This window comes from Mytilus trossulus, chromosome 4, assembly GCF_036588685.1.
Source record: "Mytilus trossulus isolate FHL-02 chromosome 4, PNRI_Mtr1.1.1.hap1, whole genome shotgun sequence".
Classification (NCBI taxonomy): Eukaryota; Metazoa; Mollusca; class Bivalvia; order Mytilida; family Mytilidae; genus Mytilus; species Mytilus trossulus.
In genome coordinates, this window is record NC_086376.1 from 71,629,584 (window position 1) to 71,701,672 (window position 72,089).

Consider the following 72,089-nt stretch of genomic DNA (forward strand, 5'->3'; position numbering starts at 1 on the left):
ATATTTTAAAATTATATCAATGTTCAATTATAATTCCTAATTAAAAAGAAAAGAAAAACATCGGATATATCCTCCCATTACAATTTAGTTAACATTAACGGCTGGCGCCATTTAGCTACAAATTTGTGAAGGAAAAACAAAATCATTGGCTTTAAAAGAAAAAAAAACAGACAGAGAACTATAATCTACTCAATACAATTGTTCACAGAAATCTATAGGAACCGAAATAATTACTAAGTTTGAATTCAGTTACTAACAAATGATCAGCAGTTCCAGATTTACTGAAGAAACATACGACTTGATGCCCATGACATATGTAAACGATAAGTCATGACAAAGAAAACAAAATCAAGTGCGAAAACTACGACAAATGAAGCATATCCGTGTTAATCGAAAGAATGATATACCATTAGTTTAACAAGCTTGCGTTACCTTTCAGAATTGCCTTGATATAAGGTTGATGTTAACAAGGAAGCCATTGGAACAAGGGTTTAAAGTGGTAACGTTGAAGTCGCACCTTTGAATGTTCAATGAATTCATTCATGAGCCTTATGGAGTATCTGTGAGACAGATGACCACCTATATGCTCAAATTGCCATAGCCAAACTCCCGTCCTTTTTTTCTCAGATTATAATTAAATCGAGTGAGTCTTAATTCATAATTTGAACTCACCATTGGTTACAAGACGGGTGTCATATGTTGGATTGGATCTGCTTACCATTCTTCAAAATTTTACACCTAGATTTTGATTGAAATGGATTTTGTTGCTTCTTGTCTAAGGTTTAATGTTGTATTTTGTACTTTTTAAGTTTTAATGTTTTGTAGTTTTTACCGATTAAATTCTCGTTAATGATGTCTTAGATTAAGTTTCCAACCTGCTTTTGTGTGATAAACACTTTATTTGACTTAAATAATATGTTGAATAACTCGAAACACAAATGATTGTTCTATCAATATCAACAAATTGCCTTTAAATTTCGGATTTTAATGCTCTTGAACCTCTGAATTATGCAATTCCTGAAAAGTGAAACTCATTTTTGTATGTTTTTCATTTTGTGAATATACTGAAGCAGACTACTATATCAAAAATTTCTGTTGCATCTTTTGATTCTTAAGTTTTGTCATCCGACGTTGAAACCAAGCAAGTTATATTTTTGATGAGTTTATTTACAAAAGTCATAGCTTAAATTGCAATTTGATTACTTTTATACAAAACTTGAATTATCTCATAAGTTATAATATTTGTTTCAATTTATAGATTGGCTTGCACTTTACAAGTGTGCACTTGCAACAATTTAAGCATTATCGTATGAAATCTAAATGGAGGTGATTTGTTTTTTTCTAATTTCCTTTTATTGTAAAAAGTTTTTCCGAGAAAGATTACACGATTTGTTTTTGAAATAATTCAACTGAAATGTGCAATGAGTCAGAATGTAGATTGCAACACACTGCACTGACTTTTAATTTGGTGCTATTCTCATTGTCATTAGATATATGTAGAATTTATTAGAAATAAGTTCAATCTAATTAAAATTTGCATACATAACAAATTTCCATACAAAAAAGATTATTTTTAAACAAAAGACAGCAATCAATGACTTCAGTACATTGACTTGATATAGGGAATTCACAGTTTATCATAAAGTTCGTTTGACTTTCTGTGTGTGTTGCAATGATGTTTGTTTTTTGTTGCACTTCAGTGTTTTTGTTGTTTGGTTGTTTTCCTCTTACAGTTGATGTGTTTCCCTGTGTTTTAGTTCTTTACCCGAATTTGTTTCCTCTCAATCGGTTTTTGACTTTTGTATAGCGGTATACTATTGTTGCCTTTATTTACACAAATCTTGACTTGTGAATCTGTTTGTCTTTCCGTCGTCTATGGTATGTATCAATGCCATGTCCGTTTCTCTTATGTATGAGTTAACCATGTCCACTTGCAATATTCCGCCTCTTTTCTCCTCAGTAAGTGTCTTTTTAAAAAAAATCGCTACGGAATAATGGACCTTTAATGTTTTGCTGTTCATAAATGTATCACACATTGTTAAAGTCATTCAAAATAGCTTCATTTATAAGCACTAAATAGATACAATATTTAGTTGTCTATTAGTCCCTTGAAGTATCATGAGTTCAGTGTTAGTCAGTATTTCAATACTGATCGATTCTTTTTTTAATTGGAGAAAAATTCCCCGTTCATATTCTGATAACATTTTTTTAAAGAAACTCCGGCATAGTTGACTACGGCTATGTTTCCATCCCTGGCTAGAAAATGATCAGGTTTATGTGTTCTTGAAGAAGATTAATTAAAAAATCCATTCAGACGCACGAAATTGATTTTTTAGGTTTCTATGTTGTGTCATGTGTTCTATTATTTGTCTGTTTGTCTTCTCTCATTTTTAGTCAGACGTTTTCAGTTTATTTTCGATTTATGAGTCGGAATGTCCTTCAGGTATCTTTCGTCCCTCTTTTATAAGGTATTTATTCATTAATTTGCACTTCTTGACTTAAAATTCAACGACATTTAACAATTTCAGAAATGTATGACAAACAAAGTTGTAATTAATCAATATGCCATATATCACTTAAATATTACATCTGTTTTTTAGTCAAAACCATATCTAACATCAATTAGCAATTGGATTTCTCAAAAGTACCATCTTTAATACATCTGCATATTCCTTTTATTTATGAAACAATTAAAACAAGTTTCAAAAAATGAATGATCTACGGTTATCTCATTCGAGTTGTATTCGTTATTTGTTAATGTTGTCTGGTTCCTATGTCATGATCTATAATTAACAGGATCCGGATTATTCTGTAAACACATTGTCTTCAGTATTCAATTAAGACTATTCTTCTGGAGTTTGAAAAAATTATAGGTCTGTATCCTTGATGATTTTGTTTTTATAACCACTAGGTGAAAGTTTGTTTAGCCCAGTATAGTCATGCAGCATTTCTGTGTTGACACGAATTATTATTAAAATTCGCATAATTATAAATTTAATTTCAACTTTGAAAATTGTTCGAACATTCAGGATTGTTATTCAATTTACTTGCATTATTTTGAAAACCCTATCATATCTATTTTGGCCCTAAAAGCTTTACAACTTACTCTGTCAACTGTTTACGTCCTGTCAACTGTTTATGTCCTGTCATCTTTTCGAACGTCTCTGAAGAGTCTGTTGTAGACAAAATGGTCATCAGGCGTTAACAATATAAAGCCTGATCGATACCTTTGCTGATTTTTTAAAACTGTAAAAGAACGTATCAAGCCTTGGAAAGATTATATAAAATCATACAATGTATAATACGAATCCGGTTTTATAATCCAATGTTTCCCTACCTTGTTGTTCTTTTTGATAATGTTATGCATCACGTGACATCTAAGGGTATAAAATATACCGAAAAAAGTATCAGCGACACAGTAAGTATTAGGTATTGCATATTTACTAGTTATAATCTAATCATTTATTAGAAGTTACGCACTATTTATAATCCGCTATATTAACCTTGTTTAGGTAATATACTTATCTGTTATTTAGGTCATTTATATTCGTACATCGATAACCACCTAATTCAGTATATGTATATCAATGACCATATACAGAAATATCTACTTAAAATGCTATCCTATTTGAAATGTTCAGTGCCTTCCGGCTTGCAAAGGTATACACAGATTTTAAGTGTATGATCACCATACTCAGGATATTATACATGATACCAATAATTCATAATCATAAAACTGATGTTATCTAACAAATACCTAAAATTTCTTTGCATAAAAAATACGAGTCTAATCAGCTAAAATTCTCAAGACCGAATTAAATTTTTACGAAAGAAAATCTAATTTCTAGTAATTAATATTATACAAATTCATTTAGCAAGTACACAAAGTACTGATCCGATAACAGATTCATACAAGTTCATGTACCATGATTTTAACCAATTAACAATTAATTCATTCAATTTATTATGGTACTCACATTTTAAATACTTCTTACTACAGAGTTGTCTTTCTTAGATATCATCATGAACACCGACCAAATCTATGATGTAGTAATAATAGGAGGTGGAGTGGTCGGATGTGCCACACTTTTTCATTTAACAAACAATGGATACAACTGTCTTATGTTAGAGAAGAACAAACATCTTGTAGCAGAAGCAAGTGCTGGAAACAGGTAGAAGTGTTGCTTGTATTGCATTGTTTTTCTTTTTACAATATCGTATCGTCCCTCGCAATTTTATATCCTAAAATCCTCGACATTTGAATGAACTTTCAAAACAATTGCACCCTATGACAGTGTATGTTGCAATCATGTTTTTTCTCAGGGAAGCTCAAATATAAACATTTGAAACCAGTATGTACAAAAATACGTAAAAAAATCAGGATCCAGATCATAGAAAAAGCTACACCAAATGGTCGATTTTGACTGAATGACTGAGGTACTTCGAAACTGAAATAATATTTAATTTGTAACCGGGAAATTTAAACACATAAAGCTCTACATCATGTGAGTACATTATCACTGACAACTCAGCTTATAATATATATTCAAAGGTGGGCGTCGAGAGGATGAATATAAAGTTGATCAAACATTACTAGGCTTATAACTAAGTGCGTCTGACACGAATTTCATCTACACAAGTTCATAAGTGAAGCTCTGATCAAAACAATTTGAAAGCCAAATCAATAATGAAAATGATCAACATATAAGAAATTCCTAAAAGTTGTACAAACTCCGGGTAACGCAAATAGTTATCAATAGTACCAGGCTTATAATTTGTGACGCCAGATACGCGTTTCGTCTACATAAGACTCACGAGTGAGTTAGAAACCCAAACAAGTGTAAAGTTGAAGAGCATTAAGGACCGAAATTCCAAAAAGTTGTGCCAAATACGACTAAGATAATCTATTCCTGGGAATAGGAAAATCCGAAGTATTTCGAATAATTGATACAAACAAACAGTAAATTAATAAAAAAAAAAAAAGGAACCTATAATTGATCTTCTTGTCAACACCGAAGTGCTGACTACTGGACTGGTAATACCCTCGAGGACTAAACGTCCACAATCATTGGAATTGACCAAGTTTCGTTAATAGTTATAAAGGAACCAGGCTTATAAAATGTTACGCCAGACGCGCGTATCGTCTACATAAGACCCATCAGTGACGCTCAGATCAAAGTTGGAAAACCAAACCAGTATAAAGTTGAAGAGCATTGATGCCAAAATTTCAAAAGGTTGTGCCAACTACGACTAAGGTAAACTATGTCGTGAGAGAAAAGTAATTCTGACGTTTTATCCTCCATAGAATAAACCGTATAGTTTAAACTTATCTTTCTACACTCGAAACCAGAACAAAGAAACTTTTTAAATCTTATTTAAAATTAAGTTGGAGGTATTTAAAATTATTGAAGTTTTTAACAGATTTTATTACGTAACTACACATTGAAAAAATTGATTTTCAATTGTTTTGTTTATAATATACTGGTCTGGTATCAGTTACCATCAATTGCCGTATACCATCACCAAACATTTAAAGCAATAATGGAACGTTGCCATAAAATCACTTTGTATTGTTTTGTCGATGCATATCATTATTTTAATTGCACTTGAAAAACCATAATGTTGTGTTAATTGTCCGATTGAAAATGAATAATACCATTTTTTTTTATTGAGAAAATGCTTAATGGAAATTACACGTGCAGCTATATGCCAGCATATTCTTAAAGACGTCGCCAGTATTAAAAAACGTACTTTTCCAAACACTGTTATATGTATATCTAATATTGTCTGTACAAAGCTAGCCATATGTCAGTAGTTTTTCAATCGTTAGATGTGTTTGAGCTTTTGATTTTGCCATTTGGTAAGGGACGTTTGAATTTTCCTTAAAGTGCCTTAAAGTATTTTTTCGAAACGTTTTAATAAGATTTTCAAATCGGCTTTTTAAACTAGATTTGTTTAAATCATGATTAGGAAAGCATAGACTTCCAAGCTATATTTAATGGAATTACATGGATAAAATCACAGGATTACGAAAAAATGACATAACGTCAACAACATGGTCAGCAAACATCCTCAATGGCAACGTGAAAAAATCTGATTATGAAATCAGCTTGTTTACAAGTTCCCCCTTGATGAATTAAGAATTAACTAGAAACTAAGGTACCAACTTCATCAGTCAAAGTTGACTTTAACTGAATGTGGTTTTTTCTTTGAATCCCCCCTTTTTTTATATACCTGATAATATTTCTACGTAATAAACATTCCCTGGATTTGAAATGTTTGGATTTGAGTGATCCTGATTGAAATTTGATGTATCTCATACTACGCTTCGGAAGAAATAATGAATTCTAAATTATTTTAACTAGCACAAGGACATAAAAGCAAAACCAAATGCATGCATGATTAATTTTTGTTCTGATACTTGGAACCTTAGATAATAATTAATTTCTTATTTGTCAACGGGAAATCGTAAGATATAATGCTATATTTCATACCAGTCCTAGAGCTATGACCACTGAGTTTTGAAACCAGAGGTGGGCTCGGGGTTAAAAATAAAACTCATTATAAAAAATACTTTGCTTATAATTAAGTACGTCTGACACGCATTTCATCAACATAATACTTATGAATGGAGATCGGATCAAAACAGTTAAAAGGCAAAATCAAAGATGAAGTTGGTAACATTCATATCCAAAATTCATCAAATTTGTGCAGAACCTGGCAACTGGGAACACAGTTTGTGAAAAAAGCAGGGTGAAGTTTTATCAACAATGTATTTACAGAAAATGACTGTATAAAATGTTGACACTACTATGATTTTTCCATAGTTTTAATAGTGGGTGTTAAGGTAGTGACAAGGTTCCTGTAAAATTACATCTTATTCGAATAGAAAATTCATCCTAATGTTAAATCTGTATTTTTTCCCCTTTTTATTTTTATACTCAGAACCAGATGAAAGAAACAAATTATATTTATTTGAGCCCTCCTGATAAATTTATCCCAGGAAACGGTTCAGACAAGTGTTTTGTTACTGATATGTATATAATATATTTTCGAAAATTCCCGTTGTTATATTGTTCAACTGCTATATACTATGATTCCAGCTCCCTCAGGTAGATTGACAGGCCTATGCTGAGTGAAGATTTTCATTTTTAGTTTTCGTTTGGTCATTAAGTCATATATGTTTCTGCTTACAAATATTTATGTATAAATGACTTTAAAATGTTTGGTTTGAGTGTTTCTGATGACGGTTGATACATAAAATCTGACGAACGGAACTAAAAGTGTTATTTCAATTTAATGTTGTTGAAATTGGGGTTCCCATAATAAGTTTAAATGTACCAAGCAAGTGTTAGAATCTAGACACTAATTTATGAAGCTGACTAAAGAACTTTTTAAGTATTAGTGTTAGTAACCTTATCTGATAACCTTTTCTGACAATCCTCATCAAAACATTTTGTTTATAAGAAAAATATACTGATATGAATCAGATCTTCTTGTCTCTGCAATATCCTTAAGTTGTTGTTAAATGATGTAAATGCTTACAAAACGGATACCTAAATGACAGGGTATCATGAATCATCCAGGAAATAGCATTAACAGATTTGCCTTACTGATTTTTTTTTAGTTTTAAGAAGGTTTTTGTATAAGTTTTGTTACAAACAAGTCAAATAATAAGTCAATCAGCTAGAGCGACCATCTAGTACTCATTGAAATATTTATATTGTTGGTTGCCAATTGACTTGTGGCAAGTTCATATCTAACATTAACTTAATATAAATAAATCAGGAATTAGAAATATAAAACCATTATAAATTTTAAATACATCAAAGAGTATATGAGTTTTATAGATTGTGTATAAGGACTGTTACGAATCAGAACAAATTAAATTTCCCTACCATGAACGAACAATAAGTACCCACTGGAATAAAAAGCATATTTAGTATTAACATGGTTAGATAAAATCAAAAATAAGAAACTGAAAAATCACAATGTTTTTTACCTGATGGAAACGTTGTTGGTTGGAATTTGACATTGTTGATAAACATCGATATAAATTCAAATTTTATAAATATATAAAAAAAAAATCCAATTCAGTAGTAAGAAAAATTTAATTATGCTTTGAAAAATAGGAAATGGGAAAATAACATACAACGTCGTTTCGAATATTACAAAATACGAGGAAAGTATATTTAAGTGAGAAGGTAAATTAAATTAAAGTAGTTTGCCGAACGAATGATCAAATCTAGTAAATATATCGATATGTTTCAGATCAAGATTAAACTTGATGCGGCCCAAGACTGAGTGCCACGAAATGCATGCATCATACGTAGTCAAATTGTCGCTATCGGTAGTGGGAAATAATCGGCAGATCAGACGACTAAACTGGTATCTTAAGATTTAAGACTACGAAAACATGTCAATAGTGAGCAGAGACAGTGATACATCGTATGGATCCAACAATTCATTAAGGCGACTCGAAAATTAATATAATCTCGATTTAAGTCTTTCTTCCTCATCATTTGTTGGAACAATTTTAATGTTAGAGCCACACCTCTGTTAATGTATTTCATTTACTAGTAGTGTTAGCATGTATGATCGTAACGTCTTGAGTGAAAAACGAAAGTACCATGCGATGTAGCAGAGGGTATGCTACTGCTGAGAAATGGAAAGTTGACTTTTTAAAAGTTTATTATCATTCCTTTTGTCCTACATTGTAGTTTATCATCTTCCATCTATGACAAAGATCACCTGGCTACATGAGATGTGAGATGTAAGCACTCATTAAAATGCTGCTTATGGTGTGAAATAACATCAGCAAAAGATCTAAGAATATAACAAAAGAACTCATTTAGATGCGTTTACCTTTTGTCTTTGAAAAGGTTATGTATATAATCTTCTCCATACGTTTGCAAATTACAAGTCTGTTTATAGTGATGAACAATTTATGCCATTGGAATATGTACGGTCTGCTGTCAATCCACTTCTAAACAAGTATGCTGCTCAGTGTTTTAATGATACACCTTCAGGGTGTTGTTGGAGTTTGTATGGTTCTCCATAAAGTAAGATATATTTCTGACCTGAAACAAGGAATTGTATCGATGTTTTCCTTTGTTTTTCTAGAAAAAAACTCTGTTAAGTCAACATAGTCAATTTTTCAATTAAGCATGAGGAACAGTAGGGTATCACCAGCCCAGTATTCAGGACTTCTGTGTTGACTTGATTTATCAGTGATATGTTCATAATAATAGATTAACTGTTAACAAAACTTTGAATTTATGAATTACTTAGGCTTTTCTACCTCAGGAATAGATTGCCTTAGCTGTATTTGGCAAATCTTTTAGGAAAGTTTATTCCTCAATGCTCTTCAAATTCGTACTTTATTTGGCATTTAAAACATTGTTTGATTCGAGCGTCACCGAGGAGTCTTTTGTAGATGAAACGCGCGTCTGGCGGTAGTGTAAAATTGTAGTCCTGGTATCTTTGATGAGTTTATTTGACGATTTCTCAAACCCTTGGTGGTGGAATCTACTGGTGAACGTTGCATCTTAGAGTGGTAACATTCAAGAATTCCAAACTGCTATGTTAACATAAAGATTTCATTTATTGTGTCATCTTTCTTAAAATTCACAGTTTAAAACTGATACGGTAATTAATAGTACTACAGTTTTGTTTCTAATAAAGTCATTTACTAGTGTAGCCTTAACAAGAGTTACCACACCTTTTGCAGTATATAGTTTCCGTTGTTGTATCAAATACTAGTAGCTTAGTTTAAGTTGACAAATTATTTTAGATACCAAAGGGAAATATAAAGTTAGCAGTCGAAAATAATTTGACAACTAAAACTAAGCTACTAGTATTTGATAGAAATTATATAATATCATTTGATGTTGAAAGCTCTCATTTGATACAATTTTGGAAAGTTTCTTTTTTTACTGTGGTTTAACAACAATAGGAAAACTATTCGTGAGCAAAGTGACAGGCCTGGGTATTATTCGCGAGAAAAACTGTTAACTAGAATAACAAGTGATACATTTTGTACTTTTGTTGGTCGAATTTTAGATTTTCTGTAAATACACTTCCTGGAGAGGAGTTAATTGATGATTATTAAATCTATAGATTGATGTATTGTATGTTTTCTTTAAACTGTTAGTTTACATGATATTTCATACTGACAGATTGATGTATCAAGTATGTCAATTCTATAAATCGACTTCTTTATTAAGTAATAAAAGACTGTCTCTATCTTTAATGAATAATTTCCATTATTCATATGACATAGATAAAACCATTACCAGTACTTTACGTGACTGGTGTTTTTTTTTAATGTAGCTCATCACACAGAAGTTTTATAAATACAATACTTACTATAAAACTCATCCTAAAATTAACTAAATGGTAACTTTATTGTTTAATTGTAGTGTTGTCTTCGAAATAAGAGACGAAAGATAATCTAAAATTCGGCCAACAAAAGTACAAAATGTATCACTTGTTACTCTAATTACCAGTTTTTGCTCGAGAATTTCGGGCTTTTGATGGTTTAGCAGATTAATAGTCATTCGTCTGTATAGTTCAATATTATTTTGTTTTGTCAAGTTCGTCTTTTGTTAATGTCTGAATGAGTTCAATTTAATTTGGGTTTAAATGAGATTTTAAAAAGTTCAACCATAACCTGCCTTTATGCTTAAATTATATCAAACTTCGTACTTCTTTCGGCCTTTTGATGTTGTGAGTCTTTTATAGATAAAATGTCTGTCTTTTGTATTAATTCATTAGAACGATATCTTTTATGAGTTTATTTTTACACATGTTGTTTTGAGTTGCCTTTTTATTCGATTGTCACGCCGATTATCTATAACATTGCATTGCTTACTGTCTTTGGTTATCTTTGATATTTCAAGGATATAAATCGTTACCGTCACCAAGAACAATCACAACTGAATATTGGGAAAGTTGAAGTGGTGTAACAAATAAATAACTAAATTATGCTAGATTACTTTGTGTAAGAAAATTGAACTTCTGATGAAATTTAACAAATAAAAAAACCCAATAAAACATAGGTACACCATCAGGATTAATTCCCGATCATCGACTTCTGCACTTTCTATAAGAAATTTGCACCGTATATTTTAATATGAAAACTTATCAATTACTAATATCCAGATTTCTGATATATAATTCTACTTTATGATAATTATATGACATAGATGTTTCATCAGGTTCCGTCAATTAGATTGACAGACATCAATAACACAAGGCGTTCCAAAATTACGTTTCACATATTACTTCTATGACTCTGACGTTCTCTGCATGACGGTGTTACAGGGCCAACAAACAAAAAAGAGGATTTAAATGATTTATAATAAGTTTTAAAAACCCGATTATTTATAGTACATACCATTTAACTAGGGAAGATCTATTGTGTTCTTTGTAGTATTTTCTACGAAATATATATATATATTAAATCTTTCGATATCGTTCTGTTAAGGGATTAGGTAGAGGTCTTATGCAATCAAACATTGATAGTTAACACAAATAATCGGTCTGGATGATTATTGAGTAAATATAACTGTATTCACTACTTTGAACAATTCATCAAAATGACTAAATCCGATAAAATTTTCTCTATGAATTTTTCCAAATAATTTGATTATCTTTTAGGATATATAATTGCTTTGTAGGGTGACATAAATCACAGAGTTTCGCTTTTTAAAAGGATTTAATAAACAACAGTACTATTGTCCTGAAAAATTCTTACATTAATTTGAACTGCATTTAGATCGCAATCAATCACGATGTCCTATAATGTTATTACATTGGTGTTTTTTTTTAGGTATGTTAAAAAAAAAATATATCACCTGTCGACTTCGAATTGATGTACTAAGTTCTTTAGATGAATATATATATACAGTTATTGTAAAATTTAGTATAAAAACATAATTTCTATGATGACATCATATGCCATGAAACCCACTTAAAACTTTAACTAATATATATCCAAGTTTGAGGGCCATTAAATCAAATGACTAGTTATGATTTACAGTTTGATAACGTAAGCAGCATTCATAAAACTCAAATTGCGCTGTCAAAAAGGTAAACAAAGCGTCAAAGTATAGTATACGACTCTTCAAGATACATTGTCTACTTTCAAAGATATTCATTCATCGATGTAACTATGCAATCATCGAAATGCTAGTTTTAATATTCTTGTGTTATAATACGCATTTCTTTTATTTTTAAACAATGCTTTCATATATAAAATGGCGGACATATCTTTGAAAGGTTGTATGGCTTTATGTATACAGGAACAAATACTTGTAAAATACAATTGGCACCATATTTTATTTTATTGTTGTAATCTATTCGTTCGGAGTGTTTGAGCTTTTGATTTTGCCATTTGATAAGAGACTGTCATTTTTGAATGAGCTCGCTTTTTCTGTGATTATACATTTGCTGAACAAAATATCTCAAGACACAGTTACCTTGACTAGACATGTATTATATAAATATTCAGTTGATCCATACTCTAGATGTGATGAAAGTTAATTTTAGCAAATAATGGATTGATACTTGCAATATTCAAAGGACTGCATAACTCGATCTTTTTGTAGACATTTGGCAATGATATCCTGATTTCAATAAAAACCTAATAACTGAAAATAAGAAATATAAAACCCACGTCTCAAGATGAATTTGTACGATAAATGATTTTTCCTGGCTCATATAAATAAATGACTTATGAATGGAAGAATAATATAAAAGTCCTGGGCTGTAGACAAAAGATAGATGACTTATTTAGTTCACTTGATATTTGACCATCAACAAAACAATTCTTATAGCTTTGTACTAGAAATATTTCTATTGAAAATTAACATTTATATATACTACAAAAATGGCGTTGCAAATCATGTTTTATGGACATTATAATTCAATATAACGTAATCACCTTTATTACTATGTAAAAGGTCGATCAAAATCTGTAACTATTCTTATTTCAGCTCAAATTCTTCCGTTCATAGTAGAAAAAAACCACAACAACTACAAATTGACTAGTTTCTCATGGCCATAATTTGGTTAATAGCAACAAACAGAAAGCTAGATACGTAATTTGCTATTTTACAACTATATATTTAAAACGAAATTTTTTTCTAAAAACTCATCTAGCTGAAATGGCTCATAGTCTTACATAAGATTTACATCATATTGAAATCTGTGCAAAAGTTTATGGAATATGACATAGACATATTAACGGATTTCAATTTACACAAGCAAAATGACGAGTGCAAGATGTTGAGCAGGATCTGCTAACTCATCCGGCGCAATTATTAATACACCGTTTTTTTTTATTGGGGTACGTGTTGCTCAGTCTATGTTGTGTTTTGTATATTGTTGTTTGTCTTTTATTTTATTTCTGTTTTTGCAATGGCGCTGACAGTTTATATTTGTCTAATGAGTTTGAATATGCCTTTGGTATCTCTCTTGTTACCTATCATTTTTTGCTTAGTAGGGTCTGGTTTTCATCTAATTTAAATATCTGCTGTATTTGTATGGGGTTAAGAAACAGGTGTAATGCGAGCTTCAGCTTTGTTTAATAAATGAAAACAATGTGAACATGCGCAATAAATTATAATGAATAAAAAATTGTTTTTATAACAAGCAAAATAATTGTAATGTGGTCGAATTAAAAAAAAAAGGATTGAATTGGTACATATATAACAAGAAAATTACGATCTTGATAACTATTTACTGTCTGCTTACAGTAATCTGACTGTATATATCCATTTGTTGGTATGTTTTGAGCTCTTGATTTTGCCATTTGATTAGAGACTTTCCGTTTTGAATTTTCCGCGGAGTTAAGTTTTCTTGTGATTTTACTTTCTAGTAACATTGGAAACAATTAGGATTCACTATCTATTGATAAGATAAGTGCTTTTATCTCAAGAGATCATAATGACTTTTTATTTACATACTCTATGACCAATAATAAGTTTGTGGAAAATACCAACAAAGAAACAATAAAAAAGCAACAAGTGTTGGAAATTTGATACCAAAAACACCAATGTAATGTACTTTTGATTTCCGATAGAATAATTTGTTAACAATATTACAATACTCTGTTAGCAAATTTCCTTAACAAAGATCAGTTAACTTAATCAAGGAAGTTTGAAAGTTCATGTTAAAGTATTCCGATTTAGGATATTCTCAGGACAATAGATTAACACATTACATAAGCTCCTGACATAATAATCACACAGACGAACAAAACAACAAACGAAAGGATGAATACAGGATATTAACTTTGTACTTCTTGTGTAATAGATTCCATTGTCTTATTAGTTTTAGCGAAATAAAGCAAGTAAAAGTCTGCTTTGATTAGGTTTTAACAATAAAAACCTGAATATTGACAAAAGATATAAATATTCACAGAACGCAGATGTAAGTGAACAGAAACGATTGCATTGCACTGATACTTGATTCTAAAAATGTTTTGAAATTTATTTACGTAAATAAAAATCACATGAAAAGATATAATACGTGAAATATAGAAGATCATAGTTCCAGGGAACTACTTTGCAATACTGTGTTTTGAACATTAAATAAATCTTTAATTAAGTTATATATGTTAGATATCATGAAACAAGATATAACTTGTTCTGTAAAGTACAACAGAATAAAAACGCTATTAAAGGTAACATTATATGTCATTATATCATTCCCTATCACATATCAGTGAAATTAAAAGGTTTATATAATTTAAAAATGCATACTTTTACATCAGGCAAAACATATTACAATGGTAACACAGGGACTATTGAAGGTTTTAAAAAATACTGCATAGATTTTAAAGAAACTTTATTAACAGTAGTAAACCGATGTTCAATACTTACAAAACGATTTAGCAACACAGACTCCACAACAACAAAAAAACAAATCCGGGAATGATCCAGCACCCGTCGTGTTGCTCATGTTTGTACACTTACGGTAAAAAGTTTAATTAGGTAGGTTAGATTCGAGGAAAAGATGAAAAGGCTTTTCCAATTTTATGAAAACTAATATTATCCTACCTTATTTTTATGTTATGATTTCATTTGATTGGTTCTTTTTGGAAATATTTTTCTATTATATTTCAGTGGAATGCTTCATACAGGTTTCGACGCACCTCTTGGAAGTTTAGAACTGCATTGCATTCAACAATGTCAAGTCCATATCTTTGATATACTCAACAAGCTAGATCTACCATACAATCGCATTGGGGCTACAATGGTAGCGTGGGATTCAGCTCAGGTATAACAATACTTTCATTATTTCCAGTTTATTTATGGAAATCAGAATATGTGATTTATGATACACAGAACCAACAAAAACAACTTAACGAACTAATTGCAATTTAGAAAATGATTTTGTCAATATTTTTCAATAACAAATGTGTTTTTACTTGATTTTTACTTGACATTTCAACTTTTAATTTAAGGATTACATTTGCATGTATATTAAAGCAATAATAAAAGAAAAAGGTTTCGGGTCATCACAATAAATGCAGTAACGACGTCATAATAGCCTCGTGTACACTTTTTTTTTTTTTTTTTTTTTTTTACAGATTTTGATAATTATTTAAGGTTTTTGCAAGGATTTTGTAATTCCAACTCAGAGATATTTTAGATGGATTGGATTAATTGCGTGTGCTCGAATGACAGGGAAATATAGCTAAAATATGGATAACTTCTCTGGTCTGATTCTTTCACGTCCGCGTTACTCTTTGTTACTTGCATAAAGATTGAACAAAATTCTACCAAATTTCATACAGAATATGAAATTATGCACCTGTTATTTTAATGTGAAATGCAGGATCTTAACAGTTTTTCATATAAAAATAAATATTTTGTTATTTTTAATGAGTTCTCAACTAAAATTTGTAATTCTCATATGCTAAAAGAGAATTTTTTGACAATTTTTGAACTTTTAAGGTAAAATTATGTTGTATTCTACTAAATATTTCAATGTCCAGAGAAAATGTTAGGGCCATGTTCCATATTTGGAATATTTCTACTATATTGCATTTGTTTTAGTATCAACATATGCTAATGTTACAAGAAATCATACTGATTCATTTATTTCTATGAATAGTAGATGCTGCATAAAAGATTTTATTGGTTCTCAAAGATTATGGATGCTCTCTCGATTATATTAATAACTTTTGCAGTTGTGAAATTGTTTTGTATAAAAAGCACTTCTTATTTCTGTATATGGCATATTTAAGAAAAGTGTCTGCGGATAATGAAGAACAAAACTAAAATTGCATCTCCACCTTTGATAGATGCTGATGTAATTCTTTTAATTTCATATTGAAGTCCATTGAAAACCTCAACGTTTGGATGCTCGCTTCCAATTATTTATAGATTCTGGCATCCCAACATATACGGAAACTGACATCCCAACATATCTGGATGCTGGCATCCCAAAATATTCGGATGCTGGCATCCCAAAATATCCGGATGCTGGCATCCCAAAATATCCGGATGCTGGCATCCCAATTTATCTGGATGCTGGCATCTCAAAATATCCGGATGCTGGCATCCCAATATATATGGATGCTGGCATCCCAATATATCCGGATGCTGGCATCCCAAATTATCCTGATGCTGGCATCCCAAATTATCCGGATGCTGGCATCCCAAATTATCCGGATGCTGGCATCCCAAATTATCCGGATGCTGGCATCCCAATATATCTGGATGCTGGCATCCCAAAATATCCGGATGCTGGCATCCCAATATATCTGGATGCTGGCATCCCAAAATCTCTGGATGCTGGCATCCCAAAATATACGAATGCTTGCATCCCAATATATCTGCATGCTGGCATTCCAAAATAACGGGATGCTGGCATCCCTATATATTTGGATGCTGGCATTCCAGAATATAGGGATTCTGGCATCACAACCATGCAGACATGTACCATTTTTCATTATGAAATACGAATTTACATGCTGCTTCTCATCAATTGATTTTAGTATTAAGCCACCAGTATAACACCCAGAACATTTCCTAAGGTTTTGATGTGTGTTGAATGTATATTAAAACAATCAAGTAAACATAAAAAAAAAGCTACTGATGAATGCCGGGAAGATTATATGTTTTGTCTTTGTTCATGTCCAGTGGCCAGTTTAATGCATATTGAGAATGTGACATCATAGGTCAGAGTGTGAAATGTATACTTGACCAACAAACTGAGTCTGAATTGTAAAGTGCTAGTTTACCATGTGAATGCTGATGTTAACAATTTGATATTTATAAGACTATGTCAATGTACTACCGGTAAGTTTCCAATAATAAGCCAATTTTAATGTTATTTTTCTGACTTTGATTACCATTATGAAAGACATGATGTATACATGTTATTGACTACATGTATAATGTTCTCGAGACAATACATTTATATATGACATCAGGACTACAATTTTCAAATCTGCTCATGTTTCGAATGTTCATAGAATTATTTTTTTTTGAATAAGCTTAATGCAATTGCCCAATGACCATCAACCTTTGGAATGTCTGATTAACTAAGTCATCCAGGACATACTCTACAAAACAGATTGGAGACTGTACCTTTATGAAGATGCTAAATATGAGTTGCATTTGATGTATGAAGTAAGGAGATTTGTTTTCCGCACTATTGTCTGTATACCATAAAGCATGTACCACAATGCAATATTTAAAAAAAAATCTATTATCGATACTGGTGCAGTGTCTTTGATCTGTACGTACTGGATATTGTCAGTAAATCTCATGTATCTGGACTTGCTGTATTCATTTTCCAATGTGTCAGTACATTATGTCAGCATCTTTTAGTACTGGAGTCTTTCATTTCATTAACACAACTATTTTTTTTATTACAATCATTATTAAACTTGTATCTTTTTTTCTGTATTTTGATATTTCAATATTTGTTAATCATTTAATCAAATCAGTTACACGAACTGGAACTTTCAAACTTTATATTATCATGTATTGCTAGTAATCTGAAATCAGCTGGAATCACAAATGATCTGGTGCTGTTTGGATGATTCGTCGTCTGAGTTTTACCTGTCCAATAACTATAAAGTGTTGCGATACATTAATACACAACACATGAATAGTAACCAGAAAGGTGAAGCCACTTCTTTACTCTTTACAAATGCTGAAAAGAGAAATAATAATTATATGAAAGATTATCAAAAATAATTTTTCGTTGTAACATCACAACACTAGGGAACAGAAAGTAAATATTCATGTATGATGTCATAATGATGTAGAATTAAATTTAAAGATTGCTTTCTCACTCGTGGTTGATATTAAAAATAAAATACTTGCACACCCCCTTCCCTACGAGAAAATGCATTATTATTCGAAGAAAATCTTCATTTTGAGGTGGTAGACCTAGGTAAAGGGAAATAACTCTTAAAATCATCCGTACGTTTGTGTCAGCCATTGTCATAAATACGTTCTAAGCTTCTATGATACATAGATTATTTCCAATCTGTTTCAGGTAAATGCTTAAAATACATTTATAAATCTTGACTATTACAAACGCATCACTGAATTAAAGAGTTATCTCCCTGGACCAAGGTCTACCCCCTTAAACTTCTTTTAAATTAAGTTTTCCACACCAATATATGCCTGTTGTTTCTGCGTAGTCGTTAAAACACATATGAGTTCAATTGAAATTACTATACTGTACATTATGAAAAGGAGAAAAGTGTTTAATTTCATCGAAGTTTTTATTTAGAAATACATCCTACATGTATTTAGTGACTTTCGTGAAATTTAATTCCCATCTAGAGTGGGGGCCCATATTCCCCGGGGACACAATTTCGCCGTTTTGTGATTTTAATGTGTAAACACTTCAAAGGATGGCCAAAATGGAAGAAATATGACGATAAATTATAATTTTATAACAAGTATGATTGTCTTTTAAACTTAAACAAAATTACGGCACTTACTGCAAAAGATAAAAAACGGACCACGATTTTTTCAGTCAATTCCTGAATGAAAAACAGGATTTTCAAAGATTTTTTCTTAATATATTTTGGACTGATTGGCCTAAATTTCTGTTTTTTTTTACACATTTGAAATGTCTGCTGTTTATCTATAGTGAAATTTATTTGATAAATATTATATAAAGCTGCAGTTATTTGGTTTTAAATAGATGTGTAAAAACGGCGAATATGTGTCCCCCATTGACGAAACTTCGGGAAATTTCAAACACCCTTTAATGTAACCTTACATATGATTATTTTCAAACAAACATGTTTTCAAGCATATGAATGTTTAGCATTTGAAGTTATTTTCATGTTGAAATATCAGTACACTAACTTCAAAAACATAGACCTGAACATAAACTGTAGAAAACATGGAAAGATATGTTTAAAATGAGCACCCCACTCTAAGATTGTATTCGGTTAACACATTAATTTGTGTGTTTTTTTTAAATTTTAGCCTAGTCTTGGAAACACAAAACTCTTGTAGCGATATTTACATTTTGTTCATTGTTGGAGGCCATAAATCAAATCAAAAATCAAATCAAATATGTTTATTTCCTAATCAAAGGGCCCTTATAGGCATATGAATTACAAACAAAATGGATAATAGACAAAACATAAATTAAAATACATATTTAGAAACAATATGAAATTTAAACATTATAATATGATTTATATAAAAACAAAACAATAGTACATATATATACGACATTGTCAGTTCAGCAAAAGAAAGATAACTCTTCCCCAAATATTATCATTAAAACCTGTATTAATTCACTTGACAGTATTATTTCTCACTTCTAAGTTTGAAGTTAAAAATTTGCATAATTTTTTAATAAAATTATCATTATCATTTGTCATAATCCATATAAATAGGTTTTGCGAATTAAGTATTCTTAGTTTTTGATATTCCATAAATAAATCATCAAGTAAAATGGTTCTTGAAGTTACATATAGAGGACATTGCAATAAAAAATGGTGTTCATCCTCAGTCACATTCAAATTACAATATTGACAAAGTCTTTCACATCGTGGAATACTCTCTAATTTACCTGACATATTTACCCTGCGTTCATGACGACCAGTTTCAACTCTTAATTTGTGATTACTTAACCTAAATTTAGTAAGAATTCGACAATTGCCATTATTTATAGAGGATAGATAGGTTTCTTTACCAAATGAAAATTTAAATTTGAAATAAGTACTCAATTTACCTTTATCCTGTAAATAAGAATCTCATATGCTGACATTTAATTGTAAACTGCTTAGTCATGTTAGTGCTATATTATTTGGTCTCAGTCCGGTGGAGAGTTGTCTCATTAGCAATCATACCATTACTCAGATATTGCTCACACTTCAAACGGCTGTTTTGCAAAACAAGCTAGGCCCATGAGCGTAGGAAGTCAAGACTCAAAGTAATCTCGGACGGGCACAAGTTAACTAGTTTTAGACCCTTGCAAAAAAGAGGCAAACAACACATTCAATTTTCTAGACCGAAAATCAATCTTAAATTAAGTTTTTCATACTTTATTTTTCTTGAACTCAGACTCTTACCAGTGATGCATTTTAATGGTTTTCCTATAGGTTGTCTAGGAGTAAACAAAATCAATTATGCAGACCCAATATTTTTACTGGCCATGGTAATATTGATGGTGGTTAATCGTCTCAGTGGGGTTTATGTCGATCATATTTGTCAAAACTATTCATAACTTCATGCATGAAAAAGGACATACTTCAATAATGCAAAATAAAAAGAATATATGTGTATTCCCTATGTCTGTCTTGGAGGCTCATCTCTACCATAGACATAGGCGGATCCAGCCCTCCTCTTTTTTCGTGTGAAAAAAATGGTTTATTATACAGGTAAACATTAAAAGAAGACTTTAGCGGGGCCCTCTGTTATGGCAGTCTGAGACCCCCCAAATCCCATTTATTGAAAGTTGTGGAATCACCATTTGCTCCCACAAACGGATCAAAGTGCATCCCTCCCCGACGACATGGGAGAATCTGGCGACTGACATTAATCATTGTTGCTTAACCATTTGTGCCTGTAATTTTCCCTCTGGAAGTAATCAGAAATATATTATCCGGCTGGCGTATCAAGTCACTGAAATGCGTCCGAGATTACTCCAACTTCAAACAGCTGTTTAGCAAGACAAGCTAGGCCCATGAGCGTAGAACATTCCTTATGTCATGAATGAGGGGGGGGGGGGTCTTGAATGGCTTAATCTGAGAAATCTCGAACTACGAAGTGCATGTAAAATATAAGCAAATCTACTTACCCGTATGAATAGCGTTCTATTGCGAATATGTTATATTGTTATATCAAAATGATGATAAATTGCGGCATACTGCAGGGCCAAAGAAGTGTTTTTCGTCCTTCCCCTTGCAACCATGTCCACTTCGCCGATTTTAAACATTCTTTTTACATGACGTCATGCGGGTGAGATTTACCGCAATTAGCGTAAAAAAAAAGTGCAAGCGCTTTCAGTATTAAACATAAGAAAATCTAATATATAAGAGAATATTAAAAGGGTTATCTGTTTTAATTACTTTTCAAAAAATATTTATATCGGTATTAGTGATTCTTGAGAATTGATTTCTTTTCATGTTTACTGTGTCTGCACGAATCTCTACGCATGATGGTAAACCACCTCTTACGTCATAATATCCCTGACGTCATTAGATAAAGTGTTGGGAAGAAACAACAAACGGATTTTTGTTGTTGTTTTATTTTTTTGCATTACACAAAATTATGCATTGGAGTACATCTATAGAAATTCGGCCAACGGTATATCAAACAGAACTTGAAGGACTTTACTGCATTTGGATATCTTGCGATGTCTGCACTCCTATAGTTTTGGATGCCAGCATCCAGCTTTTTTGGGATGCCAGCATCCCAATATAACGGGATGCCAGCATCCCAATCAAAACGGGATGCCAGCATCCCAAAATAACGGGATGCCAGCATCTCAATAAAACGGGATGCCAGCATCTCAATATGACGGGATGACAGCATCCCAATAAAACGGGATGCCAGCATCCCAAAATAACGGGATGCCAGCATCTCAATAAAACAGGATGCCAGCATCTCAATAAAACGGGATGCCAGCATCCCAATAAAACGGGATGCCAGCATCCCAATAAAACGGGATGCCAGCATCCCAATATAGCGGGATGCCAGCATCCCAATATAACGGGATGCCAGCATCCCAATACAACGGGATGCCAGCATCCCAATACAACGGGATGCCAGCATCCCCAAAAAATAAAAAAATAGTTTTACAAAATATATGCAAAACTAGCATCCCAGTAATAGTAAGATGCGCCAATACCTTATTATTTTCACAACAGCATCTACATCAAATTTTAATGCCAGAAGCATATAAAATAAAACACACAGCATACGTACTATAAAAAGATGCTACCTTATGCAAAATATGAAAGCAATTAAAAAATTGAGAAATACTTTGAAAAATAGTTCTAAATTAGCATCTTTTCATTGAAATATGCTATTTCCTAGTTATTTCACGGAATGTATGAAAAAAACTGTACATGAGAATTTGAAATTTTAGTTGAGAACTCATTTTTTGCACATATTAATATAAAAGATGCAAAAGTTGAACATGAGACATGTACGCTAGACCACATGAAGATTATGTTCACAACAAAAGTCACTGAACAACCGAATAACCAAAGTTCATCAGTTGGGTAACTGCAAATTCTTAAAGCAGCTTGACGGATTGAAACAAAAACTGCAGTTATTTTTGGTAAAGTTTTGTAGCTGCTTATTTTGTTTTTAATCTTAGTGATTTTTAGTAATTTCCACATCAAAAACAAGGTCTTTAACTTTTCTGATTATAATTGGGGACAGCAGGCGATATACACCTTTCTTGGAAGACTGGCATATTTCCATTTAAATCTGCCTATGCATTCCTCTTCATTAAGAGTATATCATAAAGCTGCCTATTCAGTCTTTAGCATATTTTTATTGAAAAAAAAATCCAAAAGGAAAAGCGAAATATGACTTGATTGCAAGAATTTATTTTTGTTTGTAGATGTCGAAACTACCAATTATTACACAACATTCAAACATAGCTAACGTTTCCGAAATTAATCAACTCAGTTTATCGCAACTTTACCAGAGAGAACCAAATTTGTCGCGAAATGCTACTGGTGCAATACATATTCCGGGAGAAACTATAGTGGACCCTTGGTTAACTCCTATTGTAATGGCTGAGCATGCGCGTATACGAGGTGCACAGGTTTGTTGATTGTAATATAAAATCTTTCTAGGTCACAGATAAAACGGTGTTGTCAGCGAATCACATTAAGTTTTATTCATCTAAGTATTTCAAATGCAAATGCAATATTTGTGAAATATTTGAAAATTTTCACACATTACACATTGAAATCCCTTTTCTTTCAAAAACTCTTAAAAATAACTCAGATTTAAAAGCATTTTCAAAAAGGGCTTTAGAAAATCGTCTTGGATTAATAATAAAAGAAAACATATCAAATGGAGCAAAATTTTAAAGGCACTACATAGATAAAACAACAGAATTTCAAATATTTGAAAAGGATTTCAAAACAAGATCATCAATCATCCTTTAAGACAACTGATTTAGATATATATCGTCTTTCATCAGTCTTTAAAGAATATTTTGTCTAAAGACAACATTGTAAAAACATTCTAAAGTTTAAATTGCATACACTGCAATCGAACGCAAGATATTTGTTTCTGATTTTTTAAACCCTGATTCTAGAATTATAAAATAAAAATATATAATCGATTACACAAATATGTGATGTGGTTATAACATTTTCAACAGGTTTTATTCATTGGTTATTTTTTTAGTCCAGTAACGATTGTATGATTGCAGACGTGTTTTTTTTTTATAATGACGGAACCTGTCGTTAGAAAGGAAATAAATATGTCTTATGGTAATTTTCCGATCAAGGATTTAATGATTTCGCACTTTGATTCATGCGTTGCCTTGTAGCTCTGAAATCTTGAATTAATCAAAAAGAACAGTCTTCGACTCTTTAAGGTTTACAGCTGGTTGCACACTGATAAATTAACTATTAAATAATAAATCACTGTGAAGTGTTTTGTAACAATTCCAGTTAATCAATTGTCACCTCATGGTGACAACGATTTTCAAGACAGATACATAAAATATATTGACGAAAGAAATTGATGAAAACTTATTATATGAATGCAGGATTTACTAAAATACAAAAATGAGCTAGGCCAGAAATCTTTTCTGTAAACCGAACAATTTTGCGATTAATAAATAAGATAACACAATATTTAATAATTTAATTTTGGATGTAACACGTCCCTAAATTGGCTGACGTTATTTTGTTATCAGCTCAGATACATAATTTGGTCATGTGACCGTGACGTTATCAACGTTTTTCCATGGTTTTCCAAGGTTGAAAATGGAATTTAGAATTAAATTATAAGAAATGACCGTATTTTTTTTTCTGTCTATTCGGAATAACTTTAAAAATGTGGTGCACACCATAAAAATAACCCACTACGCGCGTTATTCAGTGTGCACCATTTTTTTTTATGTTATTCCTTTATAGACAGAAAAAATATTACAGTCATTCCTTAAATAATTTACAGTCCTTCGGTCTCTATGTGATGATTGCCTTGTAATCGTAATCAATTTGTCTTCAACTGACAAGTTTGAATATCTTTTTGATATCTTTTACCTTTCTCTTACCGATATTCAAAACACGTAAACCATTCTAAAATATTTGAAATAGCGATTTTCAAACCATTCCAATTGATATTTTATTATATGTATTTTTATGTTGTAATGTCATACTTCTGTTACATTAGAGTGAAGGTTGGCGACTGATTAAATGTTTGAACCCGCTAAATTTGTATGCACCTGTTCTTAGTCCGGAGCCAGTTGTTCAGAGATTGTCAATTGCTGTTGTTTTCTCTTTTTGTGTTTTTTTTAGACCGTTGATTTTTCTGTTTGAATCGTTTAACACTAGTCTTTTAGGGGCCTTTATAGCTTGTTGTATGGTGTGAGCAAAGACTTCGTGTAGAAGGCTGTTCTTCTTGCTCTCCAGTAGTATATTGTCATATTGTTTTACACCTTGTCTGTTGGTCTTGTTGATAATTATCCAATTGGTACTTTCATTCTTATCAATAATTCAGCAATCTAACCCACTTGGCATACTCTCATATACATCATTTGAAGGCAATTAGTAAGCCCTCGATAGTGTCATCAACAAAGTAACCTGTACTTTTAAATTGTCAGATTTAAATGTTTTAAATTCAAATTACATAAAATTCGAAGAAATGTTTTTCCACAATTAAGTAGGTTTTAATATAACTACCTTTCTTATATACTTATTATCATATACCGACATACACATGTCCGTAGTACGAAAGCCGGTTAGTGTCAGGGTAGAGTTTTGTTTTTAAGTCGCTTAACGACTTAGCTAACTTGTTTAAACGACTTAGCTAAGTTGTTATAACGACTTAGCATATTGATCTTGTTATAACAACTTAGCTAACGTGTTTAAACGACTTAGCTAAGTTGTTATAATGACTTAGCATATTTATCTTGTTATAACAACTTAACTAACTTGTTTAAACGACTTAGCTAAGTTGTTATAATGACTTAGCATATTTATCTTGTTATAACAACTTAACTAACTTGTTTAAACGACTTAGTTTACTTGTTTAAATAACTTACCTGACTTGTTATAACGACTAAGCTAATTTAACTCGTTATAACAACTTAGCTTACTCGTTATAACGACTTAGCTTAGTTAGTTGTTGAAACGATATAGGTAAGTTGTTTAAACGACTTAGCCAAGTCGTTATAACGAGTTAGCTAAGTTGTTATAACGAGTTCAATTAGCTAAGTCGTTATAACAAGTTAGCTAAGTGGTTAAAACGAGTTAGCTAAGTTGTCATAACAAGATAAATATGCTAAGTCGTTATAACAACTTAGCTTAGTCGTTATAACGACTTAAAATAAAACTCTACCCTGACACTAACCGGCTTCCGTACACATGTACACGCTATCGATACATACATATATATTCAAAAATATAAATCAAAAATATAATATATATCTGTGAAAACAAAAACTAACGTCTAAGTGTTATAGCAAAATAGCCAATACAGATATTTCCTTTTTTGACTTTTTTTGTTTGTTTTAGATATGTATAAATACAATGGTCAACAATGTTGAATTTAATGATAGTAATAGGACATGGAATGTTTTTACGAACAAAGGAAACGTAGGAAGCAAATTAGTTATAAATTGTTCCGGTCTGTATGGCGATATTATTGAAAAGATTGCCGGATATTCATCTTTCAAGTAAGTGACATATTATTTAAATAACAACTTTGACATATGGTGTCCTAAGGAGATTTTTTTCGAATAATGTTCGGAACTTTCCATTGAATCTACTTTTCCAAAGCAAACATGATAAATGCAACGAATAATGCGTATTTCTTCTTCCTTTTTACCTTAAAAAAAAGGAATTTGATGCGACTGTCATACAAGTGAGAGGTTAAGCTCGATTCCAAATTTAATCCAACATTTTCTACATATAAAATGTCTGTACCAAGACAGGGATATCACAGTTATTATCCATTCTTTTGATGTGTTTGAGCTTTTGATTTTTCCATTTGAATAGGCACTTTCCTATCTGAGTTTTCCTCGGAGTTCAGTATTTTTGTGATTTTCCGTTTTGGTATACATAGTCAACATCCCTTAATCATCAACTTATACAGGAATATCAAATTGCTACAGTATCACATTAAATAATTAAATAGACACAAAAAAAACAAGACTGAAAAGAGCAACAAAACAATTTTGTATTTATTACGTTTTAAACTCAAAAATATTATTGATAGTAATGTACAAAACTGTATTTTTAAGTAGAATGTCGAACTATACATTTGTATTTATTGTTTATTTAAAACTTTGTTTAATTTTCTATGTTCTCTGTGATATACGAGAAGTCATAGATTTGTACAAGGAATATTGTAAATATTGCATTTTTATGTCACTAGGATGTCATTAACATCTTAAAATTGACCTATTATTCTTAAATGGCTTTTTATACATTGTTTAGGGCCAATTTAAATGGAAGCACAGCTTTTATAATTTTTGTATATGATATCTTGTAGCAAACATATTTATGGAAGAATAATTTGGACGTTTTTATATTTTGACCTAATGATATAACTTAAAAGCAAAAGAACAAATATGCAAGACTTAATTAAAAAAGGCCAATATCCCGCAGACTAAAGTTTTGAGAACATTCGAAGCACGTCAGTTGATAGATAAAGTATTCCACTTACTCACAACTAGCTAGTGTTTGCCAGAGTTAGATGATACATTTGGAAGTGAAAAGTCGTTTCGTGATAAAAACAAAATGCGATTTCTGTCTTTCTTTTATAAACAAAATGTACTCATTTATGTACAAAAGAGGTCTTATAGAATATCTCGTATACTTATATAATTATTTACCTGTTTTTGAAAAGGACTTGAAAAATAATAATTAATAATATCCTGCATTTCTTAAAAAAATGTTTTAATATGAACAGCAAATTATGTGTCAGTTTGTACTTTTCCCGAAAATTTAAGTAATACAAAGCAGACATATGTTTAAAAATAAGGGTCCTTGAGAAACTTGAAACAACCCATAACAGCTCATAAAGTGTCATCAGTTAAATCAATGCAACAGATGATCAAGTGTTGTTAATTATAAAGAGAAAAATCAAGATAACAAATACAAACGGAGAGAATTATACGAGACCATGGACCTCGACAGGGAAAGCGGCTCCTCATATTCATGACTCACTCGCCATTCTAATTGACACACGAAACGTCAAATTTCGAAACTGAACCCCCTTAGTATACTACCGATCTGGATCAGACGCTTATAACGGTATCTTCAATATGTGTGCATTTCCAACCTCTCTTCTTAATGTTGATGTTAACTATCTAAGTTGTTGATTGTTTGGCAAGGTCACCATTTTTACATGGCACGTACGACTAAGTGTAAATGTGTTTGATGACGATGAACAATAGCATAATTGAGATGTTTAATGTTTTTTTGTTCTACAGGTCTCTTATAACCTCTTGTGTTTTTAAATCTTAGTTGCAATAGGCTTCATGTAGCAACATATCTTTATTTTTGAAATATTTGGGCATACTAATTATTCCATCCAATATGTATTGTGTTCCAATAACGGAAGTGCGTTGGCCTCTTAAAATAGACAATGGAGTTAAAATACGTTTTTCTATCAAGAAAACACACATGTGTGACTTCACTCATCAGAAAGCAGCATTTTCTGTCTAGTTATGCTGTTTTTTTTATTAATTCAAACGAAAGCATGATCTAATTTTTATACATGTGTGTATTAAATTATGTATCTTACTAACACGTCTCTTCACAACGTACTGTATATAAAATTATTACAATTTATCGGAGTATCTTATTCAAGATAAGTGTATCAATAACCCTATATAACATATTTAGACTAATGAATTAAGTATTATGTAAAAATAAATCATTGTAAAAATAATATAAACGAAAGCATTGTGTAAATCAAGGCAGCAGTAGTATACCAGGTTTTCAAAAGTCATCAATCGATTGAGAGTAAACAATTCCGGGTTACAAACTTGACCCGAGGAAACCAAAGAAACATCATTTACGGCAACACTGAAGTGCAACAAAAACAAATGCTAACAACGATGAAACGAACTATTTGATAACAACTGCCATATATCTGACTTGGTGAAGGACATTTCAAGAAAAATTGTTGGTTGAACCTGGTTTTATGTTAACAAATTCAATTTATCGCCGATCAGCCTAATTGTGAATAGTCAATTAGAACGTTCTACAAATGCCAAAAAACCTGATCAAGCACGATTATGATAAGAATGTAAATCCAGATGCACTTATCTTCTGAACACAGATACCAAAGAAAACAAACCGTTTATTACTTAGCACAATCAATTCAAAATATATTTAAGCCTTTTTATAAAAAAAAAGAAGATTCAAACAAATTTATTTTAGAGTCTTCGATATTACAAGGTATATTTTGTCCTAGGATAATATATTGTAAAAAAATTCAATAAAAACAGAAATGAATTAGATTCTCGAAGCTTAATACTAAAAATCCTTAACATATAAACATTAAGTATTTAAATTACCAACGATAGAGTACACTCAAAAACTGAAGACTTGCTGAGAAAGACTAATTTTATTTTTGTAAATGTCATCTTTCAAAATCAAGCCAATTTTTAGTCGTTAGAAGCGATTATACATTACCCTAGTAATAAAAGTGCATACACATGTTCTGTGTTATTTACAAATGGAACATTTCCATAGCAAAATGTGATTTGACATTACATTTAAATCAATAAAAAGTAAGAAGAAGTTAAAATGACGTAAAATTGCGAATGGGACAGCTTGTCGCCAGACATTAAATGACAGTCGGTTACAACTAAATGTCACCGTTCGGCCTTCAACAATGAGCAAAACCCATAACGCATACCAAAAAAGAACATTTGAAACAATTCAAATTATTTTTAAACTAGTCTTCAGGATATCACTGAGATCTTAAAGCACATATATACTGTAGGGTAGCATGTTTATATACTGACATTTGAATTGCACTAGCAAATATCTCTGAAAGCAATTTATTACAGTAATAAAATAATTTTATGTGTTTAATTAGCTGATCTGTGCAGCTGGTATTTTGGCGCCTGTAGTTATAATACTTTAGTGGCTTATAAACAGGATATTTATATCAGACAGAATTAAGCTTACACTTACTTAAGAATCCTTCTAACTTTTATGTAAATGCAAAGAAACATGTTAAATTAATTATAAACAAAAAAGTTACCCCACTTATTTCCCTTCAAACACAAGTAATCAATATATTGAATTTTGAATGACTTTTTAGAAATAGAATGCTATATAAAGAAACAAACCATTAATAGAAGAAAAACTTACAATTCTTTGGTCAAACAGAAAAACTTTTCAAAGATAAAAACATACCTATAAAACAATCAAATGAAAAGCACAAACTCAAAAATCTAAAATAGATTGAGCAACTCGAACACCGTCAAAAGCTAGGAACGAACGCAGATACCTCGAAGTGGATAGCAGATCTGCTCCACATTAATATCCCTTGTTTTCCTAATAACAAGTTATTTTGTGTTGATCGGTTCCAAATCTGGATTTTAGAATATGATCATTCAGTGTAAAATTCTAATCTACGGATGACATGTCTTTTTATCCCATATCCGTTTGTATTAGAATGTCCGTTCACCCAAATTTTCTTATATATTTTTCGTTGTCTAGTCTTAATTGTAAAATTTAACAATTTTGAATATTGAAGTTATTGATTATCACAATTTTTTCGAATTAATAAACATCTATTTAATATACATTTTTTAGAATCAAACCACGAAAAGGACAATATTTGATATTTAACAAAACTGCTAAAGATGTCATATCTTCAAGCATACTTCCTGTTCCCACAGAAATAACCAAAGGAGTAATAGTATTTAAATCTGGTAAGGTAATGTATTGCATTATATGTAAGTAGATAAAAAATACAGTCGAGTACTTGAACGAAAATGCGCAAGTCAGCAGTCTATTTCAGATCTTGTCTATACTTCATTGTCAATGAAAAAAACCTTGTTGACTAACTATATTACATAATATGAACTGCTTCAAACATAATTACAGACATTGCAAGGATTCCTGTACGCTTAAAAGTGGCATAAAATGATATATAGAAAAGATAGTGTATTTAACTGAAAAGTAAAATCACACAAAAACACTAACTCCAACTCAAACACATCAAACGAAATTATAACAACTTTCACAATCCTGACCTGGCGCAGACATTTTCCTATTTAGAAAATGGTGGATTAAACCTAGTTAAACCCAAGTTTAACCTCTTATCTACATGACAGCCTCAGTATATTTCTTTACATAGACAACGATTGGTGAACAAAACAAACAGACACAATAGGAAAACAAGTCAAAAATAGGGCACAACAGTCAACACTGTGTTACAATCTTTAAAGTCCTTTAACTCTACTTTCCGCTATATAGTTGACGTTCTTTCACTAAACAATTCAAAATTTGGTGACTATGTGGATCGCATCTATCCCATCGAATTGGAGATAAAGGATACTACAGATACAGTTAAGTCGGCTTCATATCTTTACTTACATCTAGAAATTGACAATGAGGGTCGGTTGAAGACAAAACTTTACGACCAAAGAGATGATTTCAGCTTTCCAATTGTGAACTTTCCATTTCTAAGTAGCAACATTTCAGCAGCACCTGCATACGGGGTATATATCTGCCAATTGATACGATATTCCCGTGCTTGCATTTCCTATCATGATTTTCTTGATAGAGGGTTACTGCTCACAAGGAAGCTATTAAACCAAGAGTTCCAAATGGTGAAGTTGAAATCATCCCTTCGTAAATTTTACGGACGCCATCACGAGTTGGTTGACCGTTATGGAATAACCGTTTCACAAATGATATCGGATATGTTCCTTACGTCGTAACTACAATCCCCTTCCCTTTCATGAATTTGACCTACCGAATTAGACTATTTACCGGATTTGTAATCCCATAAGCAACACGACGGGTGCCGCATGTGGAGCAGGACCTGCTTACCCTTCCGGAGCACCTGAGATCACCCCTAGTTTTTAGTGGGGTTCGTGTTGCTTATTCTTTAGTTTTCTATGTTGTGTCATGTGTACTATTGTTTTTCTTTTTGTCTTTTTTCATTTTTAGCCATGGCATTGTCAGTTTGTATTAGATTTACGAGTTTGACTGTCCCTTTGGTATCTTTCGTCCCTCTTTTAAAACAAACAAACATGTAAAAATAAACCCAAAATGGCACGTAGACCAGGCAGAAATCAAAGACAAGAATACACAAATTTACCATAGTACAATAATACAACAACGGGATGTATTAGTTCAGAGCCACGTCATATAAGTATCAAAGAAACACAAAAAGGCGATGTTCAGTACAGCAGAAGTAGGGCGAGAATTCCAACCAGAGTGACAGTCAAAGTCATAGATCGAAAATAAACGCCATGGGCCCCAAAAAAAAGACACAGACAAATAATAATACACAAGACACAACATAGTTGTCGTTTGTTGATTTGGTTCAAAAGTATGTTTTGTTTCTTGTTTTTATATATAGATTAGACCGTTGTTTTCCCTTTTTGAATGGTTTCACCCTTTTTTGGGCATACTATAGCTTACTGTAAGGTGTGCACCAAGGCTCCGTGTTGCCTTACAGATGATTTTCTTTTACAAAGTTTGGCTTGGATGGAGAGTTGTCTCAATGGTAGTCATATCACATCTATTATCTATTATAAAAATACACAGAACAGTAGCAAAAATGAAAGACAACAATACTAGATTTATCATAGAACGACAAGATATACAGTACGGAGCCACGTTTAAAAGATATCAATGAAAACACACTAAACAGTAAAAGTGATATTAATAAGGACAAATAAAACAATAGTATAACACCATTACTGCTACATGTAGTTTTATAAAACGAAATATCATCATCAAATCTGAACATAACATGCAGCTTCCCTCTGTTACTGACATGTTATTTGTGAGTTTTATGCTGGTCATCCTATCAGATCCATCGATATAATTTAGCTGCATTTTAGATTAGGAAACCCGTTTAGAGAACAGGGTTTGGTGAGAAAATCTGTTCAATGAGGACAGAAATAATTTGTCTTTTCGTGCTATCTACTTGACAAATTATCTTACTCATATAATTTTTTTACGGAGAATGCATACACATATTCTCCTCCTAAACTTTAGAAAAACCTGAAGCAAAAGCAACTTATAAACAAAAAAAGTCATGAAAAATACACTTCCTTCACAGCGATAGATGGATTAAATATTTTAAGTTTGAAAAAAGTCAGTTTAAATAAAATGTGATTTTACTACTTTGATTTGAATCGTCTTAATGGGTTTATTGCCTTTGATTTAAACAAAAGGCGTAGAACAATTACGCTTGTTTTTACATTTGATAAAACACATTGCCATATTCTAAATATTGGTAAGAATTGATGAGTTCTGTTTATTATGTTAGTGTTTTATAGTACTGCATATTTCAAATGGAAAGGCATAATACTTGAGGTAAAATAGGTGAGTGACGTTTGCAGACAAAACGGAATGTTAAGAATTGGCGTATGCACTTTTATCTTACAGGCAACTGGCTTCGGTAATTTTTTATTTCTGAAAATTTGAATTAATCTTTTTTAATCAATACGTATCGTTGTATGACATGGTTGCACACCAGTCAATTACAGTTCAACTACGTTTTAATTTAAATGTTAACTAGTACAGTATTTAATTATGTACAGATTCAAAAGATTTAATTGATAATTAGATTTAAATGCCGTTGAACTACAGTTGACTTTTGTGCAATTCCCATTCCTGGTTTCTAAGATACCATGTTTTGTTTGTTTTTATTACCTTTGATGAGTTATTGACCATGAAATCTTTGCCTGTGTGCTAGCTATCTTATTGTTTATATTTATGAGTATATATATTATGATGTATTATCAACGAGCACTAAACGTATATCTATAGTCTTCGAATGATTGTTATCCCTGTTAAATATTATTTTATAGTATATGACAATGTAATTATTGGACCAACTGCCGAGGAAACTGAAGATCGCCATGCTTCCCCTACGATTAATTCGGGCATAACCACAAGACTATGGAATCATGGGAAGAAAACCGTGCCCTCGTTGTCGAAGCATGATATTGTTCATATGTACACGGGAGTACGACCAGCCACTGAAAACAAAGACTACCAAATTATTGCAAGACCGGATAGGTGAAATTTAAAAAATCTAAACTTTTTAATGATCGACTGAAAAATAAATGTAAGAAGATATGGAATTAAAGCCATGCGACAACTCTCCGTCAATGGCAAAAGTTAACCATTATAGTACGTTTTTCAACACAGAGCCTTGGATCATACCGAACAGCAATCTATAGATGGCCTAACAAACGAGTAGTTAAATACCTTTCAAACATAAAAAATCAACGTTCCATTTTTTTTTTTATCAAAAAACCCCGAGAAACACTTATAAACCGCATCAACAAACGACAACCACTGTGCCGTCAGGTTCCTGACTACCTACATGTGCAAAGAAATACAGCGGATTCTGATATCTAAATAGGCATCAAAATTCACACTTACCCGAAACAATAGTGTAACATCATACAGAGAAAGACAGACTATAAAATATCAATTGAAAAGAATGCTTTTTACACAATTTAAGTAATTCTGAATATTTTCTAATCTTTAAGTAATCTTTGTTTTATCTAGGTAAAACTGACATTCCTTGGCATTCACTTGGCCATGTTAAGATGTTGAATTAATTTGAAATTGTTATCCGCTAACAAGCATTTCAAAACCCGTTTGCAAACATCAAACAATTAAAAAGGGTAAGACGGAATAAAGCTTCCACACTCACAACCGTTTTGAAAAAAATAACTAAAGTAAATACATTTTTGTTTTAAAGTTTAACGGTAGGAAATTACGTACAACTTATCAAGCTGACTGTTACTCCTTCAAATGCAAACCATTCAAATATTTCAAAACTTTTATTACGAAGCAAAACTCAATTTTGAAATAAAAACAATGTCACCTTTTTGTCTTTAATACTGGTCTTAAAGTATGAAATATTTGATAAAGAATTCCCCAAAAAGTTTCTATGAGTTAGTAGTTATAAGCATGTATCGAAATTTAAAAACATAATGCAGTCTCCACTAATGAATAACGGACAAGTATGCTTAATTTTTAACTTTTTTTTTAGAATGGTGAATGCTTTAGCTTTTAGTTTTAGACATTCAGGCAATTATAAAAATAATGAACATCAATCAACCGTACTTTTGACACAAATGCATTATTTATTAGATTAAGAATGATAATAAAAGTTTTAGTATTTTCAGATTTATAATTTTGTTATAGAACACGCAATTGTGTAGTTTAAATCTCAAATTACTTGAAATGAAATGACAAACTTTATTTGTTAACATTTTTAAGAATTTAATCGTTCATTGATTGATATATAACCTTAAAATTATACGTAATGGCTATAAAACAAACCTTTTATTTGGTAAAAAAAAAACGTTTTAAAGAGACTGTTTTACGAATATTGTTTTTTTTTTGTTTTTGTTTTTTTATTTTAAAGCTGCTTTTATCGTAAATCGTTTGATAGTTTTAGATATTGCCATGGAAATGTAAAACTTTAAGCATAAACTAATTATGTACATACTTACATTTTGTTTTGCCTTTTCAGATATCGACAAGTTCATAAACAATTTAAATTGTATATAAAAAAGTTCTGATTCATTGTTTGGTAATTTTGGTAACTAGATACATATCGTTTTTGACAATTAAAATCTTCATCGGTAATAATTATTGTCATTCTTAGTAGTAATTAGCCTGTACAGATGTACCAACTCTAATTATCACTTTCAGAAACTGGTTGACAGTTGGTGGTATCCGATCAACAGGATTAAGTGGATGTATTGGTATCGCAGATCATGTTTTAGCTCAGGTCAAATATAAATTTGGAATTGAGCCATCAAAATCCAGTTGGGAAACTATTAAGAAAGTTAACTTTAATTTTACCAAAAATGGAACAGTAATGTTTCCACATGGAATTGAACATTTAATAACACATCCGCTTACGTTTACTGGAGTAACCAGAAAGACGATTTCACAATCAAACTTATAGATTGTTCTTGTCCTATTTAGCTGGTAAAGTGTATGACGTCAACTCCATGTTTGCTACATAATTTTGTATAATAAAAATATTCTATTTAAATATGATGGTTGGAATGTGATACCCCGCAATCGTCACATGCCAATTTACGTAAAATTTTCTTTAAAATAACGATGAGTACAATCAACCCTGTTCATCCTGACCCTGACAACAACATCAACTAAAACCAATTCGCTATGACGAAATGTGATAAAATGACTTATTCTTTAATGGATAAAGGTACCAAAAAGAGTAAGTTTGACATTTAATAAAAAGAGGTCGAACTTATCATTATCAACTCATACGTCGGTACTGACATTCATTATAAATATCTCAAATAGAATTTTCTTATTATTCATAGTCCTTGTTTGTCATAAAGCACATATCAATTTAAAATACCTCCCTGGCTTCCAAACAGTACAGTCGGAGTGGTCCATATGATGGGTAATACAGAAAAGCGTTCATGCCACACGACATTTGTACAGTTTTATTGAACAGTAGTATATTTCTTTTGCCTTAAATTACTTTCAACATTCATTTATTTACATGTAAATTTTAATTTTCAAAGTGAACTGTTTGACTAATTTTCAGTTGATTTTTGGCATGCTTATTTTTTTGGAGTTCTTTGTGCATATATTCAGAATAATATAAGTTTTGATTACCTTTTCACTAATTTTTTAACTCGAAGTAGTATTTTATTGTCTTTTTATTTCTAGCCATGGCGTAGGTAGTTTATTTTCTATCTATGAGTTTGACTCTCCCTCTGGTATCTTTCGTTTTATTGGAAATTAGAAAAAAACGAAATTTTCATTATTTTGTTATAATGATGTGAAATATTTTAGTTCTGTGCATGTTTTCATGGCTATTTGCATCTATGTTCTATTTTTTTTTAATTAGACTACAATGTGGTGAATGAGGCAAAACAAATAATTACATATCATATATTATGTTGCCACATAATGGCAGATAAGCAAAAATTTTGTACTTAGGAAAAAATATTGAGTAAAATCAGTTTGCCACCCAACATGGCTCAAAACTATAGTGAAAGGTTATTCATCTAACCTTAATTCATCTAAAAAAGGAATGTTTGAAAATCCCTAGATGATGTTGTAATGTGTAGGGATGTGTCGCTAGTTGAACATAATAAACATTCTACGCATATTGCGAATCACTAGTTTTACACACGCCTTTGAGCTAAAGAATAGGTTCTGTCTTAGTATTCTGGATGAAGGTAATAAGGATCTGATTTGATGTGGTACTTTGTGTTTCTATCTTTTAAATTAATCGGATGAATGAATTACATCTGTTTGTAGAAAAACCCGCCTTCCGCAGATTAAATCGGATTCTGTATAACAAATATACTGCTGAATAAAGAAAAGACCATAGCATGTTTTGGAGAAGGGGTGGAGGCAAACAAATATTCAAATAGATGCATATAGCATTTTTTTCAACAGAAGACAACATTTGGCAACATATAAATCAAATCAAGTTTAATTCTTTTTTATCAAGTTTCATAAATGTGTGGCCCAATATTGATAAAGATATGTTGCTGTTGTTAAGCTAATAAATGCACGAATAGCTGTTTGTTAATTCTTTGATATGTCATGGGTACACTAACCAAATACTGATAATTACGTTATAGCAACCTTAGATTGAGTATTCTAAATTTTCTTTATCTTTAAGGATGTACACCTCCGAGGAGCCAAAAATTTCTAGAATTAAACTTTTTTTCTAAACCTGTTTTTTGTGTTCATATGACTGTAAAAAAATAATTGGTGAAGAAAAAATCATACGGTGGTGCACTTCTTTTTTTGCTACGGCCCTTTGAAAGTACCCAATTTTCGTGATTTTCCCATTTTTCATCAGTTTTTACCCATTTTTGGGCTCTAATCATGACAAAAATCACATTTCCACAATTAAACTTTTTGTCATACTTTCAATAAAGATGAAGGGGACCAATCTGAATAAATTTTAATTTCAAAAACTATAGGTAGGTGTTAATATAAGAAAGTTTTATCATATTTTGATGCTTTTTTGTGTCAAATTTACCATGTTGTCAATTTTGTAAATTTGTGATTTTTCTCCGTTTTAAGTACAAATTGCATGTTTTTTCAACTTCTTTGTTATAAATGATTGAAAACATACATATCTAAGAAATTTGAAAAGAAAAAAGGGATGTGGGGTGTACATGTTTCTGGAAAAATCATTTTTTGTATCCCTCACCTATTTTCTCGATATTTTGGCTAAAAAGACTGACTCGATTGGTAATAAAATTTGAAAAATGTATTAATTAAAAACTACTCATTGGAAATACCCAATTTTTTTACAGAGTTGAGTTTGATTATTACATTTTTTAAATTCATTCATATTTTACACTTGTATCTCATGTTTTAGAGATAATTCCAGAACGAGATTTCAACGAGACTGAACGAGACTGAAATGTCAGAAGAATACATCCTTAATTTAACTTAATGTTTTTGCAGGTTTTTGTCCAATAGTTATCAAAGGTAACAGGATTATAATTTAGTACGCCATACGCGCGTTTCGTCTACATAAGACTCATCAGTGACGCTCAAATCAAAAATATTTATAAACCCAAACAAGTACAAAGTTGAAGAGCATTGAGGATCCAAAATTCCAAAAAGTTGTGCCAAATACGGCTAAGGTAATCTATGCCTGGGATAAGAAAATCCTTAGTTTTTCAAAAAGTTCAGAGTTTTGTATACAGGAAATTTATAAAAATGACCACATTATTGATATTCATGTCAACACCGAAGTGTTGACTACTGGGCTGGTGATACCCTAGCTCGGGGGCGAAATGTCCACCAGCAGTGGCATCAACCCAGTGGTGTAAATAGTTATCAAAGGTACCAGGATTATAATTAAGTACGCCATACGCGCGTTTCGTCTACATAAGACTCATCAGTGACGCTCAAATCAAAAATATTTATAAACCCAAACAAGTACAAAGTTGAAGAGCATTGAGGATCCAAAATTCCAAAAAGTTGTGCCAAATACGGCTAAGGTAATATATGCCTGGGATAAGAAAATCCTTAGTTTTTCAAAAAGTTCTGAGTTTTGTATACAGGAAATTTATAAAAATGACCACATTATTGATATTCATGTCAACACCGAAGTGTTGACTACTGGGCTGGTGATACCCTCGGGGACGAAACGTCCACCAGCAGTGGAATCGACCCAGTGGTGTAAATAGTTATCAAAGGTACCAGGATTATAATTTAGTACGCCATACGCGCGTTTCGTCTACATAAGACTCATCAGTGACGCTCAAATCAAAAATATTTATAAACCCAAACAAGTACAAAGTTGAAGAGCATTGAGGATCCAAAATTCCAAAAAGTTGTGCCAAAAACGGCTAAGGTAATCTATGCCTGGGATAAGAAAATCCTTAGTTTTTCAAAAAGTTCAGAGTTTTGTATACAGGAAATTTATAAAAATGACCACATTATTGATATTCATGTCAACACCGAAGTGTTGACTACTGGGCTGGTGATACCCTCGGGGACGTAACGTCCACCAGCAGTGGCATCGACCCAGTAGTGTAAATAGTTATCAAAGGTACCAGGATTATAATTTAGTACGCCATACGCGCGTTTCGTCTACATAAGACTCATCAGTGACGCTCAAATCAAAAATATTTATAAACCCAAACAAGTACAAAGTTGAAGAGCATTGAGGATCCAAAATTCCAAAAAGTTGTGCCAAATACGGCTAAGGTAATCTATGCCTGGGATAAGAAAATCCTTAGTTTTTCAAAAAGTTCAGAGTTTTGTATACAGGAAATTTATAAAAATGACCACATTATTGATATTCATGTCAACACCGAAGTGTTGACTACTGGGCTGGTGATACCCTCGGGGACGAAACGTCCACCAGCAGTGGCATCGACCCAGTGGTGTAAATAGTTATCAAAGGTACCAGGATTATAATTTAGTACGCCATACGCGCGTTTCGTCTACATAAGACTCATCAGTGACGCTCAAATCAAAAATATTTATAAACCCAAACAAGTACAAAGTTGAAGAGCATTGAGGATCCAAAATTCCAAAAAGTTGTGCCAAATACGGCTAAGGTAATCTATGCCTGGGATAAGAAAATCCTTAGTTTTTCAAAAAGTTCAGAGTTTTGTATACAGGAAATTTATAAAAATGACCACATTATTGATATTCATGTCAACACCGAAGTGTTGACTACTGGGCTGGTGATACCCTCGGGGACGAAACGTCCACCAGCAGTGGCATCGACCCAGTGGTGTAAATAGTTATCAAAGGTACCAGGATTATAATTTAGTACGCCATACGCGCGTTTCGTCTACATAAGACTCATCAGTGACGCTCAAATCAAAAATATTTATAAACCCAAACAAGTACAAAGTTGAAGAGCATTGAGGATCCAAAATTCCAAAAAGTTGTGCCAAATACGGCAAAGGTAATCTATGCCTGGGAAAAAGAAAATCCTTAGTTTTTTAAAAAGTTCAGAGTTTTGTATACAGGAAATTTATAAAAATGACCACATTATTGATATTCATGTCAACAAACAAGTCACACACAAAATGTGATTAAAAACAGAACTTTGAAATATTCAATAAAATCGTATATTAGTAACAAAAAATACTCGGAACCCCTGTCAGGTCCTGTAAACCAGTCAGCGTTTCTTAAGAATCTAACAATGTAGAAATTAATGGAAGATAAACACTTAAGGATGCCAATCTTAACTGGCACCATAGCAAAGGAGGGGTAAAAAAGGTGAAAACAAATGAACATTTATTTCCAAGTACATACCATTCATTCCATAAGGAAATTATAAAAGTTTTTAAGTCTGAAAATATTACGCTTTTCGTCTAAAGCTTCAAGTAAAAATTAGATCAGCAATATCCCTTCGCCTTTGATGAAAAAGTTAAACTGACAAATTTAATGTTTGATATTAATTTGAATGTCTGTTGTTTAGGCGTTGCGTTGAAATTTGCTCTTTTTGTGCACGATTTAAACGTTTTGCACACATTGTTAAAATTTTAGTTATGAACAAAAACTCACCGAAGATATCTGTCATTTAAAGTTGAACGCCAAACGCGCGTTGTAAATATATTAGACTCTTCATTTGAGCTCGAATCGAAACAGCTATAAGGAAAAATCGAATATGAACTTTATTGAAATAAAATTCAGAAAGTACCAAATACGACGAAGGCAATCTATACCAGGTGTAAACAACCCTTAATGTTTCAAATCAACAAAACCGAACTTTGTGTGCATAATTAAGAATGTACTTTCTTTCTTTAGCAAGAGACTCTTCCGTATTTCAATAACTCATTTTTTTCAAAATAAAATAGATGGTACCAACAAGAACTGATTTTTCTATTGCTGATAGCTCAGATGTCTAAACAACATATCTTTCATTTATATATCCAGGATGAAAAAGATCGCCAATTCACCACACAGAAACTGAATAAATGATAATCATCAAAACTAAACTATGCTAACTCGAAAAAAAATCCTCAAGAGATTCAAAATCAGTACAATGAAATACTCATAAATTTGATTTTAAAGCTCATAATCGTCAAAACCTACGAATAAGGTTTGACAACATTATCACATTTTGCTGTTCTAGAATGAACGTCACCTACGTTCAACATGGGTCAGATTGTATAAGTCCAGTATTAAATCTATGTTGTTTATTTAATCAAGTCGACTTTATTTTGAACAACATATATATCAAGAATAAAATTAGAGGCAATTGTTGTTTACGGATTATCTGAACTCATAAATTTTTAATAGATAAACCAATTGATGAATATAAACGAATCTTTCCATTACACATGGAGGGACACCACTTCGTCGTGAAGATAAGCATATTCTGCTATTGTGGTATCGTAAGATCTAATATCAAAAATAATTCTCTAGTGAGATACGACACAGTTCAAAGTATAGTAGAGCAAAAGTTCAATGTCACTTAAATTGTTGCTTAAACTGTTATTTAAAATCTCTGAAATTATGTTTTAGAAAGCATGCTATGTCGATGAAAATTACCATTTTAAGGGCATGCAATATCATTAATATAACTAGTATAATCATGTATGTTTCCAGCTGACTTTACACTGAAAATGCAGCTTTTAAAGTAATAAGTTGTAACAATGATTACAAACACGCAACTTAAACAATCAAAGTGCCTTCGCAAGTTTCACAATCAAAGTGCCTAACAAAAGTTCAAAGGGTGTTATAAACACATACGAATACAATTCTGTGTCAAATATTATTTATTTTGCAACCGTTAATTCAGAAGAAATTAACATTAAAATGTACTTGTATCGTATTAGGACAACATAACATTCAAAAGTAAAATTTAAAAAAAAAGAAAAAGAAAAAACAAATTCCAAGGAAAAAATCAAAGCAAAAATTAAGTTATCAGTTGGCAAATTAAAATCTTAATTAACGTATCAAACGAATGGAAAACAGTTGTTGAGGGATAGGGATATAGAGGTATGTTTGGCATACAATTAAAGTTATATAAATGATTCAGGATTCAATCATTTTGATAGGCGAACAACAATTAAGTCTTTTCTTTTTTTGATGCGATGAACATCAACATTGATAGATATAAGAAGATGTGGTATAAGTGCCAATGAGACAACTCTTCATCCAAGTATTTTATAAAAGTAAATCATAATAGGTTGAGGTACCACCTTTAACACGTATGCATTTGCTATATATCTCAATATTACAATAGTACAGATAAAAATATAAAACACAATAAACGGAGAGCTTTTTGTATAACCTACTTGTCTGCTTTTTGTATTAAATACTCACACGCTACAAGACAGACTCTACTGTGGCCAACTTCTTCATTTCAGGAATGACTGTAATAGTTTTCTGTCAATGAAGAAATAACATAAAAAATGTGGTGCACCTGAATAACGCGCGTAGCGGGTTATTTAACAGTGTGCACCACATTTTTTGTTATGTTATTTCGAATAGACAGAAAAAATATTACACTCATTTCTTATAATTTAATTCTAAATTCCATTTTAAATCGTAGAAAAAACATGAAGAAACGTTGATGACGTCACGGTCACATGACTAAATTATGTCTATGGGCTCATAACAAAATTACGTCAGCCAATCAGAAGACGCGTTACATCCAAAATTAAATTATACCATAAATGAAACACAAACGATGCATTATATTCTTAATCATGAAAAATATGAAGCCGTAAGACTTAACTAGCTTCTTTTGTCTATATGTGTTTCATGTAAAATCTTAAGCTAAACGTGAAATAGAATGTAGATAAATAGCCGCAGACCGTGTAAAAAAATCACATTTCGATTTCAACATATTAAACGAATTCCACTTGATAAAATACAAATAGGAAAATTTGAACTTCAGAATATTGAAATGTTTTTTTTTTCTCTCAAATAATAGTTATTTCTATAATAATATTATGATATAACTGTGAACAAGGTAAAATCACAAAAAATACCTAACTCCGAGGAAAATTCAAACCAGAAAATCAAATGGCAAAATCAAAAGCTAAAACTCAACAAACGAAAAGATAACAACCGTCATATTCCTGGCTTGAAACAGGCATTTTGTAAAGAAAAAATGGTGGATTAAACCGGTTTATAAAGCTAGTTAAACCACTCTGCAAAAATAAAATACAGATGTAACAAAAAGTCACAAAATGGCATGTATACCACGATTTCTATCAAAAATTAAAGACAAGATTACACAAATTAACCAGTGTACAATAACACAAGAAACATAAAAAGGCACATAGACAAAGCACATTAGCCGAATAATGAGATAAGAATGCAAAAATATTTTACAATGGCAAAATGGCGGTATGTATAAGTACAGTGGTACGTCATATGTATCAAATACGCACCATGTTTCTTTAATATGAAGTTATCGAAACTACTATGTGCTATTGCTTTGTTAAGGATGTATTCTTCTGACTTTTCAGTCTCGTTCAGTCTCGTTGAAATCTCGTTCTTAAATTATTTCGAAAACATATGATAGAAGTGGAAAATATCAATGAATTTTAAAAATATTATAATCAAACATAACTCTGTGAAAAAATTGTGTATTTACCATGAACGGTTTTTGAATAATCCAGTTTTCAAATTTTACGACCATTCAAGTCAGTATTTTTAGTCAAAATTTTGAGAAAATGGGTGAGGGATACAAAAAATGATTTTACAAGAATAATATACATCCCATCTCATTTTGGTCTTTTCAAATTTCTTAGATATGTATTTTTTCAATCATTCATAACAAAAAGGGTGAATTAATATGCATTTTGTTCTTTAAAATGAGAAAAATCATAAAAATACAAAATTGGCAGTATGGTAAATTTTATACAAAAAAGCATCAAAATATGATAAAACTTTCTTATATTAACACCTACCTATAGTTTTTGTAAGTTAAATTTATTCAGATTGGTCCACTTCATCTTTATAGAAAGTATGGAAAAAAGTTAAATTGTGGAACTGTGATTTTTTTTCACGATAATAGCCAAAAAATAGGTAAAAATCGATGAAAAGTGAGAAAATCATCAAAATTGGGCATTTTCAAAGGGCCGTAGCAAAAAAAGAAGCACACCACCATATGATTTTTTCTTCACCAATTGTTTTGTTACAGTCTTATAAACCTAAAAATCAGGTTAAGAAAAAAAGTTTAATTCTAGAAATTTTTGGCTCCTCAGAGGTGTACATCCTTAAGCAAAATTGGTCTTTATTTTTAATTTTCAATTATTCGTCCAAACAACGAAAATAAGTGATTCTTAAACTCTTCATCAAATTTGAATACTAATGCACCTCTGAGCAAACAAACAAATAAAAAATATCGTCTTGCGTGCCTGTTCGTGGGCGGTAACTCATCTCTTTTAAGATTTTTTCTTGTGTCGTGACTATCTTATTGGCAAATGATAAACGCTCCTATTTTTCATAATTACAAAAATCAGGAAACAATTTACTGTAAAGATAAATGATTAATAGATTAATCATTCACAAAGAAGAGCTATTGTCCAATCAATTCAGATAAGACTGTGTTGTTTGCACACATGCTTCTGTATAAATAAGGATGTTCATTTATGTTGTCTAAATTTGTCTATGAGGGAAAAGTTTGCAAATGTTACGAGTAAGATTTTATTTTTAATTGCTAAGTTAAACGTCATTATAGGAGGATGCATTACAGTGAACCTTGACTAAACAGAACCTCTTCGGGACTTTAGATTTTGGTTTTGGCCGATGTTCGGTTTTATCAGGTTCACAACGCATACAATTTGATATGACGGCGCTTAATAACATGTTTGGTTTATACAGGGTTTCGGTTGGTTTATGCAGGATTCGGTTTAGCTAGGTTTTACTGTAGTTTGACTTTCAAATTCCTAACTCTTACAAGTTTGTATTGAACCATTCTTAGGACATTCAACTTAATACAGCGCAAGGAATAATCTTATTTGGTTATGTGAATCCTCACATTTTATGTACCGTTCGAATATTTCTCAGAATATGAATAATATAGACCAAAGTAATTTATAAATTCGTTTCAGTCACCTATAATATTAATTAAAGTTTAGTATTTTTATATAAATGTGTATCTTGGCCACATGTGTGATTGAATAAATTCAAATACATAACGATTTTTTATCAGCTATTTCATTGTTTGAACGAGAGCTAAATGTTTTATTGATATACTTTTGTTGTTAAGTGTATTTTTCACTATGACAATTTTCCGTGATAATATTATTCCCATTGTAAATATAAAAGCAAATAGCTAATTGTGAGAACTGTCAAAAGGTCAAACTAGTTCAATACACAGTAGGGCGAATGAACTACAAATTTAAAGGGATATTTTATACATAAGAAAGTGTTTGTCGGTATACACGTTTGTTTTGTATTTTAATTTCTAAACAATGCAGGTTGATTCGTAACCAGTGATTCGTTTCAAAGCTTTTAAAGGGTACAAACAAATAGCTCTTTTATTATAAAGATCGTCATAGGTGTCATTAGCATTAATATATAACAATCAAAAGGTAGTTCATATTCGTACTTATTGCTCATTTTCTCGTGGGATAACTAGCTGCTATTGGAGATAGAGGATTTATGCGTAACGAATCGCTATTATAGTAATTTAAGGTGTTTTTCATACAGAATAGGGATTAATAAATACTATTTTCTGAACAGTAATGGAAAATCTGTCATCTTCGGAATGTCTACAGTCGGTGTGTGACAGGCATGTTAAGGAAGAACTGAAATATTATTGCTTTTTATGTCGAAGCCACGTCTGTTCAGATTGTATTTTAGAACGTCATTCTGCACATGTCCATGACGTCAAGAGAGCAAGTTCAAGACAGAAAGAGATAAGATTTGATGAACTATTTAAGACCCCGGATGTTCCGGGTCAACCTGTTAAAAACGATCTAGAACTTGAAGAGATTTTGAAAGAAATTGAAGAATATCATCACAAGTCAAAAGAAACCGCTGAAATTATAAATGAAATAATAGATAATCGAGCGGAAGAATTTCTAAGGCACATCAAGAAAATAAAAAATGAATTGCTAGAGGAATGTCGGACAATAACAAAGCAGAACCATACACATCTGAATGCAATAAAACAACGAGTCTATTCAAAGCTAGAAAAACGTCCAGAAAACGAAATTACCAATATATTTCAACCGATGAATACACATAATGCAGATTATTCAAAATGGAATTTCTTTAGAAAAAGAGAACATATTGGACGTGATGATGTCAATATATTGCACCCACAAATAGATATGCCGGTATTTGAACCAGGTAAAATTGATACTATTTTTATGAAGTCCATGTTCGGGGTTGTGTTGGTCAAAGGAGCGGTTAATCCCGATACATCTTTTCCTGAAACTGATTTGGATTATCCTATTCGAGGAAAGGAGAATATTAAACCTAGGTATACAGAATCTAAACAGACAATGTCTTATTGTTTAGAAAATACTCTGAACATTGACGAAATAAGTCCGCGAATGAATAACCATAACAGTCTCAAAGAAAATGACAGAAGCTTAAAGAGTAATAAATGGATAGATCATTTTAGCGAAAAACAGAAAAGTTTCTCCAACATTTATACAAATGCAAAAGAAATTCAATCAGCTCGCGGACATCAAGATATAAATGCCGGTATCAAAAACAGTAAACCAAAAGAGTCCTCATATTTTGATCATAAATACAAAAATCATGAAACGGATGATACTAACAGTCTACCATTGCCATATATGCAATCTACTATACACGTTAGCAATTATCCGCCATCTATGAACAACATTTCTGGTTCTATATTTCCACCCGTTCCTCATTTAGCCATCGATTGTGAAGATAACCCAGTTTGTTGTATTTGCGTTATAGGCTCCGATGTATGTTGGATACACCAGGGATTTTCTACCACAAATTCTTTTTTTGACATTGGTGAGAATAAACGAAAGAAAATTGAGTTTAAATTTGTTGTTGAAGATTGGACCCTCAAGCCTCCAAACACCTTAATAGCAGTAGACTATAACCATCGAATTGTTCAAATAACTCCCATGGGATTACCTGTAAATACTTTATCATCAACTCAAAATATTGGTTGGTCTTTTTTCCATGTTGATTTACATCCGATTGCAGTGACATTTTGCAAAAATGGCGATGTTTTAGTGTCGCTTGTTGACTCATGGTCTTACAATACAGACAGCAAGAGTCGTCGACAGGTCGTAAGGATGAATGATAATTTTGAAGTAGAGCAAACAATAGAATATTATTGTTCAAACAGAATTTTCACGACACCAAGGAGACTTGCCGAAAATAAGAATGGTGACATTTGTGTTTTGGATGAAACAAGTGAAAAAAGTGGTCAAATTTTGTTATTTAATAGAGACGGATCATTAAAGCTAGTTTATACCGGAAGCAGTGACAGTGACGAGCATTTCAATCCAAACAGTATTTGTTGCGACAGTGAAGCAAGAATAATCATTTCCGACTATAGTTGTAACAAGCTGCATATTTTAGATCAATCAGGAAATTTCCTGCAATATATTATTCATTCGGAAATTAAAAACCCTTTCTGTGTGACTATTGATTGTAAGGACCATTTATGGATAGGGTTAAAAAGCGGGAAAATCATCGTATTTAGTATTCAGCAGCTGGATGAACCTACTCATTCTAGAGAATTATACAAATCATATAAGGTGTAATTTGCATGCAATTTAAATTAAATTGAAGGGAAATAAATTTAAATTATTGGTTCATTAACGTCAGTTTGCCATCAATGAACAGGCGATTGATCATTGCGAAGAAACATTTTGGAAGATTTATTATCTTCGAGGTATAAATTAAAATAAATGAAAAGGATTGGCATTATGTAACTGTTGTTACTTTCGGTCAATAAATCATTATGACACAATTTATTAATTTACTAACAGGGTTTATAGGTACAATCCAATTGCAAATGTGTCAAATTTTACCCCTTGTATTTTGTACATCTTTTTCAATTAACCTTACATGTACAACGTAAAACAGAATCGTTAGATGTTGAGAGCAAATAGACGACCCATTATACAATCCAATGATTCCGAACTCCTATTTTTTTCAGCCTTCAGCTTTTTATATATATTGTTTTCGTTTTCTTGTATTTCATTATAACTTAAAGGAAGTAAATATACTAGCTTGGTAAATTCTGCAGAGTGGCAGGGTGTCTGATCATTTTTTTTCCTCGTAGACATTGGATTTAAAATTCTAATAATATCGATTGCTATATATATAGCTAATAGGACAAAATGTGTTTTAACTACAATTTCTAATCAGAAAACCTCATTGCAAACACACTGATGGGCCATATCAATCCATGTTCATAATGCAGTTACAAGTTTTCACATACCATTAACACAACAACACAAATATAAGACAAAACTATAAAATAGAATACAAATATTAGGTTAAAATACCATAATGCAGGATCGTTACTGAGCTTTTACTTGTTAGGTGCTCTCATGCTGTCGAACATGATGTTATTGATGTCTTTTCTACTCTTATTTCATTGGTTTTCTATTGGTATATTTGTTATAAAAGCAAATGCGTCCGTTCATTGAACATACTGGAGACTTAAAAGAAATCAATACAAATTATCAGAAAAGTATTTTAGTTAAAAATAATGTTATACATCTATATTTATTGGAATTTCTGTTGTTTTCTTTCTATGTGTAGAATTTCCGATTAACATAAATTGAAATGACGAAATAAAAATCTGGTTTACGATTTTCTCTTTCAACGTGCATTCAAAAATAAACCACGTATTGAAACTAATGTCAGTGGCCATGCAAAAAACTTCTAAAAATAATCTTCATCAAGCAAGCGCGTAATCAATGTTTGGGAAGTCGAAAACATACAAATTTCTGAACTATAAACAATGGTCTGAATAATACAAAAGCTTAATTTGTCAAAGATTAACTTTATTTGAAAGAGCCACTGATGTCATTTTAGCAGACATTTAGGTCAAATACATGTTAACATGTATTGCTAGTTTATTCAGTTGATATATAAGCTGTTTACAATTTCTGTTGTGATTTTTGATTTGGTTAACTTAGTAAGATATAGTTATGATACTAGTAGTTAGAAACTGAAAACGAAAGAATATATTTATTGCTCTTCATCTTTATACTTTTTGGCTTTCTATCTAATATTTGATCTGAGCGTCCCTGGCCAGTCTAATGAAGACGAAACGCGCGTCCGGTGTATCAAATTATATGCCTGGTACTTTGATAACTATTTATATTGTACATGCTTAAAATCTACTGGTATTATGTGACTTATCACGAACTATCTAATAAAAAAATAGCAACATTACGAGTTAAACATGAGGAGCAGGATCTGCATACCATTCCAAGGCACATGTGATCATCCCGACTATTTTTAATGTGGTTTGTGTTGTGTTGTGTTTGGTTTTTTTTCTATAGAGAGTTTTGTGGACTTGGTTGTATTTTTTCCGTCTGCGAATCTAAATTTTTTTCCAATTGTGACAAATCGAAATTTCATAAGCATCTTCTTTCTATTTTAAATTGTGTGAATGTGATGTTAGTCTATGTAGTACTTGATTTTCCTTTGTAAAACAATCAATTCAGATAACTTTATTTATAATTTTTAGTTATCATGTAAATTAACTTGTTTAAAAACTGAAGAACAAAAACGTAAAATATCAATTAAAAATTTATTATGAAACAATACGAAATGAAGTTATACTTCTGTGAACGCTAGGCCAGCCACAGAATTTCCTGAAGATTTGGTACCTCCGTTGCCATGTGTCAGGTGGAGTGCTCTGCGAATTTCTGGAGAATGCCGTGAACGAAGGCATCTGCAGAGGATAAGTTTAAAACACTTCCTAAAATTTTGACTGAAAATGCTGTACAGAACAGGGTTTGCGGCAGAGTTAATATTAGCCACAATCATCGTAAATACAATGTATGAAAAATTCTCATGAAATGTTGCTGGTCTAATCGTTTCAACAATGAGAAGAATCTGGTTTGGCGAATAACTTACAAAATAGACTATTACACACATCATTAACATCTTTATAACACCTCTTCTCAACTTGAGTGCTTCTGAATGGCGCTCAATGGACGAACCGTTTGCGCTCCGAATAGTCACCCTTCTGTGAAGACGATCAGATCCCGTAAATAAGTGTTTTGATATTAACAGATACAATGAAAGTTGAATTCCAAGAGGAATAAAATAGAATAAAACCGATTCCACATATTTGAAAACTTTATAAAATGTTTCATGATTGTATGGAAACATGATTGTACAGTAAGGGTCTTCCTTCCCAGGCAAAACACGCACATCATTGAAAAACAGAGTAGGCAATCCGGCACCAAATGCAAAGGGCCATAAACACCCTAATACAGCAGTTATTCGTCTCTTGTTACAAAGAATGTGTGCCTTTATTGGATGGATGATAGCTACATACCTGAAAAATAAATAGACAATTGAATATAATATTCTTCATGCAAAAATTCGAACAGATTATAGAAAGCAATCAAAAATTGACTACGATAAATCAGCTATCTGTTCTTTTTCATTCCACGTAAATGTTGAAAAGGAGATGTAGTATGACTTCCAATTGTGCTTCTGAAAGTATATGTCACCTTACCAAAATAAGAAATAAATACGACGGGCTTGAACCAACGACAACCTCTAAATAACAGGATCCCGAATTGATTCCTAAAACGCAACTTACAAATATATGATATATACTAGTAAGAAGCATCGGTAGTTTACCTATGTTCGACGTCTCTTTCACAATTGTAATACGGAACTGAAGGGAACGCACAAACTCATAAAGGTGGAAGACCGAATACATCGACAGAGATACTCAGATAAGAGCCCCTGTTAAGATCTATCACCAACCATTCGAATTCTAGACTATAGGTTCAAAATGTCACGAAAGTGAACATTTCACAACTGATAAACTTACTGATCACCCGACTTCTTCATACACGTACTTGAATAGTTTTTGCATTATTAGTACGTCCCTGTTTATTAAGGCAACGTATAATGGTGTAAACCGGCGCATAGTTTTGTTTCTGTGGTTTTTTTTCCACCGGAGTTTGTAAAGTTTGTGCATACGTTTATTTGAAATCGGTATCATTGCAAACAAAAATGACCATGAGAAAAATAAATCTATTATAAAACTGCAAGACTGTAGACGATCTATCAACTTGTGATGTTTCCAGCTCTTGTCATATACCTCTTTACAGAGAGTAATTACTCTTGAAATATAAGAATATTATGTTCTTTTTATAATAACGAGTTGATTATAACATATATTTGATAGTGTTGTCTGAATAATAGTTCTGATCTTCTAATCCATCAGGCTAAACTTTGTTCATTGAGAAACCACGAAAGTCTGGAAAATAATTGCTACTGAATTCATAATTTTTTTACGTGATGATCGGAGGAAGTCAGAAGTATAGAAAGTGTTTGTATCATAAATGCTATTGTAGAAAAGAGCAATGGTAACATATGATATCAAAGGAGATTACATTGCATGCAATCTTAATATTATTGATAAAAATATCATATTTCGTACCATGGGAAGAATATAACATCACGTTATGAATGTTATCTCCCTGACAAAGCCTTCTAAGCACAGTGTACACGGTCTTAACACAACCAAAACACGCCACGAACGTTACAATGAGTGATGAAGACAATTTTGCAATATGACTTATTATTTGCTTCACGATGAAAAATAAAACGTGATTATGATTACAATGTCTTTTTAGAACACTTTAAGATGTATCTGTCCATATTATTAAAGAGCAATGAGCATAAATATGGAAAAAAAACCTGTCAGATAGAAGACATACATTGGAGGGAGAGTTGTCTCATTTGCACTCATAACTCATCTTCCTATATAATTTGTATTTGTTGTTATTTGTTGATGCTTAACTTGACAGGTTATCTGTGTCTAAAAGCAATAAAATGTAGAAGAGTTTATCGAAATTGTAGGTTAGGGAAAACAACTTTATAAGCCATCGGTGGTAATAAAACATTACGGCTTTTTACTATATTTGTTTGTTACTATGATTATTTAACTTACAAGTTGGAAAGTAAAATTACCAAAAAATACCGAACTCCGAAATATAAAAAATATAAAATTCGTGTTTTCATGATCCTACAGCTAAAAAATGTAATTATAAGTATTGAATGCTTCTTTTTGTAACTTCATAGGGTTGTGAAAGCGTTGACCGTGCGTACATGTTTAGAAATGTACTTCGGTCAACGCTTTTACACCCCAATGAAGTTACAAAAAGAAGCATTCAATTCTTAAATAATTTTTCTGGATTTACCTTTATCAGAAACGATCAGATTGAACCAATGAAGAGACATAGGTGTATAAATATATAGAACTAAAAGGAGATATGTGGCCAAGAAGGAACTAAAAAGGAATAGCTACATCCGTCTTATGTTAACTTTGCCTGTAAGTGCAGCAACCTTTATTTCTTATCAGCTTCTTAACTCATCAACGACGAATTTCATAGTATATTCATTTCTCTGCAACTCTGTACAAATTAATACTTTGTGGTTTGGTCTTTAAAATGGTTATGTATAGGAGGCCATGAATATATGTTTGTCAAGTACCGCTTTATGAGTTGTAATGTTATTCATACACGTTCATTTCTGTATCTCTTATACTTTTTATCTCCCCTTTATAGTTTGAAAATATGACAGAGAGTAATAATTCATGTCTTTGTACTAATCGGAAGTACAAACTAATGAACTCATTTTGTAAATTACAAATGCATATTTATTTTAATGTCATTGCTTTTCCTCATCCAATATACGGAAGCGGTAAAATGTCAGCATTTTCGTAAAATCTTGTTGCAAGCATTTAAGGTTTTTAGTACAGGAAGTGACCTACCCCATATGGCATGTATGATAACCTTAAGGCACGCAGAAAGTAAACTGCTTCCATTATCTAAAGTAGGAACATTAAGTTTTAAATTGTATTGTCGCATGTATCGGAATATGCAATCTTATTAATAAGAGAGTTTATAAAAAGATTGATCTTTGAAAAAATAGCATTAAAATGTACAGCGAGTAAAGCTCGCAAAAAAAACCCACCCCAACAAACATTTAAAGGTCTGAGTTCAAGTAAAGAGAAAATCCTAAAGTTAATTGAGATTTAAAGCATTATAGAATTCTCAAAAAGTATAGTCAGAAAATTATCATTAAGGGTTTAGGGAAATGTGTGCAAAAGTGTACTGTAGTGTGCATAATAGTTCCTGTCGAGAAATGATAAACTTGATAACTTGAAATAAGGGTTTAAGAAGAGTCGCGGATACAAAGTTGATAACCTCTAAATTAAGCACTAGCAACGTCTTTGCTTAATTAAGGGAAATTCCATAACGGATTCTGATCAAAAACAAAATTTGATGTGAACTATGGCAAATATATTGGTACGATTGTGATTCTCAATAAACTGTGATTATGACTTTTAGGGGAGTTGCGGATACAAATGAGTACCGCTAAAAAAGGTATAGCAAAATCCTAGCTTTAATACGAGGTATAATCCACCGTTTCATATAAGAAAAACGCATGTACCAATTCAGGAATATGACGGTTGTTTTCCATTCGTTTCATGTGTTTGAGCTTTTGAATTTGCCATTTGATAAGTGACTTTCCGTTTTGGATTTCGTTTTTATGTTATATAATTTGTGGAAAGGGAAACCCAAAATAATGAATAAAAACAACTCAAAACGAAACGAAAAAACATGTAGACTGATGGTGAGTGAGTTATATAAAATTATGATTACGGATTGAAGGAAAGAAGCGAATACAAATACTAGTACATGTATGAGTAAGATGTCAATTCATAAACAGTTTTCATTTGAAGGAAGAAATGACATAACCTTTTAGAACGCAGAGACTTAACTGCTGCAATTTTTTAATTGCTTTTATTGCACTAAAGCTTTTCTCAAATAAAAATTGATATGATTCTTGCCTTCTCATCACCCGAAACTTACAAAATCAGCATACATCTGTACAATAGATAAAAACAACTTATACCCAATCCATTCCTATTTCAACATTACAACTACGTAAACGATACAAAATGTATGTTATTGACTCTATTCAGCCTTGGGCCACCTCTTCAATAACACTACCACGACCTTATTCATGACATTTCAGGAAACCAATTTATATGCAGAACAGTGGGCTTCTGAAACAATTTATGTTTTAAGCTTATCAGGATTTGTTGTTCAGTGGATGTCGTTTGTCGTAGTGGTTCATGAGGATTTTTCGTTTTTTTTATATAAATTAGACTGTTGGTTTCCTGTTTGAATTGATTTTTTTTGTTGTCATTTTGGAGGCCCTTTATAGTCTGATGTTTGCTGTGAACACAAAATCAGTAAATGCACAACAAAAAAGCATATAAAAGAAAAAGAACAGCGCTTTTGTTGCTTCTTTGGCCTATGTTTTTTTACTTTTTATACATTTTGAGTTGAATGGAGAGTTGTCTTATTGGCACTTATACCACATCTTCTTATTTCTATTCAACCAAATTTTTATAACATATTTTCTTGCTGTTTTTTTTTCAATTTGTATTGTAAAATGTAGTTACATTTGATGTGAGCATTTCATATCTTGATAATAATCATTGGTACTCGAGTCTCATAGTGATTTCAACAAATCGTATCTTGTCACGTCATAGCCCTATTTAAAATGATGAAAGGGAGGAACTTGTGTGTGAATTTTTTGTTTCAGTGGAACAACTTATTAACAAACCTAATGAAATGCTTACTAATAACACTATTACATTAATCTTGCTTCGGTTTGTATGCACTCGATGTTTTATAACTTTTTGACGTCATTTGATGGTTATTTCAGTAATGAGGAATTTTGTGAGCAATATATATATTTTGTCTTCGGGGCTCTGAAATTCTATCGTAACGCATAATTATGTGAGGAAAAAAACAGCACTTGTGTTTTTCCAGAAGGCATCCTTAAGAAAAAGTATAACAAATATAGGGTATATCAATCTAGGATCTATCGAATGAATATATTAATATTACCTTTCTATACAGAGTGCAATTAGAGTTAGGACTGATCCATATAAAGCAGTAACCAATATAAATCTGTTACTTTTGCAAGCTATTCTATCAAGTGTCCAGCCCTTGTTTGTCATAAACAGTATAGTCTCTGGTATCCCTAATAACAGAATAACAAGGTCAGCAAAAGCCAGGTTTGTTATCAACAGGTTTGTCATTGATGTTCTCATTTTTCTGTTTAAAAGGACGGCAAATATCACTAAAGAGTTTCCAACAACTCCAACAACTCCTATTATAAAGAATAACATAGCCAATCCAATTACTACACCAATGTTGGGTGAGGTGACGGATGTCACCATGGTAACGTTCGGCCATTTGGTACTTCCGTTTTCGAAAGGTGTTGATATGGTAAATTCCAGTGCCATTAATATATCACATTCACACCTACAAAACACATTGAAAAATAACTTTTGGAACTAAATAATTAATTTATATCACAATGGTTGTCTTTCCCAATAAATCATTTTAATTTCAAAATATGGAATAATATATTATTTTAATACACGTGATAGAATTACAACGAATGAACAAAAACATGTAGTCTTAGATGCATGTTTTTTATTAGTTGTTAGTGGCTTTTGACTAGCTGCAAGTAACTGCGAGTACACTCATATCAGTAATTATTGTATTTTGTTGTTGGGATATACAAGTACGTCCACTTTGTGTTTTTGTTAGAAGTATTTCTATTTGTATCAATCTCATGAGTTAAGCCCTTTTCCACATATTTTTATACTTCGTTCTGATGTTGTATTGTAACACTATTGTCCCAGGTTAGGGGGAGGGCTTGGATCTCGCTAACATTTTTAATTCTGTATCTATGTGCCTGTCCCAAGTCTGGAGCCTGTAATTCAGTGGTTATCATTTAGGGGCCTTTTATATCTGACTTTGCGGTATGGGCTTTGCTTATTTTTGAAGGCCGTACGTTGAACTATAGTTATTAATTTCTGTGTCATTTGGTCTTTTGTTGAGAGTTGTCTCATTGTCAATCATACCACATCTTCCAATTCATAAACCTAGATATAAGAATATTTGGTAATAGTGTCAATAAGACAACCCCAAATCCAGTCGCAAAATGTAAAAATAAACCATGATAGTTCAAAGTTAGGCTTTCAACACGGAGCAATGGCTCACACCGAAAAGCAAGCTATAAAGCGCTCCCAAAATAAAACCAACGGTATAATCTTTATAAAATAAATAAAAAACACATCAGCAAACGACAACAATCGAACAACAGGTTATTTCAATGCAATTTATACGACGAATGTATGGTATTTAAGCATTTGGAGTGTGTTTACTTTATTACACGATGAACAGAGCAGCACTATATATATTATGACATAATTATATTATGTATACTGATTTGCATATATCTGTTATTCCCAGGGAATGGAAAATGTGCTAATAAATAATGTGATAAAAAGATGAAACTGCTGATCTCATATAAGTGTCCTTATAAATTAAGTATGTATGAAGACAAACAAATGATATATACAAACATAAAAATCTACTAATAATTCCGTTAGCATTATTCTTTTTTCCATAAACAATGACATTGATTGTTTTTTTTATTGCAAACTGAAAGACTTAAACAATAAAATTGGAAACTCCAAAAATTCCTGGTTTACTATCAAGTCAGCTATCGAGTAGAACCAACAAATCAGGTATTTTTGATGATTCTATTTTATATATATATTCTTGTCTTGTACCTTATATCATAGGTGCGTGAGTTAAACGCTGGCATATATAATCATCTATATTTATTATATAAGTATGCACCGTGGAAAGGACTCAAAGTTTACATCGTAAACGATTTCCATTCATCAAATATACTAGCGCTTCCATTGCTTTCACTGTTTACACCTACCAGGGAGAATGAATATTAATGGCAATTGGTTAACTCTTAAGTATAAAGCAAAAATGTTGTCTTTGTAAATTGAAATGTCATTGTTTATTGAATTTGTGATTGACTGCATAACTCTTGTTGCCACTTCCTGGTATATTTACACAAAAATATAATGGGGATATTTGAAAAACAATGAAAACTTCCAGTGACCCAGATTTTGATAAAACCATCATGATTGGTTTGCTGCATATGAACAGTCATTTCATTTCGAAGTTTTTTATTTACCTCTCCATAATAGGAATCTTCAGAATGTGAACTAATAAGATTATATATGGTCATGACCATCATTCCCTAAGTGAAAACTACATCCTCCTTAAATGAATGACTATCATCCTTTCAGTCTAACACTAGTTCAAAGAACAGCTCTTGCAGCAGAAAGTTCGTTTTATTCGTTAGTAACAATTTAACAGGGTTAACAATAAGCACAACGGAAGATTGTGTGCATGGGCCTCAACAAAAATATAATGAGGTTATTTGAAAAATAATGGAAACGTTCGTTGACCAAGATTTTGTTAAAACCATCATGATTGGTTTGCTGCATATGAACAGTCATTTCAATTCGAAGTTCCATCTTTGTGCTTCCATTACAAGAGTCTTCTTAATTTGAACTTATGAAACAACAAACGACTTTTCTACTTTACACAAAAGTGTGCATCAACTATGAAGTTCTTTCTATATTTAAAGAATATTAAATATATTCTTCTACTTAATTTGGACATGTCAGACATCGTTTATAGGTTCATTTCCAAGCATACTTGTCTCCTTCTTGTTAAAAAAAACCACACGAAATTTAGAATTTCGAACGCCAGGCGCGAGTCTACAACAGGGACATCAGAGACGCTCGAATAAAAAAAGTTTGAAGGACAAATAAAGTACAAAGTTGAAAATCATTGAAATAATAAATCTATCTTTTCACTTTTGTGTAAATGATTTTCAATATGCAGCTTTGGGCGAAATAGGTTAAAATGGAATCATCATTTCCGACTTGTATCTTCGTTTTTATTTTGTGTCCCAGTTTTTCTTATGGTATAACACTATTAATTTAAATCCTGCATATTTTATTTTACACGAAAAGTATCCAGGTTTACAAGCAAAATGTTTCTCCAAACCATTGAAAACGTTGTCCTACATACAATATTTTTTTTCTATATGTTTTCATACACAACGAGCAGTGCTTGAATGGAACTTTCGTTCTATTCGTAGAGTTTCACTTATAGAGGGTCATCAATAAGCACAACTATATAATATATACCATGGGCTTTTAAAATGAATGTAAACATACATCGTTCGGGGAAATTGAAAATATTCATCAGAACTAAGGCCGTGCGGTGACCTAATGTAGTTGTTAATGTTTGTGTCATTTTGGTCTCTTGTGGACAGGTGTCTCATTGCAATCATACCACATCTCCTTTTTTGGTAAAAAAATAATAAATTAAAATCAAAAAGGCCAAAAGAAATAAGCAATAATAAAAAAAACAAAAAAACATTTTGACATTTCTTAAATTCTTAAGCCACTTATTTAAAAAAAGCTTAAAACAAAAGTACAACAGACAGGCTAATAGGGATAGCTTCTCTACTAATAATAATATCTATGCATAGACAAAAACAATTCTGTAGCAATAAAGGAATCTTAGATACAATATAATCTGATAGAAATCCATTTTCACACATCTTTATATAATATTTTATAGCATTAATATTGTTCCAGATCGATCCAAAATTAACATGACAAATCCAGCATTGTCAGTATTACTGTCTTTCATGTAGCGTTAAAACATGCAGATAATTTCTCATTCCCTAGGGGGGTAATACACATGCATTTATCTTTATTAGATGAATTAAATATTATTAATTTAATAATAAAGCAATTCCTTAAATCTTCATTAGGACGTGTTTGTCTCGTGTAGTGAAAATTGGAAAGAATTACGGATCTGCACTTTGCAAACATAATCTCGTGGAATAATTGCGGTATTCCATTAGTACAGCTTCAATAATGAAACACGTTTCTTCTAATTATTTCATTAAAATATTTGCGAAAAATGACAATGCCATTTTAAATTAGAATCTGAGCATGTATATATCTATTTTCTATTTATGCAGGTGCCTACTTTTATTTTTATTTTATGCTTAAAGTTTTAAGTTATTTATCTTACAGATTCCTAGGTCGTATTGATTGGATTTTTGCTCTTCTGCTATTAATACAATTTATGAATAATTTTAGAAGCTAAGGTTCAACATTTGAGTTATGTATGTTTGTGTGGGGAGAGGAGGGGAGAGGCCTGTTTGCATATTTGATTCTTTTTCTTGAAACCGTCCCAATATTAATCAACTTTAAATAAGAATATCTGATAGTAGTAGTAGTATGACATAAGTTGACAAAAATATCGATATCAGTTTGACCATTATCAGCTCCTATACTTTGTCCCATCATTTGGTATATATATATCTCAATTACCAGAAGCTATGAAAAATAAAGGCAACAGTAGTATACCGCTGAAACGATTTTGATATTGAAACTTAATTTTCCTCACCCGTCCACGTCCGCTTGCATTTTAATCTATTTGATGAGTTAAGCCTTATCAACTGATTTTTATTGTTCGTTCTTATGTTGTACCGTTATAGCACTGTCCCATGTTAGGGGGGTGGTTGGGATCCCGCTAACATGTTTAACACCGCCACAATATGTTTGTATGTGCCTGTTCCAAGTCAGGAGCCTGTTCTTCAGTGGTTGTCGTTTGTTTATGTGTTACATATTTGTTCCCTTTTTTTTTTTATAAAAACCTAGGGCCATTAGTTTTCTCGTTTTAATTGTTTTTTATTGTTCTTTCGGGGCCTTTTTATAGCTCACTATGCGGTATTGGCTTTGCTTATTGTTGAAGGCCGTACGGTGACCAATAGTTGTTAATTTCTGTGTCAGTTTGGTCTTTTGGGGAGAGTTGTCTCATTGGCAATCATACCTCATCTTCTTTTTTATAATTAATAGCAATATACCAACTTAACCTGCATAGGGGCTGTACATTTCCCAACGTATTGCGGTATTTAAGACTTTGTAAAACGTCACCAGTGTCTAAGCAGAAAGTTGATGAACCAGGGGTATTTCAAAGAACGTTTCTTCATTTTTCTAAAAAAAAAAGAATCCATCGGAAAGAACCAAGACCTTGTTGATAAATATTCCGTATCAACTTCACAAATAGTACACGATGGTCTTGAAGTATAGATTATGATTACTGCCATTGTTTATCGTCTTAATAACGTGTTTATTATTCTTTTACTTGTCTTACTTAATATTACTTTTACTGTATAGTCTGGGTTTTTTTTGGTATTCATTTGACGTGGCTCGGTACTTGTACATCCCGTCATTGTGTTTTTTTCTCTTATTTTGCCTATATGCCTTTTTATGCTTTGTTGATACATATATTGGCACCATTTGCGAATATGGTCTTGAGAAACGACGATAGTCCGTCGGAAAACGATAAATCATGACTTACCCGTGTTAAGAGAGAGACACATCTCTTGCACGTTAAAGACACCTTTGTAGATTTCGAGAAAGAGCAGGCTTATGCCGCTACAAGGCAGCACTCTCATCCGTAAATTGGAAAGGGATAAATGTATGTTGCAATTACTTGTTCTCAATCCACAATAGATAAAAATATCTAAACGAAATATATGACGTGGCTCAGTACTTGTACTTCTTGTTACTGTGATATTGTACTACGGTAAATTTGTGTATTCTTGTATTAAATTTCTGCTAATCTGATTGATCTATATGCCATTTTGTGCTTTTTATGTTTGTTTGTTTTTATAGTGATTAAGATTATAATTATTCCTTTTAACACAATGTTAACTGCTATACCCCAATGATTGACATTTTTACATATTGTGTCTGTTTGATTTGTTTACACATTGTTGTCAATATAATGAAATTTGATGAGACTGTCGTACAAGAAAGATGTTTAGATAGCTTCAAAACCAGGTTTAATCCAACATTTTCAGATAAAAGTACCACGTGTGGATTATGACAGTTATTGTCCATTCGTTTGATGTGTTTTGAGCTTTTGATTTTGACATTTGATTAGGAACTTTCTTTTTTGAATTTTCCTCGAAGTTCAGTAATTATTTTTACTTTATTTTTGATACATTGCTCGCATACACGTTTCCGTTATACGGATTTCATCAACAGGGTATCATGTTTCTCTGCAGGCTAAAGCTATACAAGGTGGTGGGAGAAAGACTACTAAAATACTTGACAATTTTAACAGTCACCAGCACGTACTGGTTGACCGATGCGTCGTGTCTGTATCGCAACTCATTGAATTTAGATATTTGGAAACGGGTACCAGAATAGTCGCTTTATCTGAAATACTAAGTACTGATTGTGTCCTTTTCTTATCGTTATATTATTTTAACCGTGTCTGGGTTTAGCTTCACGTGGTGGGTGATGCATGCAGCGTTCGTTCCTCGTTTTATTTGTCTGTCATTATTTCGGAGACTTTTATAAATGCTATGACTCGCTCATTGTCGGAAGCCGTTCGATATTAAGCCTACAGTTCAATTAAGGGTCATAATTTCGTTTCTTCGTTTTCTTTTTTCAACAGTCCTCCAGCTAGAAATCGAAAGGGACAGAGTGCCAGTGGAGGGCATGGACACTTTTTTATGATAGAAAAAGGCAGTGCTCATTTCTTTTGTCTACGTTCCTGCGTGTATCACGAGTGCACATATTTTTTACTATATATGTTGTTAATAAAGATGTATATATGTTGTTGTTTTAATTATTTATTCTATAGAATTTGCATAATAGAAAATACATTCATACTATATCATGTTCATAAGATATGCAATACACGTTCATAGTATTAACCAAAAGAGGCAAAATAAACTAACTTTTCTACCCACCCCCTCTCCTTCCAAAAAGACAACATAAACTAAACATCTCATAGTTTAGCATACATATATATGCATGTATGTGACAGAGTAGTTGTATTTCAAAATTTACATCGAAAGCTTGGCCCCTCATAATATTTTTTTCGTGTTCAGATTGTTTGTGTTAAGGAATTATGTTGCTTTGTCTTTAGTTTTCTATGTTTTGTCTTGCGTACTATTATCTGTCTATGTGTCTTTTTCCTTTTTAGTCATGGCATTGTAAGTTTAATTTTGATTTATGAGTTTGAATGTCCCTCTGGTATCTTTCGCCCTTCTTTTATGAGTAGCCACTCACAAATAACGGAATAATTATAGATAGCAAAAATACAATATATTTAACACTACTATCGTACTGAAGAATGCTCGAAATTGATTAAAGAAAGCTCAGAGTACTTAACCCTGCTGATAAGAACCATGCCGTCCTACACAAATTAGCGGTCGCTGTACATCATACAAGATTCAAACTATTAATTAGCGAATTGATATTTAGATGCAGAATTTGGTTTCACAAAAATTATAATTTATTGTTTTTATATGAGTTTTAAGGTTAACTTATAACATGTAATTGACTAATATAACATATTATTTCATTTTTCATCATTTCATTTATGATAGAAAATATTCTATAATAGTTTAAGACTGGTTCTGGTTAGTCTTTATTAACGAAATGCATACATTGACACTACACACATAATTTTTTTTGTTCAATCTTTGTTATAAAAATGATGCCCGACAAAAACAAAACCCAGGATTTTCAATACAATCTTATAGGACGATATTGAAGACAATGTGCGGCACGCATTTTATCTTGAAAACTTGATGAACCCTGTTCCGGGTCAAACTTCAAAGTGTTTGTGGACTATTTCAATGTCGGAAATATAACCATTGCTTAAGATGGACAATGAAGCTATTTAAAAATTAGCTGCTTACTTTTAGTTCATACAAAAAATCATTCCATCTCCCTAATGCAACATTTATCCGGGTATTTAACGCAGTTGGCTTATGCCCGACAATATGCTATTAACTCCCTTGTATAAATGCATCGTTTTCCTTTTGATTATGAATGCAACAAAAACCTTTAGAAATAGTTACAGTTCTGTTTCCATATGAACTTTAACTTAAGTTGATAGCCATGATAAAATTTACTACGAACAATAGCGTTATTTTTTTTACACATTCGAAAATAACTTGTCATTACACATTTGTTCATTAGTATTAGGTTGCATGACATGAAAATGTTGTCTCGTTTTTGCCATCCCGTCCTCTTGGAGAGCGCGTCAGTTGTTTAAGCAAAAGAACTCTGTTCTTTATTCATTTCGCACAAACCTTTTTTTAAATGTCAAATGTATATGATTCTTTTTTATTTATTTTTAGCATTTTCTATTTTGTAATATTTTAAAAGATGAATCGGTCACTTCAACAAAACAGTTTCTTCTATTTGTGGCATTGTATAGCCATGTATTTTTTTTTCTATACGCATAACATTGCGTAGCATTTAAATACTAAAAAAAAAACAGTAGTCATTTTTATCTTTAGATATATTCCAATGCTTAAATGAAATCATAACGAGATAAAGAGAAGATGCCAAGAAGTTAAATAAAAAATCTCCAAAATGTATGAATTTTATTCAGTAATTCTTTGAATTACTTAAATACATCGGAATTTAAGTTGCAATGCCAGCAACAATATAAAGTTAACTTAAGAAAAGTCCGAAGCATTTATCTTACAAAATGATTGCAAATGATATAATAGTTTAAAACTAATCTCATCAAACATACTGTCTTACCTTGATTGAGTTATCTATAATCCATTCAAATTTATCAATGTTTCATAAAAAATAATCCCAAACTAAAACACTTATTTTTATAATCAGTGAGTGTCTACTGTTACTATAACAGTGATTAGTAAATGTCTTCACTGAAATAGGACTTGACTTATCGACGGTTGCAACTCTTGTTTTATTGGTTACGGGTTATTGTCAATAAAATGAAGGATTAATCTAATGTTAGCGTTTTAAATATTATTAATATAATTAAGACTTTATGATTATATATTTTTGTTCTTTTTTAATTCATTTACGTTCAAACTTACTTTATAAGGGCAAAGGAAAGAATTATACAACAACATTGTTTTATAATTAACACAATGTCGCAGTGTGTAGGATAAAATCGTGATGACAAAAATCCTCAGTTATTAACAAAAGTAGCTACTCTTAACTTGTTTGTAGTGAACGTTTTGTAATAATAAATAATGACCAATACAAACTGGAAAAACCTTTAAGTTTTAGGTGGGAGAGAGAGGGTGCTTATTTCAAGAACCATCAATATCATTCCCGAAAGATTTTTCTTGTACACCGTGCAATTTTTAACATCAAACGAAACTGTCCAAGGTTAGGGGGAGGGTGAGATCCCGTGATATGTTTAAAATTCGCCACATTCTGTAGGTATGTTTTTATCCAAAGTCAGGAGCCTGTAATTTAGTTATATCGTTAGTTACATATTTACTTTTCGTTCATTTTCTGTACATAAACCAGGATGTTAGTTTTCTCATTTGAGTTTTTTTTTTACATTTGTGATTTCGGAGTCTTTTATAGCTGATTATGCGAGATGGGCTTTGTTCATTGTTTAAGGCATTCCGGTGACATATAGTTTTTAATTTCTGTGTCTTTTGTTCTCCTGTGAAGTGTTGTCTTATTGGCTATCATACTGTGCTGGAAATAAAAACGCAAACATAAGAAACCATTTGTTCGGATTCCGGTGCTTCCTCTGAAAGTGATGTTTTGTCTTTCTAAAACAAGTTATTTTACACAAATGTACGAAAAAAAGTAAAACAAAAATACCGAAGTCCATGGCAAATTATTCCTGACTTAGTATAAGCAGTTTTTTTTTTGAAGAAATGAGTAAAACCCCGTTTTTTATTTAGCTAAACCTCTGTATTGTATGACAGTTGTTTACATTTCCTTTCCTTTGAGTTCATTTTGAACTTTGTTGTAGGCTCTCCACTGATCAGAATAAACAATTGAACCTGATTTCACAATACGTTGTATTATAGGCCAAATTGTCTCTTTATTCCTCTTTGACACAAGCTCCATGTAAGTTATTGCAGGCTTAAATGGAGTATCAGCAAGTCTATGAACATTTAAATGTATAATGTTGATAAATAATATTTGTATTAGTGCTACCTACTTTTCAAAAGACAATCAATACAATAGTGCAAACATAAATTTAGTGCAAACATAACTTTTGTAAATGAATTTAATCATTTGTAATAAAATATTTATATTTCATTCAATTATATCTCTATATATCTTAATGATTACACAATACAAAACTAAATAAAAAACCCAGCAATACTGAAACAATACTGGAATACAATACTGGAATAAAATTTTCTTCTAGTATTGTTAACAAAACTGGTATACCAGTATTGTGATCGCCAAGTTCAGGTGATCCCAAAACTGGGTAAACAACCCACACAAACATACTCCCTAATGTGACCATTATCAAGATCCAGCGTGTGATTGAAGTTTCTTTTTGGATAATATTGCATGTCATTTTCCTTTAATTTGTAAAATATAAAAGATGCTGTATGATGGCTTATACGATAACTATGCAGCAGTTGTTGTCCATTTGTTTGATGTGTTTCAGCTATTGATTTTGTCCTTTGCTTATGGACTTTCCGTTTTGTTTTTATCTCAGAGTTCAGTATTTTGGGGGTTTTACTTTTTTCCACTCACCAAATAACAATGATGTGTTCAACTATAGATCGTCGTACGGTCTTCACCAATGAACAAACTTTAATCGTTTAGCGCGGTACATAACTAACGAAAACTAGATAACAAAAACAACTAACGATATCTCCTGGATACCATGCGCCCGGCTTGGAACGTGTCAATAAAGACTACGAAGTAATTAATCATGTTTTAGCACAACATCATGAAAAAATGGAAATACTAGTTACATTTTCTCAAAGCCTATTAGTCCAACTGAACTAATAAAACATTAAGTTTTGCAACACTAAAATATCAAAAAGTACACCTTCAACAAATAAGGGATAAAAGAATGGCATTGAGCTAGAACAAATATAAGTATCGACAGGATGATAAGTGTCTAAAAATAGGAAAGCTAATGTTTTGTCTCTGTAGATAATACAGACAAACTGCTAGAAAGGACCATTATTATTGTCATTAACATCAAAACAGGAAATTTACCAATGAGGAATTAAAATCATCTATGTTGTAATAAAATCTGAAAGGTAGTATTTCCAACGTAAAACTGAAATGTCTAAGTCAAGAAAAATACCATATTTTTTGTTTATCTCAGGTGTAACTAAATCCAGTTCTCAGGAATGGATGTCTGCAGTTTATGTGTAGTTAGAGAGCTTTCGAAAATTTAATGTCAAATGATTAAATGTATCTATTATGAATTATAGTTATGACATTATAAAAAAATAATTTCATTTATAAAAAAATATTAAAGTAATATAACACCTGTCGTAAGTCAGGAATCTGATGTACTGCAGTTGTCGTTTGTTTATGTAATTTATACGTGTTTCTCGTTTTTTTATATAGATTAGACCGTTGGTTTTCCCGTTTAAATGGTTTTACACAAGTAATTTTGGGGCCCTTTATAACGTGTTGTTCGGTGTGAGCCAAGGCTCCATGTTGAAGGCCGTACATTGACCTATAATGATTTACTTTTACAAATTGTTATTTGGATGGAAAGTTGTCTCATTGTCACTCACACCACATTTTCCTATATCTATATAATGTAATTCCAGTGATAAAGTTTGAGTAGATTGAAATTAATGTTTAGTACATGGTTGTACACAAGTAATTTACAGTACATGGTTTTACACAAGTAATTTACAGTACATGGTTTTACACAAGTAATTTTTAATATTGATTTTTTTTTAATTTGAGAATGATTTTATTTTAATGTGCCTCCAAGTAAATTTTTATTCAAGATGACTTGCAGTTCAAGCACTGGAGTCTTGAAATCGAATATTCTTGCGTTTTATAAATAACCACTTAAATATAATATAATAACTACTAAAGCACTGAACTGATGCGTTCAATGTCTTCTATTATACGTGACAGAAAGCATTATTAACTTGCATGTAATATCTATTTAATTTGCTTCGTAATCAAATATTTGTGAAGCAACACGTATTTATTGTACTTTACAGTGACACTATGAATAAAGAACTTGAAATTTTATTCTTTTGGATAATATTCATCTTTCAGGAAAGTAAATTGTATATTCTTCCACTTTTGTCAATTGTGTATTTTTACATTTTGATAGATGTTTAGAAATAATAAGTTATGACCTATATTTTCTTCCTTTGTATTAACTACATGTAATATTAATGTAGCAAAAGTGTAGTATTTACCCCAGCATTTACATCACGTGTTTATTATAAACTGTACCAATCTGTTTAACTGACGAGTTTGACAGATAGTGTACACACTTATTACCTATACTTGAAATCCTTGTGTTATTACATATAAGTATCTTTCTTGCTTTTTGTTGTTTTTACTGGTTTTGGTAGATTCAAATAAACCAGACATATCTTTACAAACATGTTTGGGATTTTCTCAATGGCATTTCTGAGGTTATTGAATCTTAAGTCGTCTGAATATTTCAGAGGATTATTTTAAACATGATACAAAGATGGACAATGCTAGTTGTGTCTATTATTTTGAAAACCACTATATATAGAAGAAGAAAAAATGATATTGGCAGAAATATATAAGGATCAACATACTGTTCCCTTACACCAAAACGGAATGATAACTTTTAATTGAATTTGTTTCCTTTAAATAACATTTTTTTTACCTGTTATCTGAAAAGTATCAAAGATAAGCAGAAACTAAATCAGTAAAAATAATCTAGCAAGACAAATTCTACAAATAGGTCAACATTGTCGCAATTATTAGCCGACTCCTTAGGAGTAAGTTTCCTTACAGGTCGATTTTCATCATTTCCTATCATCTTGACACCTATAATAAGTAGATTTAAGTTTAAGTTTGAATTAAAGTTGGGAAAAACACCCAATGACAAGATCTGCAAATCAGTAAAATTGCCAAAATCTTTGGTATTAGTTTTTTTTATATGCTAGATGCAAAACTTTTCATTATAACTGAGAACAAACTTACTTAACTATAATGATTTGTTTTGTTGAGTATGGTGTGATAAAAGAATTAAAAATATATATGAAGAGAAAACCGGTCAACAAACTAGAACACAAAAAAAAACTGTTTTACAGTTAAAATAACCACTTGTTAATCTTTTTGTTCGTTTTTGTAAATGAAGTTACAGATTGACATTTATTTGAATCAAACACTCTATCAGCAAACCGTTTTGATAAACTAATTTTTATCTACGTTTAACCTTAAGGGAACGACTATTTGTCTGGTCCCCTTTGATGAATTGAATCAATTTTACCATGCTGAATATGATTAATAGTGCACGAGGTTTGTTAGATAAGCAATACTGTCTCTCTTGAATCACTTATAATTTATATAACAAAAACCACAATGATATCAGGTGCACAGACGGAATAACAATCCAAGCTAGAAAAATCACAGGAAATAACAAAACCACGCAATAGAGAATTTCATATGAAAATATTTGTTTTCAAATTCTATCAAAAGGCGAAAAAAAACTGTCTTCAAATTTGTATTTTTTATCATGTCAATTCTACAAGTAGTAAACGGTGTTGTACTTAGTTGCTTTGTATTATACAAGTAGGACTAGGACACAAAACGCCATAGGTTAAATGTTGAAAGAAACAAATTATTGTCATTATTACCCAAAGTACAACTCGCACCCGTTGAAAACAAAGCATGTTCAGATACAAGTATATCATTTCGGTCAACTAATTGTGACTGTAACGGAAATGTAGAGCTCGCTCCAGGTTCATATCTTTAACTATGCAAATTCTACTCGATAACTTTTCAACATTGGGAGGAGTAGACCGTGGAATTTGGATCATAGTTTCGCATATACACTCAGTTCGGGAGTTAGTTGACACATGTCACACGTCTATAATCTCCGAAACTATATTTAATCGATTTATGACTTTCTATTTGAACAGCGGTAAACTACTGTAGCATTTATTTAATTTTATAAAATTAAATCTGTTTTCAACAAAGAGCGTATCTAAATAAAATTGAGAATGGAAATGGAAATGTGGTCAAAGACAAAAAACAATCCGCCTAAACAGTAGACAGCGGAAGGACACCAACAGGTCTTCAACGCAGCGTGAAACTACTGCATCCGGATTCGTTCTTCAGCTGGCTTCTAAACAAAAATGTATACTAGTTCAGCGATTATAAAAATATACACACGAAACTAAAATAAAAAATCATACAATACTAACACAGGCCAGATGCTTCTGACTTGGGACAGGCGCAAAAGTGCGGCGGGGTTAAACATGATTTTTGAGATCTAAATCTCACCCTATACATCTAGCCATTGTAGAAAAAACAAACACACAATAATACGCACAGTAAAACTCAGTTCAAAAGGAATCTGAGTTCGATGTCAGAATAGGTAACAAAAGAAATAAACAAAATGACAATGATACATTAATCAACAAAGGACTACTAGCAGTAAATGACATACCCGCTCCACCCTAAACATATTTCCACTTGCCTGTCGTGAAATTTACCGACAAATGTTTCATGTTGTTGAGTCTGTTATCAATTTCTCCTGTTTTATTATGTCCTAGAAATAAATTGCACATTGCCTTAACCATATCCGTGTTAGATGTTTGCCTCTTAAGTTTTAGCAACACAATTCACAATGACCAATCACAAGACTTCGAAAACATAAGGGAGTATGGTGTATTTGTTTATAAGGCTTGTCTTTTTGGCAATTTGAAAACAAGTAAAAATTGTATAGAAATTAAGGTTCGAATATTCTCGGCTAAGTTGCCTGCCCGGAATATTTATGCGTCCTTTACTGTCAAATTTACGGGTTTGGTTCGTTGTTCTGCTACGGTTTACATACTGAAATGTAATATTATATTATTTATTTATGCGTTATTCTTTGCTAAGTGTTCTCTCGAATTTTTGTACGGTTTTCCTGTCACATAGTTTAGTCATTTCAGCGATATTTGTTTTAACAAGGTTCAACTCAAAATTTATTTCTTAAAATTTACCGTACCAAGTCAGGAATGTGGCAGTTGTTAATCAAATAGTCCGTTTCGTGGTATGTTGGCTTTAGTTTTCTTGAACTTTTCAGTACATCTGATTTCTCTTATAGTTGACGTTTTTCCCTCTGTTTTAGTTTGAAGCTCCGATTTGTTTTCGCTAATCCGATATATAACGTTTAATTAGCGGTATACTACTGTTGCCTTTCTTTATCTTTAAAACATGTATATGCAATTGTCGACTTTCAAAACGAAGTGAACATGGAATCATTTTTAAACAATGTGGATATGGCCATGGATTGACGACCTAAATTATCCTAGATTATATGAGCGTTTGTCTGTAACGACAACTGCTTACTACTTACTTATTATATGATTTAAACCGTGGGGTCATCAAAGGTTCTAAACGACTTTAATAATAAAAGAATCGAAAAATTAATCAGGAATAACCTTTATATTTAGATTTGTATAATGAATATAAATCAAAACATCGTGTTATTTCTGGTTAATTTTCGAATTACTTTATTTAGGTGTTGAGAACCTTTGGTGACCCCACTGTTTCAGTGTATCTAACAAGTACATAGTGAGCAGTGGTCGTTACATACAATCGGTCACATAATCTGTCCCAATCAAAGGAATAATTTAGGTCATCAATGAAGGTCCACACCCACACTGTTTTGAATATGATTCTATGTTGTGTCCCTTGCTTCAGAAAAATTGAAACACAGCACTTCCAGACATTTGGTATCAAGTTTTTTGTGAACACACTGTACAGTACTAGTGTGAATGATCAAATACTAACATATATTTGACATATAATGGCAGTGAATTAGTTTACCATCTGAGGCACTTCTTGAAATTGAATCGGAAGTTCTTGAAATTGATTAAATTAGTGATGTTAGCATCTTGAGGATGCGTTTTCACAACCAACACTTATCACCGAGTTTACCGAATACTTGTAACGGAGGTATTACAAGCGAACATTAGCTCACAGTTCGTCTGGTTTGTTTCTGCTATGACAAAGGATCAGTCGAGAAGAATAATTATGAGTAAAACATACAGTAAATAAATTTGAAATCAGAATCTTTTATTAAAAAATACTGATCCCGGCAAAGATTGAAGTGATTGTCACTCACGGTCGTTCTTTTCGTATGAGCTTCATATAAATAGAATAACTTTTAGATTAAGAAAACTCACAATTACTTTAGTTTTAATTGAGTTTTTCATCCTGACGTTTAAAAGGGGGCTTCAAATGTAAAGAGAGTAGTTTTGCATACAGATCGGTGACTAACCTAAGTTTTCGGCCATGAATGTCAATCTATAAATTTCTTTATTATTTACAATTTCAATAAATTCTCAGTTTTGTTATGGTTTAGGTCTTCCAGCTGGTTTGCTTTGAGCGCCACTAATGTGTCTGATATAAGAAGACGACCTGCGTGTTTTGATTAATATATCATAACCCTGGTATCGTTGAGAAGATTTTGATTTTTTCAAAAAAATAAGGATTTTCTTATCATAGGCATAGATCACCTTAGACGTATAATTTGGCATAAATTTTGGGAATTTTGGATCATCAATGCTCTTCAACTTTTTACTTGTT

At 31.6% G+C, this 72,089-nt stretch overlaps 3 protein-coding genes across 5 annotated transcripts; 2 read left to right on the forward strand and 1 right to left on the reverse strand.

Moving 5' to 3' along the window:
• Positions 1 to 3,360: 3,360 nt before the first annotated feature.
• LOC134715889 (glycerol 3-phosphate dehydrogenase-like) lies at positions 3,361 to 35,958 on the forward strand. Of its 3 annotated transcripts, none has more exons than XM_063578430.1 (8): positions 3,361 to 3,418; positions 4,016 to 4,172; positions 15,132 to 15,285; positions 23,077 to 23,283; positions 26,216 to 26,376; positions 30,482 to 30,600; positions 33,724 to 33,934; positions 35,591 to 35,958. In XM_063578430.1, exons 2-8 carry the CDS (start codon positions 4,024 to 4,026, stop codon positions 35,847 to 35,849), a joined length of 1,260 nt encoding a protein of 419 aa, XP_063434500.1. In that variant the 5' UTR covers positions 3,361 to 3,418; positions 4,016 to 4,023; the 3' UTR covers positions 35,850 to 35,958. The 3 variants fall into 3 exon arrangements, with proteins under 3 accessions (XP_063434500.1, XP_063434498.1, XP_063434499.1); XM_063578428.1 differs by having other exon boundaries at positions 3,375 to 3,418; positions 4,001 to 4,172; XM_063578429.1 differs by having other exon boundaries at positions 3,376 to 3,429.
• A 9,941-nt stretch (positions 35,959 to 45,899) lies between these two features.
• Positions 45,900 to 48,486, forward strand: LOC134715890 (uncharacterized). Its single transcript, XM_063578431.1, has one exon. The coding sequence runs from the start codon at positions 46,078 to 46,080 to the stop codon at positions 48,094 to 48,096; it is 2,019 nt and encodes a 672-aa protein (XP_063434501.1). The 5' UTR covers positions 45,900 to 46,077; the 3' UTR covers positions 48,097 to 48,486.
• A 1,645-nt stretch (positions 48,487 to 50,131) lies between these two features.
• On the reverse strand, positions 50,132 to 55,790 carry LOC134716788 (neuropeptide receptor 15-like). The gene is made up of 2 exons (XM_063579797.1): positions 55,474 to 55,790; positions 50,132 to 50,861 (listed from the first exon to the last, which is right to left on the reverse strand). Exons 1-2 carry the CDS (start codon positions 55,755 to 55,757, stop codon positions 50,132 to 50,134), a joined length of 1,014 nt encoding a protein of 337 aa, XP_063435867.1. The 5' UTR covers positions 55,758 to 55,790.
• Positions 55,791 to 72,089: the final 16,299 nt, after the last annotated feature.

Bases quoted from the DNA above. Each gene is read 5' to 3' on its own strand.
- LOC134715889 (XM_063578430.1), top strand. From the start codon at position 4,024: ATGAACACCGACCAAATCTATGATGTAGTAATAATAGGAGGTGGAGTG. The intron at 4,173-15,131 runs GTAGAAGTGTTG...ATTATATTTCAG, and splicing joins GAAGCAAGTGCTGGAAACAG to TGGAATGCTTCATACAGGTT. The intron at 33,935-35,590 runs GTGAAATTTAAA...TATCACTTTCAG, and splicing joins ATTATTGCAAGACCGGATAG to AAACTGGTTGACAGTTGGTG.
- LOC134715890 (XM_063578431.1), top strand. From the start codon at position 46,078: ATGGAAAATCTGTCATCTTCGGAATGTCTACAGTCGGTGTGTGACAGG.
- LOC134716788 (XM_063579797.1), bottom strand. From the start codon at position 55,757: ATGTTATTCTTTATAATAGGAGTTGTTGGAGTTGTTGGAAACTCTTTA. The intron at 50,862-55,473 runs GTAATATTAATA...TTTATTTTTCAG, and splicing joins ATTGCACTCTGTATAGAAAG to GTATGTAGCTATCATCCATC.